The sequence below is a fragment of the Vicia villosa genome, unplaced genomic scaffold (assembly GCF_029867415.1).
Source record: "Vicia villosa cultivar HV-30 ecotype Madison, WI unplaced genomic scaffold, Vvil1.0 ctg.000986F_1_1, whole genome shotgun sequence".
NCBI classification, from domain to species: Eukaryota; Viridiplantae; Streptophyta; class Magnoliopsida; order Fabales; family Fabaceae; genus Vicia; species Vicia villosa.
The window spans coordinates 28,467-100,555 of NW_026705443.1; the positions used below are offsets into that span (position 1 = coordinate 28,467).

Sequence of the window (72,089 nt, forward strand, 5' to 3'; positions counted from 1 at the left end):
TCCCTACACTTGATGTTTGCCCAATGATCATGGTTTGAATCATGCTTTGATATTAGTTGACCTTCCAGTTTGAATCAGTTGACTGTGAATTATCTGGATCATTTGAGTGAGCCATGTCTTGAGATTTGAACTTGGCCCTTGTTATGAGAGAGGTTTGGGAGGTAAATTTTGGGGTATGACAATATCAACTAATAAAAATTATCATAAAATACTAGCAACAAATTAAAGTTGCATGACATAAAATTATATTAGTATTAAAATAACCAAAAAGTGAAATATTCAAAATTAGTTAATATCATGGTTCACTAAAATAGTAAATGTTTAGAGACTAAAATTACAACTTCTAAGTTAATATTCATCAAAATTATTAAAATTGTAATAATAAATATTTGATTAGTGGGTCAATGAGTCTTTTGGGTTTGGGTTGGGTTTTACTTGAAACCCGATTTTTTAATGGGTTTTTTAGTTTTGAAACCCATATCCACCCAATTATCCAACCCAACCCATTTTTGTGGATTATTTTGGGTGGGTTTGACCGGGTTTTGTGGGTTAAGCCAACCCATGTACACCCCTACTATCAAGGCCAGAAGTTGCATTGTACACATGTTAAAGCATCGTGTTCAACATGTGGCACCAATACATCCAATTCAACTCTTCAGTATGAATATGTAGATCTTCTTTGTAGAATGAAACTTAGATAAAATAACTCAGAACCACAACTGTAATAACATCTTTATGTAATAAGAGATCGGATGTTGCAACACACATGTTGGAACATTAGGTTCCACATGTGTCCCTTTTACAATATAGTTAGCTTGAAAAAATCCATGCTGATTTGCATAATGCAACCAATCCAAAAAAAACTTCACTTTATCCCTTATCTCAATTCTTGTTTTACAATAATTCATCTCCAACTCATAAATTTTTTAACTTAAGAATATCCTCTATCAATGAATCTACTTCATATTCCTCTATCATAATTGACCATAATTGACAACAATTTGTCACTAATGAGCTTAAATCCATAACTAACACTAACACTTGGAAATTTAACTACACATTCGCCAACTAAAAATGCTATTGGTTTTAAATGGATATTCAAATTAAAATTTATAGCCAATGTCAATATTTAACGATACATGGTAGACCTAGTTGCTAAAGAGTTCAACCAATTAGAGGGCATATACTATTAAAATGACAAAAAAATTAGATTCCTCTTATCTATAGCCTCATACCAAATTGGTATCTTCACAAATTATAAATTAACATTGCTTTTTTACATGGTGCTACAAGAGAAAACTGCTCCCTAACCACGTGAAGTTGTGACCTAGATGAGGAAGTCTACATAAAATATTCTCTGACCTACATGTTCCTAATAAAAGTCTCATATGAAAGTTTAATAAATCCATATACGATATTAAACAAGTTAGCAGACAATGAAATAAATATGCTTCTTCCCTAATAAACCCTACATGATCTCCTTCAACATGTAGGGTTACTAGAAACCAAACATGCTTCTACCCTAATGGATCCTGCAGGGGTGTGCAAAATAATCGGTACCCAAGAACCAAATTACTATCCAAATAAATCCACATTTAAAAATTCAACTCAAACTTATGTTTACAAACTGGTGGCCCATTAAGAAAAAATCAGTACCCATTGTTACAAACCAGTTCATTAATGGTGGCCCATTAATCATCAGTTACCTATTTTTTCTATCTTTTCAAATCGAGGTTTATTTAAGATTACAAAAAGAATAAACTGTATATTCCTTTCTTAAATTATCTAAAGACTTATCAATGTAGATTAAAATTTCATTTTAATAATTTCATTAAATATATAAAGTTTATAACTATTTAGTTTAACTATCTTGCTGCAATTATTTATTTGAAATTGTGATATTAATATTGTGAAGTCAATATCAGGTTGCTAAATAATTGCAATAAAAAAATTGAAGTTATATTAAACAAGTTAATAAATAATAAGATTAAAACGTGGATTAACTTCTCAATCTCACAGTGTAACACGTATATCGATCAGTGCATTTTGATGCACGTTCTTCCATGTTTGTGCTCAAGTATTTCTTCGGTTTGTTTTATTTATTTTTATGTTTTAATATGTTTTTATATTTTATTTTATTTTTGCACTTATTTGTTTTTCGTATTAATTTTTCAGCATTAACAGTCTGCACGGAAACGATCATATCTGGAGTTCCAGGAGTCCGATTGAGGCGTTCTAATAATCGCCGGAAAGCTAAGAGAGAGAGCTACGACTTTCATGTTGGAGTCGAAGTCAGAATCGGACTGTAGCAGGGCCAGAAAAGTCGTTTAAGTTGCAGCACTAGTTTTAGTTAAGTTTCGGGTCAATTGGTTTTGGGCCTGGGTCCTATGTTTGACCCAGTTGGATTGTAAAACGGGTTGAACTCTTTCCCCTTAGGGTAGCAGCCGCGGTACTGTAGCAATTATCACTATTCACGAAATTTTCCAAGCTTTTGACGAATTCATGGAGAACTAAACACCTTCTTACGGATTCACTGTACTCAGGTTTCAAACTTTGAGATTGTTACAATATTTACAATTTGATTCGATTCCTTTCAATTATGCTATAAGATTCTTGTTTGCTTAATTCGATTATCATATAACATTGTTGATTTAATTTGATTGATATGTGTTCCCAATTTTAATCGCTGTTAACTTTGCTTAATTGTTAATCTGCGCTATTCATAACCGTATGCTTAATCCGACAATAGGAACATGTTTCTCATAGTGTCAATCACGCTTGTTGATTGATATTGTAATCAAATAGGATAGAAAATCCGCTTAGGGAATTGTGATATTAGCAATCGATGATAAGTAAGAACCGAGTCAGTGGATCTGTTTGCTTTATAATCACTTATTTCAAAACAACTTATTTTTATAATCACTTATTTTAAGCGCTTTTTTCTATAAATCGAACCTGAACCAACCCCCCCCCCCCCCCAAATTCGACTTACATTCGGTTAGTAAAACCCAAAAGTCCTTGAGAGACGATACACGAGTTACCGTTACCGTCGTACTACAGTTTTATAAAATTAACTCGTTTTTGACCCGCGCGCGACAGCGGATCATATATCATGTATGAGTACTAATAAAACTAGTAAGATTCTCATGATTTTTCTTACTAAAAAATATCACGTATTTTCAAAAAAATTGTAAACTACTTAGAGAATGTGTCTTTACACTAAATAATTGCAAGAAACACAATGGTCAATTATTTATTACAATTATTTAGCAACCTGAGATTGTGATATTTTTTTATTGACCGAGAAACACCATCCAAAATCAATGCTTGTAATACCCATTCTTACAAACTTATATTTTTATTATCTCTTGATTAAACCATTGTAGTGATGTAATGGGCTTAACTTGTTGAGAAGTCTAAAATGTTGCAGACTATTTAGAACTTATTTTAAAAAATTGTCTTTTTAAATTTATTTGTGATATTTAAAAAATTGGTTTTAAAATTGTTTTTTTTTTTGTATAAAACTGATTTTTTTATAAAATTGGTTTTAAAATTGATTTTTTATAAAACTGATTTTAAAATTAGTTTTTTTATAAAACTGGTTTTAAAACTGTTTTTTTTAAAGTAAAAAACCGGTTTTGAGAAAAACTGGTTTAAAATCGGTTTTTTTAAAGCTGATTTTTATTTTAAAAACCGATTTAAAACTGGATTGAACCGTATGTATACCGGTTTTAAAAAACCAAACCGATTTTATAGAAACAATTTTAAGATCCAAACCAAATCATATATATAGTTTGATTTGGTTTGGTTTATATGATCCATACACACCCCTAATCCTGACTACAAGCTAGACATTGACAAAGATCCTCCACTGAATGGTTCCATCCACTTCAAAAGCCTCATAAGTAAGCTTTTTTATATAGGCTTAAATGAACTTTTAGTCCCCCTATTTTGGTGTTTTTAACTTTTTAGTCCCCAAACTAAAAAAGCCAAGTTTCAGGTCCCCCATTTTCAATTTTGGTGAATATTTGAAGGTCCCCCATCACTTAAGTGCAATTTTAATGACATGGCAACTAATATTTGGTCCAGTCACTTGCCACATCACTATTTTTATTTTAAATTCAATTTTTAATTATTAACTTAATATTTAATATTTTCATAAAACATTTTATGTTATTATTTTATGGATTAAATTGAATCTTTAAGTATTGGATTGTCTTCTTCATCCATCTCAACGCAAGAGTAGCAGAACTAGGGCAAAGTCTCCATCTTCATCCTTCAACGCACGAAGTCTTCTTCAATTTAATTCTCCGTCCTTTCTTCTTCTTTCGTTTCGTTTTCCAGAGATGTCTCAATGCACGATGGCGAGTAGTATCGGGGCTACACGTTCATGTCAGTTTCGAAGCCAGTGCAGGTGTGGGCTTGAAGCTCCATTGATGACCTCATGGACTGATTCGAACCCAGGCAGACGTTTTTTTTGGGTGTGGGATGTACAAGGTAACGTTATGGTTACTGTAACTGGAAGTTTACAGTTTCATCTAATATGTATGTAGCAGCAAAATTAATTTGTGATTCTATATATGTGTGGTTTGTAGGTACAGGGCCATAAAAGGTGTAGCCACTTTGTTTGGTACGACAATGAACTCTCATCAAGGGCCAAGGAAATTATTTACTCCCTGCAGAAAAAATTGGAGCATGAAAGGGCTAGATCGGATGAAGCTAATACTAAAGTAGCAGAAGTGAAGATGAAGTTGAATGCAATTAACTTATTGATGAAATTCTAAGTTTCAATGACATTAGTTATGGCAGTAGGACTTGTGATGCTAAATGTAATGAAGTAGGGTTTATGTGATTTTAGGGGATCTGATTTTACTTGTGTTGTTAGTTCAGTTCAGTTGTAACTTGTTATTTGATGTCAATTGTAATGGATCTTGTCCCCTTTGAAATCTAATGTAAACTTGTGTTTTGAATTGAAATTGTGTTTCATAGAATTGACTTGAAATTGTAAACTTCTGCTATACAATTGAATTGACATAATTTGACCATAACAAGATAGCACAACAAATTAAATTGGCAGCACAAGATAGCACAACAAATTAAAACATTGACCATAACAAAAAGTTAACAGATCTTGCCATAACATTGACCATAACATTGTTCTAGACATTAATCATAACTTGTTCATGACAATAAGTTGTTCATGACATAAACATAGCATGCTCTTATTCATGACAGAAAGTTAACAGACCTTGCCAAAGCATACATAACAAAATAGCTTAACAAAATAGACATAGCAGACACTTGTTCATGAACTTGCCAAAATAGCTTAATCAAAATAAACATTACATAAACTTGAATCCTATAACTATTCTTGAGTGAGCTATGTTGCAGGTGGTCCCTGGGATGATGAAGCAATCTCAGCTTCATTTGTCTTAGTCTTTGCAGCCTTAGTAGCCTTAACCTTTGCAGCACCCTTAACCTTTGCAGCACCCTTAACTTTAGCAGCACCCTTACCCTTAGCAGCACCCTTACCCTTAGCAGCACCCTTAGTCTTTGCCTTCTTGTTCCCACCAACAGGTATGGATCTATCTGCAGCTCTTTCACCCTTGCAACTTCTTATGTTATGTCCAACAGCTCCACATTTCCTACATGAGACTGTTGACAAAGTCCTTGGCAGCATATTAAGGTTTCTTGGCTCATCATTTGACTTGTTCCTCATCTTTTTGGGCGCCCAATAGCCCTTCTCATCAAGGGTGGGTTGACTGCAACTTCTCCATCAATAACAGGCCACAATTGTGGTCCATTAGTTTGATAAATTATGTTGCCATAACACTCCAAATATTTAGCAGTCCTACAAATAACAGCCATAACACTTGATTAACATCAAACATTTAAAACTTAGCAGTCATACAAATTACATATAGCTACAAATTACATAAAACTCTTACTTGTAATAATCATCAACATAATCTTCTGGAGATTTCTTCATTTTCCACATACATGAGATTGCATGGCTGCAAGGAATACCATTCAACATCCATTTCCTGCATGAACATGTTCTCTCTTTGAGATTGATACAGAAAGTGTCTCTCCCATTAGTAACTCCAAATATTGCCATGTCATCATCACCATGCCATGTAGGAGTCCAGCCATGAGCATTCTTCTTGTTCTTTTCAATAATAACTTGGATATTAGGGCATATCACTCCATTGTACTTTTGCATCATTTCCTTGTGACTTGTAATCCTCTTGGTGATGTAATGTTTAATTCCCTCTAACAAGCTTATAATTGGTTTGTCCCTGTGTTCCAAAATAGCTATGTTAAATGCCTCACACCAATTATTAACTTGAAGATCACACTTAACATGTGTCTTGAAGTGTGATCTAGACCAAAATTTTGCAGGTATTTCCTTAATATCTTTCCAAGCCTCTTCATCCAGCCCTCTTACTAAACCTCAAATGATAATTGCAGCCTTCTTCACAATTGACCACCATCCTTTTTGCATCATTTTTTTTGAAGTACACATTTTTGTTGTTAACCATTGCATACTCCTTGACAGCATCCTTAATGATATCCTTGTTGTTAAACACCAACCCTAACTTGAACCTTTTATCTCCACAACTTTGAAAATTTGGAAAATGTTCATACTCTTCTTCATCTTCACTACCAGGTGGAGTGTATAGCTGATCTGAGTCCTCATCCACAACATTCTCATTTGGCATTGATGATGTATCTGTAGGTAACACTGTAGTCCAATCCACTTCTATAGACTCTTCATCAGTATCAGGTGCAAAGTCATCATCATCATCATCTGTACCACCATCGATATTGTTTTCAGCATCATTCATGTTATCACCCTCACCATCAACATTTGCCTTTACTCCAACATCACCCTCACCATCAGCATTATCCTCTACACCAATATCATCCTCACAATCAACATTATCCTCTACTTCAACATTTTTAGCACCTTCAGCATCACCCTCTACCTCATCATTTGTAGCACCTTCAGTATTTTCCACTCCTACACCATTTTTCTCACCCTCAACAGTTACATTAGTACCATCCACATCCATTTCTACACCCTCATCAACTATTTCAGGTATATCAATGGCATGCTCGACATATACATTCACAATATCAAATCCCTCAACATCCTTGATAAACCTTAGTACATCCCTGTCATTTTCTATAGCTGTCAGACCCCTAGCAAAACTAAACCTAGGGTTCACATACCAAATACACTTCAGACTGGTATATCCCACCTCATGAATCAATTTCTCTAGTTCTATGTAGGATATATAATCAACATCCCATGCCCAATTCAATTCTGTAACTATCCCATCTAGGTACCATTTAACAGGACTGTGCACAAGTTTACCACGATGGTGAATCCTTAGCCTAATTTTTTGGGCAATAGCTGGCCTGAATAAGACAAATTTTAGGGTTAGGTTTTTAGATTAAACAACGTTTCCTTTTCATTCGTAGGGACCACAATCAAATCACTACATTAAAAATTAGGGTTTCTAATAGTTGGGACCACATACAATATAAAACACATTGGGACCACAGACAAAGATGTTCAAATACGTACCTGAAGCAAAACTTTTCATCTTCTTTCAACTTTGATGAAAGTGGAACTGGGAACTTTTCTGACATTGCAATGAAGTTCAAGTCGAAGGTGGATGCACAACGGAGATGAACAAGGTTGAGCAGAAACTACGAGAACGGAGCAACTTAAGTATGTTATCTGAAAAAATTGAAGAAGACGAAGGTTTACGAAGGAAGATGAGGATAGGGCAACTGATGATGATGATGAATTTAATCCATAAAATAATAACATAAAATGTTTTATGAAAGTATTAAATATTAAGTTAATAATTAAAAATTGAATTTAAAATAAAAATAGTGATGTGGCAAGTGACTGGACTAAATATTAGTTGCCATGTCATTAAAATTGCACTTAAGTGATGGGGGACCTTCAAATATTCACCAAAATTGAAAATGGGGGACCTGAAACTTAGCTTTTTTAGTTTGGGGACTAAAAAGTTAAAAACACCAAAATAGGAGGACTGAAAGTGCATTTAAGCCTTTTATATATTGCATTCACGTCTTGATATAAGCTATTCTCTATGCAGATTAAGTCAATACTTGTCAAGGCCAACAACTAGTCATATACAAGCAGCCACAAGAGGTTTGAGATATATATCTAGAGAAATGTTATGGTTACACGTAATGTTACACATACACCGTATTATACTACAGTTTGGTTTTTTTAAGTCTTTAATAATTATTTTTTATTTGTTATGATACAAAAAATCAAATGGGCCATGCTGTATTTTGATACGGTGTAGGCATAGGTGTTGAATTCTGGTGTACATATATCTATAGGATTATTTTTCAAAGCTGAATCAAGCCTCAAAGGATCGGATTTAGAAACTTTAACCAGGGATGCCTTCTCAATCACTAGAAGATCAAATGAGCCTATATATTGAGACTGAGCCCAACCTATAGGATTAAGAGTTGAAATAGTAATTCTTTATTTTACATTTGCCTTTTCTCTCTGATTCATCACTTAAGAGAGAATCAAGAATCAACTTTTGTTGCCCATGTATATACATGATATATTTGTTATTGAACAAGAAGAGAACATGGAAGAACTCAATATGGGAAGAAGATACATGATACTTTTGTTAAACTAAGGAGTGCATGATATATTGTTTATTAGTATTTTTCGTAAACATTAAACTTTATTTATTTAACCATCAAACTAATAGTCATTTTTAAGTGAATAAAATGTATAAATTTCATAAAATCTTGAAAATATTTGATATTTTATCAAGTAAATTCATTTTAGTTTGTCACTTGAATAGAAAATTGGTATTTTCTCATTCTTTTCAAAACTTAATAGAATATTGTTTTTTCTTTCTTATAGTAAAACTTGTAAGTAATTTCCGTAGTGATAAATATATTAAATAATATAATAATTAGTCTTTCTGTTTTAAATTATAAATTTTTAGAGCATTCTACACAATTTAAAAAATATGATTATTTTTGTATTAAAATGATAAATTATGTGTTAATTTATAAAATTATTATTAATTAGTGACATGAAAAAGAATAATTATTATATTCGTATTTTAGTATGGTAATGTAAAATAACTTATAATTCAATTTTTTTTTTTATATAAATCAATCCTTCATTTTAAAAGTATTACATTTTTTTTTTGAATAATTTTCTATATATTATAAATGATTTATATATAACGATCAATGTGCAAGTGCCCTTGTTCTTATGTAATTCAATGCTAGGACTAGTCAATGTGTTGATCAAGAGATGACTTGGAAAAATTGAGTGAAGTGTACTTAGGATGGGCTTGTGTCGTGATAGAAAAGGAAGGAAAACTTATTGGTTGTACTCGGATCATACTTAACGAATTCAATAAATATTGATGGTTATGGAGCTGATATTATAAGGTTATAAATCTTGTAATGTATACTTGCATTTATATGTTGTATTATTAACTTTTTATTATAAGGGATGAGGAACTCTTATGAACTCTTTTTGTTGCATTAATATATAAGCATGCATTATGCGTGCAAAGTCAACAATGTTTTGGGTTAGTGGCCCAATAAAAAAATTCATTCTTAATAGTTCAATATCTTTTTTCTCTAATATTACAATTGAACTTCAATTCATTCTTACCGTATATATGAGACTCTATTTACTTTCACTTAAATTCTTCCAAGTGTTTGAACAATCACAAAGGTATATGGATAATAAAACGATCATTCTTGCACACTAAGAAAATAGAGGGAGGCATAATGTCTCACATACTGTCGGACATTTTTCTTAACATGTTGTTTCCTATTAGCATTTAGCTTAACATGTTGAGGTAACTTTGTTTCGCATATTGCTGACAAAATATTAACAATCACATGTAATAATATATTTAATTTAAAATAAATTTATCCTTCACATTTCATCACAGTCGTTAACATTGACCTAGGTGAAATATAGCTTAAAAGTTAAAAATAAAGAAACACGTCTCATTAAATATATTTTATCTTGGTGGATTTATTGGTTGAGGTGAAAATTTGTTATGAAATTTGAAATTATTTTATAATAATATCAAATTCATTAAAATTGATTATCATGTCACCATATTCAACATAAAACAATTATTTTATTGTTTTTCTTCTCCTTGTAGATAGATCATTTATTTACCAAGATAAATTCTATTAAACATTTTTTAATAAAAATTCTCAACACTTCCCAATTGAGTGTGATTTTGAGGGGAACTGGGGAAGTGGTAATTCATTATGATTTTGAGAGGAAGTGTTAGATAATGTGTAACGAAGTATTTTGTTATATTCATGTTAAGAGTAATGTAATCCATTTAATTTTTATTTTATATATATATATATATATATATATATATATATATATATATATATATATATATATAAATAATAGAGTTAAATAAGTTTTGGTCCCTATAAATATTGTCGTTTTTATTTTTAATCCCTCCCTGTCTTTAGGTAACGATTTTTTTAAAAAAAACTGTTGTCAAAATCAGCTAAAATGTTGTCAAAATCCAAAAGAGACTAAAATAAAACTGCAATATTTATAGGGACCAAAAATTTATTTAATTCTATATAATATTATTTTATTTTGAAAAAAGAAATATATTATTATATTCCAAAACCAATGAAGTACAATCGTCCCTTAGGGTCCAGATAAGGAACAAACCAAACAAAATCAAAAGGAGAAAAAAACTAATTCATAAGAAGATGAGCAACATGCTCTCTATATTTCCTCTTCATCCATAAACGATGAACTATGGTATCTATAATCTCTCCCGCTATATTTGTCGTATCTATACTATCATGAATTCTTTTATTTCTGTACTTCCAGCAACTATATACCGTCTCTGCAAAAGCTGTTTTAAGAAAGATACTTCTCCAATTCTTACTCTTGCTTTTTCCTTCAATCCAAGCCAATTCTTGTACCCATCCCTTAGGCCTGTGTTCAACATTTAACCATTCCAGTATCGTCTTCCATGTACCTTGCATACTTTCACAGGTAAAAAGAAGATGTTGGATAGATTCTATATCACCACAGAATACACACCGATCATTTTCCACCATACCAAACTTGTACAGTCTTTCTTTAGTAGCCAATCTATTATGACAGGCTAGCCACAGAATAAACAAGGCTCTAGGTCGAGCTTCATTGTTGAAGAATACCTTCCTCCACAGAACCATCGGCTGCGGGTCCAATAGGCCATAATAAAATTTGCTGATACAAAATTTACGAGTTTGGCATAGTTCAGCCCACTGCACCATACTTTGCACCTTCCCTCGCTGGATTAAAATTCCTTTCAATATCCACGAGCACGAAACCTTAATCGGGACTGTCATAATGTCTGCGCCCTTTGTGTAGTAGGTGTGGATCCATTGGATCCACAGAGAATCTTCTTTCTTGCATAGGTTCCACAGGAGTTTCATCAAGCACGCATTATTCCAGCTTTGGAAATTTATAACATTCAATCCACCTTGGTTTTTGGATAAGCAAACTGTACTCCACGCAACGGGACTCTTTTTAGTGACATTACCTTTACCCGTCCAAAGAAAAGATCGACAAACAGCGTCCAGCCGCTTGATCACACCTTTAGGAAGGGGCATACAATGCATCCAATAGCTGGCTGTTGCAAAAATGACACTTCTTAACAGCTGGGCCCTGCCGGAGTAGCTCAACAAATGGGCGTTCCAATGGTTGATTCTATTCATAATTTTATCCACCAGTCCCACACATTGAGAATTATTAAGCTTACGACCTGTCAACGGGATTCCCAAGTATCTGAACGGTAGTGGCCCTTTCTCAAAACCTGTTATTCCGGCCATCTGATTCTGTTCATTTTCATTCATACCACCACAATAAATTCTATATAATATTATATTAAACGATTTTCACAAATTATACTATTTAATTATTAAAGTTCCACTCTCTCTTTTTCTTCTATTATTTTTCTCAATTTTATTATTAACGTGACATAATTATATAAATTTTTGAAACAAAACAGTGCAATTATTGTTTGAAGATTCGTTCGTGTATATGTTATTCTAAGAACCGCACGTTCATATTTTCATATATTTTCATTTCCCTTTATTAGATTCTTGTAATTGATCATTGGAACTTGGAAGCTAACAAGGAAGCTAGGTAACTAATTTTTTAATGTAATATTTCTTGAATAAAACAAATTTCAAAGTTAGGTTCAAACCTTCCCACGAGATCCACCAATTAATTGTTTGCATCTTCACCAGCAAAATCAGACAACTAAGTAGTATTTTACACGGTTTGGAACATTAAGGCGCTTATATGGCGGTGGTCTTTTATTGGAAAAATTAAGCAAACCAAATATAACTTCTATGATTTTAGCAAATTATCTTTGTTATATCTTTCTTAGTTTGTATTTGGTGCCTAATTTTCCTTTTCTCCGAGCTTTGCCTCGTCTTTTTGTAATCGTATATAGAACTTTTGGTTGTTTAATATATTTTCTTGATTAAAAAAAAACTAAGTAGTATTTTATAACACAAATTAAAAAGTTAATTAAAAACCAATAGACAAACAATTAAATCATTGGGGTTCTCTTGTTATAAATGTTTTTGGTAGAGGAAGCAACTTGTTAAGATTTTTCAGAGCAGAAATAAACATATAATATTTGTAGCATGGCCAGCTAATATTTGTTATCTTCTAGTTATAATAATTAGACAAATTATTATTTCAATATATTCTTGATGTTGGCATGTCTCTAGGGTTTATCAATTCTATATAGTTTAAGTATTTGCATTTGACATGCCAAATTTTTTTTGCATTTTTTTCTTCTAATAATTGTTTTCAATATATAATAGTTAATAGAGTTTGACTATAAAGTGGGGCTTTGGAGCTTTCGATCAAATATATTAAAATGGTTTTTCTGATTTTAATAAATGTAATGCAATTATATATGAGCTCAGAGACAAATATATTTTCTTAATAAATTATGATTGACACAATTACAATTATACATCCGTGCTTAACTTAACTATGATACTTATTTTTTTTCTCTCTAAGAAAGATTATTTTTATCTAATACACAAAATATTAATTGAGCATTTATATTAAATATTACGCAATTATTTTTTGAAATTACATTCACCTCCTCTGAGTTCTATTAAAATAACATTGACACCATTTTAGTTTTAAAATATACATACACCTCATACGAGGTCTATTAAAATGACACTGCCACTCCCTTCTAATTTATAGTGGCAGACAAAAACCGTAGGCATAGATGACATTCATCAATGGTTTTTGGGTTTATCATTAAATATTTCCGTTAAATGTATGTTTAGGGGGAGTTAGTGTATATTTTAAAACTAAAGACGATGTCAGTGTCATTTTAACAAATCTCAAAGAAGGTGAGTGAATTTTTTTTATTGTTTATTTTTATAAGATATCAAATAAAGATATATTTGGTTTTAGAATCACCTTCTCACAACAAACCCCAACAACTACAAATAATATCTTTGATTACAAATAATATCTTTTATGATAAAACTTTCAACTCACCCAACAAAAAATCTCAAGTGTAAATCATAAATACTTCACATTTAATATTTTTTTATATAAAAAGATACCATATGTTCTCTCATTTTTTATGGAAACCGAGATATAAAGTATTTAGAAAACACGTTTTCGAATTCAAACAACTATATTCTATCACATTTTAAATTTTTTATGAACCATTACCTCGGTTTCACTAAAAATTGAGGGGTAAACTATTAGAGGACACATCTTCAAATCCCAGCTATCACATTCACTCACCTTTTAATTTTTTAATGACTATTACTTCGGTTTTATTGAAAATCGAGGGATACATTATTTAAAGGACACACATTTGAATCTCACGAACTACATTTTATTAGCTTTTAAATTTTAATTTTTTTAATAACTTATTACCTCAATTTTGCTGAAAATCGAGGGGGTAAAGTAGCGTAGTTTATTTTTTTATGTATTTTTATTAATGACCAATTTGATGGAAAATTAATTAATGAATCTTTGTCGTAACAATGGTCAAGATATTGCCTACTCATCAATCCACATGAAACATTAATGATCCGCATGAAATTTTTCAAATCCATTTTATAAAGTATTGAACAAGAGTCCTAAACACATATCTTCTTCGTATAGAGGATGATATGTATTTAGGGCTGTCATTATTTATGACACTTCTTTAAGGTTCTGTGTGTGTTATTTTTACTGTGTTGTACTTAGACAAGTGAAACTGAAAGTTACAAGTTAAATTTCATGATCAAATGATATCAATGTGTCAAAGTTACTAACATGACATCTCTGATAACTCTTCACCCTATGTTCGTAAAATAAAATTCATCGTTGAATTGAAAACTATTGTCATATAGATCATATCTATAAAATTTCACATCAATAAAAAATCATTTGATATATTAAAGAGAATGATCAAAATTAACCGTTTTTATAAAATTTTATAAGACAGTTTTTATGTATCTCGTTGACATGAAAAGTCCCATTATCTTCTTTTAGATTACAAGCCTTTTTGTTTCATCAAATTTTATACTACTATTTTGTATTTTCTTAAAAAAGATAACTTATCATTAAACATCATACATAGACCTACTTTGAACACCACATGCAAGTTATTAAATTCCATTGTCATATGGTTTTTTTATTTAATGATTCCAGTGCCAATTAAAACACCACATGCATATGTTCCGAATATGTTTCCTCCTCTCTCTATATATACAAACATCCAGAACAATGAAATTCAAAACAGCAACATTTGCATCACACTACAGAATAATTCCTCTATTCGAAGGAGGAGGATTGCATCCCACTCTTTATGGAATGGTTTGCTATGAGTCGTTCGAAGGGAATTAAGGAAGGTAAATTGGGGGTGTTTTGGTTGGTCACTTGTTGGATTATTTGGTTGACAAGGAATGGCGTTTGCTTCAAAAATGAAGTTTGGAATATAAATGATATAGTGTGGAAAATCAAATTTTTGATGTGGAGGTGGTCCTTCTTTGGTGATATTACATTCTCCAAATGTAACTTTTACGATTTTTGCAAAGACCCGTTGTCGTTTTTATCGTGATTGTATTTGGTTTGTAATTTCGCTTTTTTGTCGGTTTTTTGCCGGTCTTGTGTAACAAGGTTGGAGAACCCTTAGTTCTCCCGTTAATATATTTCTTGCTTACACAAAAAAAAAAAATTCCTCTATTCGAAATATCCAATTCCATCAAAGAAAATATTCAGAGGACTATTACACGAGTCACATAAATCAAAACCATGTCTTCTTGGTCTGCGGAAAATGCCTCAAAAGCCTTTCTCAGCACTTTGAAAATGGTCAGTATATATATAATCATCATTATTTTCTTGTCACAACTTTTCAATTAATATATATTATCTTGTAAAAGTTTTCCTTTCTACAACAATTTTTTTTTTTTCTGATCTGATTTTTGGTTGTATTTGAATAGGGTCAAAAGGCAAAAGAACCATCTGTTGTTGAATATATATATATCAGCACTAGCAGCTGGAATGAGCAAGAGTGCTCGAAGCCAGTGGATTGTGAAGGTTGATAGATATACCGGTGAAGAACATGTGTTTAGAGTTAGACTTCCACTAGGAAAAGTTATATAAGCTCAATCAAAATGCATTGTTGGAAACTTTGAATATAAATGATTCAATATTGATTTGACACAACAAATCGACAACATCATGATAGCATAGAATTTAAAATTTGCAATTAGGTCTTCATTTATTTTGTAGGTAGAAGATATAAAAACAGCAAGGAGTTAGTCCTATTTCAAATGTACTTGTACAAAGCAAATTGTAGAGACATGTATTACCAAATTTGTTTTAATTTTTTTGTTCATGTTTTGGAAAGATGTACTAAAATTTCTTTTTGATATCAATATGGAAAGATGTACTAAAATCCTTAAAGTATTATTATTTTTATTGGATCACACGAGCATGCTTTAAAAAACGGTCTGCGACTGTGAATACTGCTGCAATAAAACAGTTTTGACAGATATTGATATCGATACCGTTATTACTGTTTCTTATATTAAAGAACAAATTGTCATTAATTCACACTACGACAACTGCCATATATTTATACCGACCGAAATCGCAAAATTTTTTACGCGATCTTGATCACGAGTATAGCAAGAGATTGAAAAGTTATAAAATTTACTACTTGAGTTAGGCCTTTCATAGCTCACAGCATGAATCCATGTGAAAGAAAGACAGCATCCAGAAGCAAGGTACAAGATACATTATGGAAAATGTTACCTGTTCCAACAGGGATTGGATCCTCTAACTTTCAACTCTCTACCTTTCTCTAACTTTCTCTCTATCTCTCTCATAATTTACTTTCTCTCACATCTTTTTCCCTCCAAAATTAATATCATATCTCATTTGTCTTATTCATTTTTTTGCCTAAAGTTACTCTACCTTTCCCTCCATAAAGGTAGAGAATCCTTGTCCGTTCCAACGGGATTGGATCCTCTAACTTTCAACTCTCTACCTTTCTCTAACTTTCTCTCTATCTCTCTCATAATTTACTTTCTCTCACATCTTTTTCCCTCCAAAATTAATATCATATCTCATTTGTCTTATTCATTTTTTTGCCTAAAGTTACTCTACCTTTCCCTCCATAAAGGTAGAGAATCCTTGTCCGTTCCAACGGGATTGGATCCTCTAACTTTCAACTCTCTACCTTTCTCTAACTTTCTCTCTATCTCTCTCATAATTTACTTTCTCTCACATCTTTTTCCCTCCAAAATTAATATCATATCTCATTTGTCTTATTCATTTTTTTGCCTAAAGTTACTCTACCTTTCCCTCCATAAAGGTAGAGAATCCTTGTCCGTTCCAACGGGATTGGATCCTCTAACTTTCAACTCTCTACCTTTCTCTAACTTTCTCTCTATCTCTCTCATAATTTACTTTCTCTCACATCTTTTTCCCTCCAAAATTAATATCATATCTCATTTGTCTTATTCATTTTTTTGCCTAAAGTTACTCTACCTTTCCCTCCATAAAGGTAGAGAATCCTTGTCCGTTCCAACGGGATTGGATCCTCTAACTTTCAACTCTCTACCTTTCTCTAACTTTCTCACTATGTTGGAACATGGGACACGTGCTTTTGTCCCTGCAATTACAGTAACATGATAATTGCATAAAGAGTAGTCTTATAGCATATACAAGAGTATTCTAGTATTGAGTAATGTGTTATCTCAATATGCTACTATTAAAAATATGTACATAGAGTATTATAGAAGTAGAGCTGTAAAAATGCGCTAACTTATATGGGCCGGTCTGCCAGGACCGAAAAATCATAAGGCTTGGACTTTAAAATTAGAGCCGATATTTTTTAGGGCCTTTTTAATCTAGCCCTGAAATTCCCGTTATCTATTAGGGCTAGACGATATGAGCCGTAAATAGTCCATTAGACCCGTATAAATAAAAAATTTTAAAAATATATATTAATATTTATATTGTCTTACTCCAAATAGTATATTCATTTTCTTCACCTCATTAAATTTTATCTCTATTCTATTCAATCTTTCTCTTTTAAATATTATACATTAATATAATCATCATTCTTTCATCGTATTGTATTAGTTTTTATCTTATGCTAATTATTCAAGTATTATTTTATACAATTTAGACATATATTGTATTTAAAAACACATTATAGTATTTATAAGAGATAATATAGTATTTAAAAATGTATTATGTTTAAAATAATATTATTTTAATTTAATTTATAATAAATATTATTGAGTTTTTATTTTAACTTTTTTATATAAAAAAACTCATTTAGGGTCGGGTAGTCCGAAGCCTATCTAGGGCCGAACTCGGGTAGTAATTCTCGTGCCCATATTACACAGGGACTTTTTAGCCCAACCCTAAAAAATCCATGGCCTATCAGAGCCGGTCTGTTTAGGGCCGGGTAGCTCATTTTGACAGCTCTATATAAAAGCATATAGAAGAGTAATGTAGAAGCATGTATCGAGGCTAATGTGAAATCATGTATCCGATGATTAATGATTTCTAGAGAGTTTTATTATGAGAATTTCTTTATTGACCCCCTCTCTTCTTGGTCACCCTCGTTGAAATCCCGTAATTGCCTCTTTACTTCGGAAATGCATTTCCGAAGTTGAAAAAAAGACTGACTTCGAAGATGCATTTTTGAAATCACCTTTTTTTACGTAAAAAAAATATTTCGGAAATACATTTCCGAAAACAACATTTCGGAAATGCATTTCAGAAATAATGCGTGTTATGCTGTTTAAACAAAACAACCTCCCCCCAATTCCATTTTACCCTAAAACTCAAAAGGTTTAAAAAATCTTCCCATTTGTGGATCATACTACACGAACTTGCTCGTTGTTCTACAAAGTTGCTCTACAACCTTCAAAGACTACTCAAAGACTACATTAAAAGCTTCCAAATTGTAAGTTCTCACAAACTTAAATTGTAGCATTGAAATTCATATTAGGCTTGTTAGAAATTAGGATAATGATATAGGGTTAAGTTACTATTAGTCACTTGGGTAGTTTAGATTGCAAAAATCTGATTTTGAAGCATTTAGGGAAAAAAATGAGTTTTCTGCAAAAATGGAGTCGCAGGTGTTTTCGGAAGTGCATTTTCGAAAACACCTCCCTGACCAGTTTCGGAAATGCACTTCGGAAAATGCAGTGGAACCATATCGCGGGTACCTCGACCACAAAGTTCACGATGACATTCGTTGGATGCCATTCAGTGACTACATTGCTGTTGTCCCATTTGAACGCATCGCGTTATACTCTGGCTGGCTGGCATGCGGGGCCAACACCATGGTGAGGTATCTCCCGGAGCGATGCATGCGGCAGTTTGGACATGTGCAGATGATACCGAGGTCATCGTTTGAGGCTGCTCCCGACATAGTTATCCGAGTGGAGCTCACTGCCATATTTGCGGACTGGGAGCATCATTTGGTCCCGGAGGAGTATCGTCGCATGCAGGCCACCTAGGAGTGGCATTGTGTAGAGGGGTATGTGACATGGTTCTATCGGGTGTCACATCCTCTGATGACATCCGACGCTCCAAGAGCTCCTAGGCCAGCCTAGGAGGAGATCCTGGAGAGCCAGCAAGTCGAGGATGACCATGCCATTGATCTCCTACCGATATGCCAGCGGATAGAGATGCTTGGGCGGAACGCGTTAGAGAGAGGTATCATTGATCAGGGCGGTCCAGAGGCAGTCACCGTGATGGAGAGGATGGTCGGTGATGCGGGCGATGCGACGTCATATAGAAGAGGCAGAGGAGGTCCTAGGGCATTAGGGTTAGGAATACTCAGTAGGGGGTTCCGGTTTATTTTTCTTGGATTTTATTGTATTCGGGTTGTATTTCTTGACATTCACGTACATTTTCGCACAATATTAGTATTTTATTCGGCTTGTATATATATTATTAGTATTTTATGTTGATATGTCGTTTATTTTATTCGGTGTTTTCATTTATTTAAAAATACAGGACTAAACGTTGTTAAGGAAAACATAAAAAAAATACAATTTCTGCATATTTCGAAAGTGCACTTCCGAAAACCCCTTAAAATGTGAAAAATGTGTTTTCGGAAGTGCATTTCCGAAGTAGGGGTATTTAGAGGTTTTCGCTGGGGATCACCCCATAGGAGGGTCAGGAAAGAAATTCTCTTTATTATTCATTATAAATGAGAGTCCTCCACCATTTAATTCATAAACAAAAATAAGAGAAAAATATCAAAGAAGTCTTTTCAGTCTCCTCTAAAATGCCACCTATAGAGTGGTACAAGACAGGATTAGGCTAGGTAGACCACTAAAACTACCGGTTATGGTCTCATTTTTTATACTTATACAGTGTATGTTAATTGATTTTTTTTAAACAAAAATTTTAAATTATTTTTAGATCAATTAAATAAAAACACCCATTAAAAATTTATAATAATAACAATTGTTTAAGATATATATTTTATAATTGATTAATTTAAAAACTAAAGTCATTTTAAGTTTTTCGAGATCCTGTGTAAATTTGCGATGGTTTAAGTGCAAAAAATTAATTGCTCATATTTTGTTATTATTTAATTATAATCAATATTTTTAGACCCTTTCTAACAAACAACTTAATCGTGAAAACTTTTGGATCCTTTGCCGTAACCTGCCTTATGCTTTTAAGATCTCTAACATAAAAGAATATTTGAAATTTATTTATTTTTAAAAGAACTTTGCTAATATTTTTTAATAAAGATTTTTTTTTTTTAAAATGAGAACAAGTGTGCTTAGATGTGTTGATTGTATTATCAATTGAAAAGAAAATATATAATTTATTGATTTTACATCTAAAAAATCTAAAACTTAAAATATATTAATCTTTAGTAAAAATATTTTTAATATATTAAAAAAATAATTCAAAGTTTCGCCTCAAGTCTCAAGATGTTATGGACCGACCCTGGTACAAGAACTTCAGATCCTTGAAGAAAAGAAGCAAAAATAGAAGAGTGAGAGAAGATTAAAGGTGAAGTGTCATGGTTTCTTTAAATAATGTCTCAATGAGCATCAGCTATACCTATAGTAATTACTTTATTCGAAGAAAAAAATTATGATTTTTGAGCAGTAAAAAGGGAGACTTTGTTCACATCTTTAGGTGTCTTGGATTTTGTCAAACAATGGTATATAGAACCTGCAACCCTACCAGAATGCACAACATCACAAAGTGAAGAATTAAAGAAGAAAAAAAATCACATATGCTAGGTTTTTGGGATGATTCAAAGAGTAGTCTGAAATATCTTTTTTCAAAGAATTATGAGAGCGAATACAACAAAAGAAGCATGAGAAACTCTACAACAATATTTTGAAGGAGATTCAAAGGTGAGAATAATCAAACTTATGTCTCTAACATTACTACGACAAGGGTCTTTAACCACCGTTAGAAAAGAGATCTCATCATAGGCGATGAACCGATGTAACGTAGGATGTGGTAGTATGTGCTATCTTTACCACCTCAGGCTGGTAACTTATCACTACGATTGTAGAAATCAACCATACTAATCTGTTTAGGTCAGTGATTTCACCATGGTTGTTCCTTCCAACCGTAGTGAAATACTTGGCGCACAATATTTCACCACTCTTATAGATTCTAACCATGGTGATATCACTACAACATTTTTTACTTTAGGCAACGGAAGAATAGACAACGGCTGGAAAACCGTAGGCTAAATGGGTAAAAGCCACGCTTATGATGCGTTGTCAGGTTTTCAAATTTTTCTTCAAAAACCGTAGCTTATTCTCTTTTAGCTACGCTTCTAAGACGTGGACGTAAAATATACCGTCGCCTATTCTATTTAACCTACAATTTAAAATTGTGCAAATAACAAAACCGTCCCTTATTCTTTTTATACTACGGTTTGAACTTGTGGCCATAACAAAACCGCCCCTTATTCATTATTTTAAGCTACCATAGGGAACTTATCACACCTTTTATAGCTGCCACCAATCCAATATGCATTTAATGTGTCACGTTATATGATCTTTTGATTTTATATACATAGTTGTTTACTACTTTATTTTAAACTTATTTCTTATTGATCACATTGTCATTATATTTTACTATTCCAATGTACAAAATTATTTAAAATAAGCATCATACAATTTAAATAATTATTTTGAAGAGAAAAAATTACTTTAAATTACATCACACAATTTAAAATAAATTATCTTGAAGAGAAAAGTTTTAAACGTTATAGTCTATTGTTTATTATTTTAATTAAATAAAAAAATTATATTGGAAATTTATTCAAAAATTAATAAAAATTTAAAAGGAGATTAGTTTTGCCCCTATCATATCTGTCATTAATGTAGTTAATAAAAATTTATTACAAAATCGATCAAATTTATTGTTAATAATTATATTATCTTTTTTAGTAAAAAAAATTATAATAATTTATCTATCTTTTCATATATTAAGATATTTTTTATTAGAGATTTTGTGTCATATAATAACATATCTTGACGGGGATTTTTTTTAGGTAAAATAAATATAAATTTATAGAAATAAAAGTTAATTTTAAAAATAATTTTGGTTAACAAGTGACCTAAAAATAAATTTTACTTTTTAAAACATATTCTTCATAAAAAAATATTTCGTAGAAACATTTTTTAAATAACAAATAAACTAACAATAATTTTTATAACAAAGTAGTTGTAAAAATTTTAATATGTAAATTTATAGTTTATTATTTTAAAAAAAACTTTTCAACAAAAAAAAATGAATTAAAATTAAATAAAAAAATATGGTGAAAAGAATACCGATATCCACTCAAAATTCGCTGAACCCTTTCTCTTCTCTCTCTATTCGCTTTCGCTCATTCACATTCGAAACCCTTTTCTCCCTGTTCTCAGATTCATGCTACCGCAAAACCCTTTCTTTTTTCTGGCTTCCAAATAAACTTAAATGCTAGATTTCGATTATCTTCTGCACTTGGGATTGTTTTGTAACTTCATTACATCAAATTAGAGGAGAAAATGCTCAATTAGGTTTTACTTGCTATTTGTACAATACTCTTTATGAATGGGGATTCTGCACCTTTGAATACACGACCCTGGAAGTGAGGAAGGTAAGTGAAGAGCCCATGCTTTCTATTGCTGTTTTTTCACTTATTGCTTTCCATGCTTTCTTTTCTTGAAGATTTAACTCAGATGATATTTTCCATTTGTTTTTTACAATTCAAAATTTAATTTGGTTTAGTTTATTGTTTATTTTCCTCTGTTTCCATTGTTTTTACAGTTTAAGCTTTTCTTTTTTTAACAATTCAAGATTTAATTTGTTTTGGTTTAGTGTATGTTTGTTTTCCCGATGAAGCACCACCGCTACCGCGCGTTCAATAGAAGCTGGAAAGTGTAGCTTTACATTAACATGCCTTGGGATGCGATAATGGTAAGGGGAAACGCGGATCCTAACATTGTCTTAGTTTTTTATTTTCCTCTGTTTTTATCTCAGTTCTATTTTTGTTATAATGTAGCACCAATTCAATAATAGAGATTTTGATAGTACTGAAGTGTTTAATTTTTAATTGTTATTATTAATTGAATAATTGATTTATTAGGTTCTTCACAAACTAAACATGGTTGCACAAGCAGAGCTGAAGCATGGGAATGGATAGCACTTTGATGTACTTCGTGAATTATATTTCTCAAGCTTTTTCATATTTATTTGTTAACAATTGTGGTGGATTATGTTGTTATTGTGCCATGGATTGCTGCCACTAATTGAATATCACACCAATGGATTTATTGTTTTGTGATTGTCTTCATGCTTTTTCTGCATATTTTTCTTTTTCTATATCAAACTATTATTTGGTATTATGTCAAATAACAATCTCTGTATCATATGGAGTAGTTAAAATTCATTGTATCAATCTCTGAATCATTAATTTTCTTTACACTATTTGTGTCATTGGGATTGAGAACCAATTCGATAGTTTTCATGTTGAGTTAGATTATTCACCTTTCGAATATGTAAGTTAAAGAAATTTATTAATTCATAGTTTGTTTTGAGAAAATCAATTTGAAAGGGAGCATGATATAGTTTATTTGACCTATGTTACACTTGCAGGTCGGACGGACAGGGAACCTACACTAATGTTTATAAAGCTCTAGCTCCAGACACGAGATATCACAAGAGATATAATGGCTCTAAGTTGTGATGCTATGGTACATAGCTAACGAGTTGATGATAAGTTCACTATGTTTTATAGTTGTTTCTTATGCAATAGGTGTCGGATGCAAATTGTGGTAGTTATTGTAAAATCTTTAAAATTAACTTATGATGTTATTAATTTCGTTATTTTGTATATGGTTTATTGAGTCTGGAGTAGCATTTTCTGAAATTTTCTTTTACATTGTTTATTATTTTTTTATTCAAAGGAGGTAATAGGCAACGGTTTTATCGTGTGGCTTAAACAAAAAACGTGGACTAAAATTAATTAATATATTGTAGAATAATTAATAGACAACGGTTATATAGGTGTAGCTAAAATAAAACCGTAGTCTATAAGTAGTTCAAAAACCGCAGCCTATTCACGTATTTAGGCAACGCTTTTCTTCAACCGTGGGATAAAGTGACAAAACCGTAGCTTATAAGAATAGGCAACGGCTGTTTATTCCACGCCTAGAAAACCGTAGGCTAAAGGCTTAGGCTACGGTTTTTTGATATTTAGCCACGGTTTTCTGTCATTGCCTAAACTCATTTTTGTTGTAGTGTATGTTCACTTGAGTTTATTATAACTTATCTGCAATGTTTATTTCACCAGATTCTCAATAAACATGCAACCTTTAAATCTGATTTAGAAATCAATAATGTGACAAATTAAGTTATATTAGAAGAACAAGTTACACTCATTAATATTTTAAAGCTTTATACAACCCATTATTTGTATCTTACTCTTCAACAATTAGAATTTGTTTCAATGCTTCTAATTCTTCAACTAACACTTCCTTCTCTACCAATTCATTCTACAAAGTATTAATTACTTTGTACACAAAACTAGTAGTGAATGAAGTGATAGTAGAAGAATTAGAAGCATTGAATCAGATTCCAACCATTAAAGAGTTAGATACGAATAATAGGCTTTAGAAGCCTCAAAAAGCATTGACTAGTGTAAATTGTTTTCTAATATAACGTAATATTCAGTATTATTATTTTATAATTCAATTAGAAAAGTTATGTATTTAGTGAAGGGTTGGTAAAAAAACTCAAACCGCATACACAATAATAAACTCCTCTTCTAATTAGACATGCTGGATAACAAAATGAAAGTTGTAATGTTCAAGTAATAACATTAACAATAACCATTCATGCTGAGTTTTAGATTTTGGTGTTGTTAAATTTAATATTGTTGTGAATTTTAGTATGTTGTGCGTAGTATTATTGTGCCATTTATATTGTTTTGATTGAGTGATATTGAGATTGTTTTTAGGTTGTTGGAATGTTATATATTGTTGTGATTGAACTATATGAAGATGAAGATTGTTTTATAATTTATTGTGTTGTTGTATTGTTAAATGATTACAAGATTTTGATATAAATTTCTGAATTTATTATGGATTGTAGTTAGATGAAACTTGATAGATTAGGTTCAGATTATGAGAAATGATTTCTTGAATATGCAGAACAAAATCTTCCAAAAAATAATCAACTCTTTTGTTGTTCTTGTGTTGTATGCGGGAATATCAAAAAAATTCCATAGAAAGATATGTTCTATCACCTTTGTTGTGATAGAATTTTTCAAAGTTATACAATATGGACGTGGCATGGTGAAGTGGACAAAAATCAAAACGTGAGATCAGAAAGACATGAAGTTGATGAAGATATGGATGATCGATTAGAAGATACGATCCGTGATATTTGAAAATATTCTTTTAGGTTAAAGCCCATATTTATGATACTTTAAATAATGATAAGAACGCACCTTTATATAAGGGGTGCACAAGTTTTACACAATTTTTATGATGTTAAAACTGTTTAATTTGAAGGCAAAAAGTGGGTGGACGGATACAAATTTCATGTAATTGCTTGAGTTGTTGAATTAAATGCTTCTAGATGATAATAATTTTCAAATCGTTAATATCAAATACATGCAAGCCATAATATTTGCATATTGTACATGGAAGATTATGAAAAATAGGATCAATGTCCAAAATATGGCGAGTCACGCTACAAGGTGAAGGACAATAATGGTGATAACTATATTGATGTTAGTAAGAAGAGTCCTTTTGCTAAAGTTTTAAGATACTTGCCAATAATTTCAAGGTTGAAGAAACTTTTTGCTAATGTGAATGATGTAAAGAATATTAGATGGCGCGGAAATGAAAGAAAATATGATGGAAAGATTTTCCATGTAGTTGATTCTTTGCAATGAATGAAAATTGATTCCCTGTTTCTAGATTTTGGCCTTGATCCAAAATAAATTAGGTTTGGGCTTGCCACTGATGGAATAGACCCTTTTGGTAATCCGAGTACTAGCCATACTTCGTGACCTTTTATTCTCACGATGTACAACATATCTCCTTAGTTGTGCATGAAGCGCAAGTATATCTTGTTATCTATGATGATTACTAAATCAAAACAATTTGGAAACAACATAAATATTTATCGAATCCATTAATTGAAGATTTAAAACTTTTGTGGGAGGAAGGCCTTGACGTTGATGATGCGTATTCAAGTGAAATGTTTAAGATGCATGCCATGTTATTTTGCACCATCAACAACTTTCTTGTGTATGGTAATTTGTCTGGATACAATGTCAAGGGTCATAAAGCGTGTCCAACATGTGAATCTAATACCTGGTTTCACCAAATTCAATTTGGAAAAAGACCGTTTTCCTTGGGAATCCGAAATTTCTAAAACCATCACACTGATTGACCTTGGCAAGACAACTTATATGAGCGAACACATTTTTCATAGTGATGAAAATCATGATTTAAATTTTGATATTTCTTCGTCACCTTCTTACGCAACACAAGTGCCTACTTCATATGAAGTAGTTGAAAGAGATTATGTGCATGCTATTCGTAACGATCACGAATAAGTCATATGAAAAAATTAACAAGTAAATATTTTTTATTGTTTGTTAATAATGTATTGTATATTATAATTTCTAAGGTTATTTACTAACAAGTATCTATTCAATATATTAATTCAGACTCCAAAGTTTTTTGCCACATAATCATATTTTTTTCAACATAATCTTATTTCTTCCACATCATAAAATGCTAATGTGTCAGTCTCCTCATTCATATTTTCTTTCCCTCATCAAATATCTACCATTTGCATTATTTTAATGTATTCTCACTCATATAAATGTTTTCATTTAATATTTTTCGGTACAAAATCAATTCACAATAGGTTTGGTTCACAAATGGTTTGTGTTGCTATTTCTAATCTATTCACGATTCATAAGAATACAGGTACACAAGTTAGGAATTTTGTAAAATTAAAAAATTTATATTTAAAATATATAATTTATTTCACCACGGTTGGTTCTTTCAATCGTGGTGATATGTAGCACTCTTTCTAGTTTATTACTACGTCTAATAGACTGTGGTTGTAAGTAGCCTACTTACAACCACACACAACTTTACTACGGGCCATCAACTGTGATTATATCTCTTTCTCAATTGTTGTTATACATGTTCTCTGTAGTAGTAACTTTTTCATTGTCTCGAAACCAGAAACATAGGTCTTTCATCTTCCGGCCTCTTGTTTGCCATTATTGAGTTGCGGGAGTTTCATGGTGGTCTTTCTTTCTTGTTAGATAGTTCTCCATCTATTGAATTAATGGAGAATAAATGAAAAGATCTTAAGGCTGTAAAACCTGTAGTGTGTTTGCTAGTTAGATCAAGTATCGCCATCTTCTTCAAATAAGCTCGTTAGTAGTTCATGATTTTGAAATCAGAGGGATGAGTTTGTATAATTCGTAGAAATTAGAAGTTGATTCCCACGAATGACGTCAGTGATCTCTTCGAAAAACAAAAAAAAAATGATGAATTTGAGGTCTTTGAAGCTAACTTATGTGGTGGAGAATGCTTTTTTATGCGGCAAAACAAGGGAGTTGCAAGGTTAGCACTCAAACGTCCAATTCAGTTAATGAATTCAAAAGTTATGGAGCAAGTTATGAATAAAAATATACCTGGAGGACTGTCGTGAATACATTATATATGAGAGACAGTTAGAACCACTTCACGTTTCTTGACGTGGAATGCGAGAGATATCTAACAATGGGTAGTTTCATGTACCGTGGATATTGAGTATGGGTCCCATAGTTGTAGGTGCATTGGACCCTCGGCCCTTTCATACATACACCTTTGAACCGATGATCGAGCCTACACGTGGCCCTTTCATACATACACCTTTGAACCGATGATCGAGCCTACACGTCTTTGGGTCTATAGTCGGTCCGGACTATTATGATTTCAAAAGACAACATCTTGACATCAATCAGCTACTGTTGAATGCTAGTTATCCTGGGATAATAGAAGATGACATATTGTACTGGGGGTTCTTGTAATATAAATATTGCACTCTTGTAAATTATTTAGAACTCTGACAAGGTTGTTGATGTAATTGCAGGGACCAAACCACATGTCCCACGTTGGGACAGGCAGTATTCCAATAGTGACACATCTTCCAATTTAGATCCAACATTAACAAAAAATTTCAAACCAAATTTGCTAATATAGAGTTTTGTACATTTGAGATAGGACTAAGTCCTTGGTGTTTACATCATTTCCCAAGAAAAATAAAGGGACAACTAATTGCAAGTTTTAAATCATCTCCAATCACACCTTTGTCGATCTGAACTGTCAAATCAAGATTGATCTGTTTATGTTCTAACTCTGCATTTTTTTTTGCCAAATTTCGAACCGTGTTTCACAAGGTTGAAGAATCAAATTCTAACCAAATGCATTTTTTTATGCATTTTTATCTAATCTAACAATTCTCTAGATCATGAGGTTATGCAGATCTATGATGAAAAGGATGAGGCTTAAATAACTTTTCCTTGTGGAAGTCTAACTCTATAAACATGCTCTTCACCAGTAAATTTATCAAACTTCACAATCCACCGGCTTCCACCACTCTTACTCATTCCTGATCCAAATCTTGTTACCAACAATCCTTCTCCTATAGGAAGCAACTGAGTTTTTGATCCATAAGATCTCCAATACCCTTTACAACTAAATGCATTATAGCCAACAACAACTACATTTTTTTTCTTATTACCTGCACCAATTTGTACTAATTTCACCATCTCTTCATGGTTCACAAGATTACAATCAATTGCCACAAAATTAGCTTTCTTTAATACATCTAATTCTTGAGCTTCTTTTCGAACCATGAACTTCACTTTATTTGCAGCTACTCCAAGAAAATTCTTGGATGCAATTAGATCTTCATATGTAGGTACAATGCATATTACATTTCCATTAGTTTGATTAGCAGCAGCAATTAGTGCAAGTGTTGTTGAATCAGCTGCAGCAGCAGAAGCAACAACCATTAATTGCGCATTATTTCCAGCTGCTAGGGCTGATATATATTCAGTAACAGATGGTTCTTTAGCCTTTTGACCCTATTGAAAAATAACCAAAATTCAGATCAGAAAAAAATTGTTGTAGAGAGGAAAACTTTTGCAAGATAATATATATTAAGTGAAAACTTGTGACAGGAAAATAATGATGAATATACTGACCATTTTCAAAGTGCTGAGAAAGGCTTTTGTGGCATTTTCTGCAGACCAATAAGCCATGGTTTTGATTTATGTGACTTGTTTAAGTCCTCTGAATATTTTCTTTGATAGAATTGGATATTTGGAATAGAGGAATTCTTCTATAGTTGATGCAAATGTTGTAGTTATGAATTTAGTTGTTCTGGATGTTTCTATATATAGAGAGAGTAGGAAACAAATTCTGAACATATGCATGTGGTGTTTTAATTGGCACAGGAAATATTAATATATAAAAACAATATGACAATTAAATTTAATAAATTGCATGTGGTGTTCCAGGTAGGGTTTATGTAAAAATGTTTAATGATAAATAAAGTTTTAAAAAAAATATAAAATAATATAAAATTTGATGAAACAAAAAGGCTGGTAAACTCAAAAAGATAATGATACTTTTTTTAATGATAACAAAATAATAATTAATTATATATTTTAAGTAAAATTATTTTTAAAGGTGTGTTAGGAAATTACTCCACATAAATTAAAATTTAATTAAAAAATGGTTGAATTAAATTACATAAATTTTTTGTCACAATTTAGATTAAATTATAATTAAATAATATTTTTATATATTTTGTCATAGTTAAACTGTTACTAATTTATAGATTTTTTTTTAAAAAAATTGAGAGCCCTCTGATTCTAATAACCGCGTGTATTTATTTATATATTTTCATTTCCCTTTATTAGATTCTTGTAATTCATCCATGGAAGCTAACAAGGAAGCTAGGTAACTAATTTTTTAAGTTTATATGTATAGAATAAAACAATATTCAAAGTTATGTTCAAACCTTCCCACGAGGTCCACTAATTAATCGTTTACATCTTCACCAGCAAAATCAAACAACTATGTAGTATCTTATAACACAGATTTATAAATTAATTAAAAACCACTAGACAAGAAAATTAAATAACTGGGTTTCCTTTGTTATAAATGTTTTTGGTAGAGGAAACAACTTGATAAGATTTTTCAAAGCAGAAACAAACATGTAATACATAGCATGGCCAGCTAATATTTGTCATCTTCTAATTATAACAATTATTTGAATATATTCTTGATGTTGGCATGTCTCTAGGGTTTGTTAATTCTATATAGTTTAAATATTTGCATTGACATGCCAAAAATATTTGCATTTTTGTTTCTAATAATTGTCTTTAATATATAAAGCTAATGGAATTTGATTTGACTATAAAGTTGGTTTTTTGAGCTTTCGATCAAATATACTAAAATGATTTTTCTGATTTAAATAAATATAATGCTATTATATATGAGCTCATAGACAGTTCTATTTTTTAAATCAATGCTGATTGACAAAATCATACAAAATATTAATTGAGCATATACATTTAAAGTCACAATATTTTTTTATTTCATTAGGATATAAAAAAAAATTGTTTTTGGAATCCCCTTCCCTCAACAAAATATTTTTGGGATGATATAAGGTTGTTCTTTTCCACTTTTTCTTCATCCCAATTACAATACGCATTTTTATCAACTTCATCATCTCTAATGATGATGAGTTTCTTAGCTTGCAAACACGATAACTCTTAGAGATTGTGCTATACTTTAGAAAAATACCTCGTATAGTCTTCTCTTCAAGTTTGCGCCTCTTCACTTCTGCAACGTGAATATAGTAGGTAAATTCAAAAACCATTAGGTACTCTGCTGGGGCTTCTTCCCGTTCCAATATTTAATTGGAGTCTTATCGTGTCCTGCCTTAGTTGGACAATATATTGAGTATGCAAACAACAATGTATACTGCTTCATTCCAAAATGTGTTAGGCAGTCCCTTCTCCTTGAACATTGATCTAGTCATCTCAATAACTGTGCGATTCTTTCTTTTAGAAACACCATTTTGTTGAGGAGAATATGAGGTTGCTCTATGCCTTCATCCTCGCAAAATATTTCAAACTCGCAGGAGGTGTACTCTTTCCGCGATCACTTTTTAGTAATTTTATCTGGTTTCCAATTTGAATTTCAACAATGGGCTTATACTTTTTGAATAATCCAAAAACTTTTGGTTTTTCTTTTAGGAAGTAGACCCATTCCATTCTAGAAAAGTCATCAATTAAGAATATGAAGTACTTGTTATTCTTGTGTGACGGCATCCTCATGGTCCACAAATGTTAGTATGCAACATCTCCAACAAGTCGTTCGTTATCCATGCTCATCGTGTTAAGAATGGGAATAGGCGTTTTTTACCGAGGAGACATCATTCGCACTCTTCATTGTTCTCCTTTATGCTTGGAAGGTCTCTACCATGTTCTTTAGATGTAACAGCTTCATGGCATGTGTGTTGAAGTGATCAAATCATCGATGTCAAAGTCATGAATCATCAACTTATACCTTCATGGAAATGTTAGTTTCATATTTCAAATTTAGCGGGAAGATTCTAGTGCTCATCTCCATCTCTACTCGGGCTATCACGAACTTTTTATTTTTGGTGTCGAAGATTCTGCTTACACACCTTCAAATTGAAGTGTGTAGCTCTCTCCATCATCTGACATATGTTTATAAGATTTTATTTTAGGCTGAGAACTAGTAAGACTTCATGGATGATTTGCGTATCTTTATTTGTCTCCATCATGATTGTGCATTTTCCTTTTGATTCTATAACAATGTCATTTCCTAATTGAACTTTGACTTTGACTGACTCGTCAATGCTTTTGAAAATTGTCTCATCCTTGGCAATGTAATTACTGAAGCCACTATCTAAGTACCAACTTCCGCTATTTTCCCTAATCGAGTCCTCAGTGGTACAAAACCCATACAATATTACCAATATTGGTTTGATGCCTATTTTTGTTGTGACAACTTTTCTTTGTGGCCTAGATTGTTGTAGATATTACGTGGAGGATTTTTATCTGATTTGTTCTTGATGAAATTTCTATAAACTTATCTCTGCTAGAAGTTTCTCCATAATTTTTCTTTTATCCATTTTCTTTATTTTGAGGATGAAATTTGAGCTTTGATTGGAAGACATTTTCAAGTATATATTTTTTATATAGAGTTTTTGCTCACATGCTTCAAGAGAACCCACTAGTTTTATCAGTGATAGAGTGGATAAATCTTTGATTTTCTCAATTGTTATCACGGTTGGGTCAAACTTTAGGGGGATATTAGAATTTTCTCAACAATTTTTTTGTAAAAAATATCCTCCCTAAAATCTCTCATTTGATTAATTATTTCTTTATCTCTCATTTGATTAATTATTTCTTTAACTTTAGAATAGTAATGTTTAACTGTCTCAAACTCCTTCCCCTTCAATAGTTCAAAATCACTTATATCTTAAGTTTAACAACTCATATCTTGTCGCTTCCGTGAAACTCCTCCTGCAACGTGTTCCACGTTTCTTTGTCAGTCTTAACTTCCATAATTCTTTAAAAAATTGCATAGTCACTGCTTGTGGCAAGGTGAACAACACCTTAAATTTTTTTTGTTTATTTTTCTTCAACTCTCTTTCTTGAGTTACATTAGGAACTAAAGTATCCGCGGGAGCGGTGAGACCTTCTTCTTCTTCTATGTCCTATAAATCTTAAGATGAAAAATGTCCCCATTTTAACACATCAGAAATCATAATTTTCACCATTGAAAATAGAGACTGAAATAGATGATGATTGAGTGGTGTTATCTATATCTTAGAAAATTATTGGATTGAGTTAATAGTAAAAGAGAAATTTTTAAAAGTAGTTGAAAATATTTTAAAATATTAGGTAGGTAATATAACTATGTCCAATGTGTCACTATTGGTATTTGAATAATTGATAGATGATATAAGATAGTTTTAAAGAATTGTTTAGAAAGAAGGCTATAGGATTTTTTGGATGATCCATTACAAAGTACTAATTACCTATTTATAGGCTTAAGTCATCAACCTCTCAATCGTATCGTGGTGAATATTTATAAATTATTTTAACTCTTTCTATATGTTTCATAATAGACTAGTATCATAGTAGTTCTAAATTTTTGTAACATTTTCTTATAAACTATATCTAAGAGAATTCTAGAAATTTGTAGCAATTTTAACACATGTTCTTGTTTCATCTAATTTTATATTATTTTGTATTTTTGTAAAATATATCTTTAATTTCAATTTTTTCTCAAGAAATTTAATTAAGAAAAGGAAGAAAATTTTGGAGTTTAGCTAATTAAGTAGTTAAACATTTTACATAAACCTACTTGGAACACCACATGCAAGTTATTAATTTCCATTGTCATATAGTTTTTTTATGTTTCCTGTTGCCAACTAAAACCACATGCATATGTTCAGAATATGTTTCCTCCTCTCTCTATATATACAAACATCCGGAACAATGAAATTCAAAACAGCAACATTTTCATCAAACTATAGCAGAAATCCTCAATTTTTGAGATATCCAATTTCATCAAAACCATGGCTTATTGGTCTGCAGAAAATGCCACAAAAGCCTTTCTCAGCACTTTGAAAATGGTCAGTATATTAATCATTATTTTTCTGTCACAAGTTTTAAATTAATATATAATATATTATCTTGTAAATGTTTTCCTTTCTACAACAATTTTTTTCTGATCTGATTTTTGATTATTTTTCAATAGGCTCGAAAGGCAAAAGAACCGTCTGTTGCTGAATTTATATCAGCATTAGCAGCTGGAAACAATGCACAACTAATGGTAGTAGCTTGTGCTGCTGCAGCTGATTTAACAACATTTGCACTAATTGCTGCTGCTAATCAAACTAATGGAAATGTAATTTGCATTGTACCAAACAATGAAGATCTAATTGCATCCAAGAATTTCCTAGGAGTAGCTTCTAATAAAGTGAAGTTCATGATTGGCAAAGAAGCACAAGAATTAGATGTATTAAACAAAGTTGATTTTGTGGCACTTGATTGTAATCTTGTGAACCATGAAGAGATTGTGAAATTAATACAAACACTACAACACGGAAGGCCTTTAAAAGCGCTTATTTTGGGCTATAAAAGCGCTTTAAAGCGCTGTCAAAGACAGCGCTGGCGTAGATAACAAAAGCGCTTTTGAAAGCGCTCTGGTAGACCCTTCCTATAAGAGCGCTTTTACCAGAAAAGCGCTTTGGTAGACCCCCCTATAAGAGTGCTTTTCTGGAAAAAGCGCTCTGGTAGCCCCACTATAAGAGCGCTTTTTCCTGAAAAGCGCTCTGGTATCCCCCCCTATTAGAGCGCTTTTTCTGGAAAAAGCGCTCTGATAGCCCCCTTATAAGAGCGCTTTTCCAAAAGCGCTTTCGTAGGTTGTGTTTTTTTAATATTTTTTATGCTTTTTTTTTAATCTTTGGCAGCGCTTTTAGTAATAAAGCGCTTTAGTAGGTGGCCCTTTTGTAGGAACAAGCATACACTCACAAATGAGTTTTTGATTCATGGCAAACATCACAAGCAACCCAATACAAGAGCACAAGTGAATGACTCAAAGAAAATGAAGCTTTGGCCATGTCTGCATCAATTAGGTCGACCTAAGCCACAACTAGGTCGACCCAAACTGAAGCCAAAAACTGCATACTTCTGCTAGGTCGACCCAGAGCTTCAGCAGGTCGACTCAAAATGGAGTAAAAACAACATGCCCCAGTTAGGTCGACTCATTCCCTAACCTAGGTCGACCTAAACTGAAGAAAAGTCTCAGGAATGCAACTTAACTGATTTTAGGTCGACCCAAGCTACCAACAGGTCGACTCAATTGGAAGCAAACACATCTTGGCCAAATCTGCATCTGTTAGGTCGACCTAACCAACAAAATAGGTCGACCTATTTGCTCATAACATGCAAAATTCTGTGTTTCCCTTCACAGAACCTGCTCCTTTATATATTTCATCTTGTCATTTATCATAATGAACACCAACAACTGAAAGATACACAAAGGCTTCTCATCTTCGTTCTTTATCAACTCCAACACAATTACACACAATCATTCTTGCGTTGAGGGTTAGTGATCAAGTTCGACAACGTCCATGGAACGGAATTGAAGATTCCTAGTGGGTGAAGATTTGTGGGGTTTTTGGTGAATAAAATCCGTGGGTTTTGTCCTCCAAGATAGGTGATTCTTTGGGGGTTTTTATCAAGAGGTTTCATCAAGGATCAAGCTGAGTGTGAAGATTGAAGAACAAGGGTTCAAGCAATTCAAGACACTGCAGAAGGGATCAAAGTGAAGCTCTTGGAATACCTTGATCTGGCTCAAGATTAAGGGGGAAGAAGATTCAAAGGATCGACATAATTGGTTTATCGTTTATCGGTTTGTTATCTTCTTTGTATAAACTGTTTTCATAGTAATGGAAAACTTCCCAATTCCCGTTTGGAATTTGGGGCAGATGTAGTCGTAGCGAGGACGATCGACGAACTGCCTGATCAAATATCGTGTTCTTATCTCCTTTACATTTTTGTTTATGTTTTGTTCATACCTGGTTATAATTGCAATTTGATAAACGATTCAGGTGTTAAAATTGTGCATTAAGACTCTGTTTAAACATCACAATTCATCACACATTGAATCACCATCAATTGAAATTATCACCAAGTGTTTGTCTTTTTGCTTCAACCATTATCAAAGCATTGCAAACAACGTATATCAAATTAGAAGTTAATCGATTCTCACTAGAGCAACAAATTGATTCTATAGGGTATCCTTTTATCGTCAATCTCAAACTGTTTTGTGGTTTTATCACATATACAACCTTTTCAATAGCGGTCCGGAATAGACGCGAGTCGATTCAGAACCGCTTTCGCTTAAGTTTGAAATAATCCCGAAAAACTCTGAGAGATCTATTCACCCCCCTCTAGATCCTTAAGCCTAGCGTCTAACAAGTGGCATCAAGAGCTCTGGTTTATTCCGTGCTACGTGAAACACTTATTGGAAAGATGGCTTCCGGACCTAAAGGGGCTCACAATAGAGCTCCAGTTTTCAACGGTGAAAACTATGGCTATTGGAAGGATTGTATGTGCGTTCATATCAATGCCATTGATAGGAACATCTGGACAGCAATTGTCGATGGTCCATTTCAGATTACCATGACAAATGCAGCTGGTGCCATTGTTCCAAAACCAGAAAATACTTGGGATGCAAATGACGAAAAGAGATATGCATACGATTGGAAAGAGAGAAATATTCTAATCTCAGCTCTAGGAGTTGATGAATACTATTGTGTTTCCCATTGTAGATCCGCTAAAGCTATGTGGGACACATTGCAAGTTGCCCATGAGGGAACGGATGATGTCAAACTAGCTAGAATCAATACGTTAACTCAAGAGTTCGAACTCTTTCACATGGAAGATGGTGAATCCATTGAAAACATGCAAAAGAGATTCGTACATTTGAAAAATCGTTTAAATTCTCTTGATAGACCTGTTTCCAATGCTGTTGCTACTAACAAAATATTGAGATGTTTAAACAGGGAATGGCAGCCGAAGGTTACGGCAATAAAGGAAGCAAATGATCTAAATACCTTAGGCATCACTACTCTCTTCGGTAAACTGGAAGAACATGAACAACATCTTAAATGCCTTGACATGCATGAGAAAAGTACAAAGAAAGAGAAGAACATGGAGAAAGAGGTAGAGAAGAAGTCAATAGCTCTAAAAGCTTCAAGCTCCAAGACCTCAAAGCAAGAGCTAGAGGACAGTGATACAAGTGATGATGAAGATTCGGATGATGAGGAAATGAGACTGTTCGTGCGAAGATACAACAAGTACATAAAGAAAAATAGAGCAAAACACTCCGGCAAAATCTTGATTAATCATAGGAAGCAATTCGACAAGTCCAAACAAGATGATAACAATAAAAGAAAATCCAAAGGTACTTGCTTCAATTGCGGTAAATTTGGTCATTACAAACCGGATTGTCCATATCTCAAGAAGGAGAAAGACAATAATCAAAGAAAAAGTCACAACAAGTCTAGAAAAGCTTATATAGCATGGGAAAGTGATTCTTTAAGTGAAGACTCATCAAGCGATGAAGAAGAATCGGCAAACTTATGTCTTACGGCTAATCAACACAAGAAAAAGAAACGTGTAAGTCATCTTAAAACTGAACTTGTAGATAAGGTATCTCATGCTCAATTAAAATTAGCTTTTGAAGAACTACATAGAGATGAAATTGAAGCTTTCAAACTTTTGGCCTCAAATAAGAAATTTTTTTCATATCTTGAATCAAAAGTTGAGAAGACCGAAAAGGACATGGAAGCTTTGAAACAATCTATGCTAGATATTCAAAAGGATAAAATTGAGGAAGATCCTACATCATGGTTTGGTTGTGAGACATGTCATATTTGGCAAAAAGAAGTAAGAGATCTAAAGGCCAAATTAGATAAGGCTCTACAGCCAAAAGTGACTTTTGCGGTTGATCCAAATAAGTTCAAAAGATCGTATACTCCTTTATATAGTAAATACACTTTTGTACCAAAAGTATCAACTAGAAAAACAGCATACTCTCATCATATTACTTGTCACTATTGTTGCAAAAAGTGACATACCATTGAAAAATGCAAATTTAGGAGGATTTTAGTTCCTAAAGGAGTATTTCAATGGTTGCCTAAGTGCAACAATTTATGTACTCACCACCTAGGACCCAATGAAGATTGGGGACCTTCCACTCTAAATTAATTTTGCAGGAAAAGTGTCTTGACATTGCCGAAAGGTTGTGGTTCCTTGATAGCGGATGTTCAAGACACATGACGGGAGATATATCACTCTTTGTTGAGTTCCACGCAAAGAAAAAGGGGTATGTCACCTATGGAGACAAAAATCGGGGAGCTATACTTGGTAAAGGAAGTGTAGGTAACCCGTCTACCACAACTATAACTGTTGTGTTACTAGTAGAAGGTCTTAAACATAATCTCCTAAGTATTAGTCAATTGTGCGACAAAGACTTCAAAGTAACTTTTACAAATTCTGGCTGCACAATAGAACATATTAAGAAAAGAGGCATCATGTTTAATGGCATATGAGTAAACTACATTTATATGCTAAAACTTGGACAAAGGCATATTTTTTTTCTCTCAATCTAGTAAGGCATATAGGCATATAGTTTCTCTCAATTTATTTACTACTTATTGTTGAAGAATCAGTTCATGTGTCCTTTGATGAATCTTACTCAAAATATGTCAAGAAAGGTATCTCTTTTGATAGTGCAGGCCCATCTACTGAAGACATTGTCAAAGAAAGGGAAGACGAAAGTAAAATTGTTGCAAAGGAAGATGCAAAGGAAGAGAAAGATGAATCTCATGATAATGTTGAAAAAGAAAGCATCTCAAACAACGAAGAACTTCCTATGACCTGGAAAAACGTAAAAGATCATCCAATCGACAATATAATAGGTGACATCTCAAAGGGCGTTACAACACGCTCCAAGATAAGTAACTTTTGTTACCACTTCACTTTTGTTTCACAATTTGAACCGAAAAACGCAAAAGACGCATTACTTGATGAGCATTGGCTAATGGCCATGCAAGAAGAATTAAACCAGTTTAAACGGAATGATGTATGGGACCTTGTCCCTCATCCGGGAGAACATCAAGTAATCGGCGCTAGATGGGTTTTTCGAAACAAACTTGATGAAAACAGAGTTATCACTAGAAACAAAGCTAGATTAGTTGCTCAAGGTTATAATCAAGAGGAAGAATGAATTTGAGATGAGTCTCATGGGAGAGTCGAACTTCTTTCTTGGTCTACAAATCAAGCAACTTAGTCATGGAACTTTCGTAAGCCAAACAAAGTATTGCACAGAATTGCTTAAGAGATTTGGAATGAGTGAGTCAAAGGAAATTGACACACCTATGGCAACAAATAGCAACCTCGACAAAGATGAAAAAGTATGAAGGTAGTTCATCATCAAATCAAGGATCGTGCCACATTGACAAGAGGATTATACTCCACTCTACGCAATGATGACGAGATACCTGAAAATTGAGAAAGTGGTAACATGTTTGTTGTTCACTTTCAAAAATATTATTGATACTATAATATGCTATCAGTTAACATGTTTATAGTGACTTCATATATGCTTATCCATATATCTCATTTACATGTATATGTTGATCATCATTACTCATAACATACCATGTTTGGGCATTCTAATAAGTAGAATCAGCATGTATCCAACATCCATAAGCATCTCCATTGCATTTCAAGCATTTGAAGCATTTTTGGTCGACCTATTATGCCTTTGAGTTGACCTACTGAAGATTTTTTGTTTTGTTTGGATATTTTGTTCGCTTGGTTGTATTTTGAATATGTTTGGATATTATGCTCTACTTTTTTACTATTATGCTATGCAAGATATCTTTCTGTTAAATTTATTATGTTACTCTCTTCTACTATTCTCTTGTTGTCTATCTTTTGTTGTTGTCAAAGGGGGAGATGTGTTGAGAGTACGGGGGAGATGAGTACGGGGGAGCTTAGTACGGGGGAGCTTTCGTCATTCAATCAAATATTTGCCATCATCAAAAAGGGGGAGTTTGTAGGAACAAGCATACACTCACAAATGAGTTTTTGATTCATGGCAAACATCACAAGCAACCCAATACAAGAGCACAAGTGAATGACTCAAATAAAATGAAGCTTTGGCCATGTCTCCATCAATTAGGTCGACCTAAGCCACAACTAGGTCGACCCAAACTGAAGCCAAAAACTGCATACTTCTGCTAGGTCGACCCAGAGCTTCAGCAGGTCGACTCAAAATGGAGTAAAAACAACCTGCCCCTGTTAGGTTGACTCATTCCCTAACCTAGGTCGACCTAAACTGAAGAAAAGTCTCAAGAATGCAACTTAACTTATTTTAGGTTGACCCAAGCTACCAACAGGTCGACTCAACTAGAAGCAAACACATCTTAGCCAAATCTGCATCTGTTAGGTCGACCTAACCAACAAAATAGGTCGACCTATTTGCTCATAACATGCAAAATTCTGTGTGTTTCCCTTCACAGAACCTGCTACTTTATATATTTCATCTTGTCATTTATCATAATGAACACCAACAACTGAAAGATACACAAAGGCTTCTCATCTTCGTTCTTTATCAACTCCAACACAATTACACACAATCATTCTTGCGTTGAGGGTTAGTGATCAAGTTCGATAACGTCCATGGAACGGAATTGAAGATTCCTAGTGGGTGAAGATTTGTGGGGTTTTTGGTGAATAAAATCTGCGGGTTTTGTCCTCCAAGATAGGTGATTCTTTGGGGGGTTTTATCAAGAGGTTTCATCAAGGATCAAGCTGAGTGTGAAGATTGAAGAACAAGGGTTCAAGCAATTCAAGACACTGCAGAAGGGATCAAAGTGAAGCTCTTGGAATACCTTGATCTGGCTCAAGATTAAGGGGGAACAAGATTCAAAGGATCGACATAATTGGTTTATCGTTTATCGCTTTGTTATCTTCTTTGTATAAACTGTTTTCATAGTAACGGAAAACTTCCCAATTCCCGTTTGGAATTGGGGGCAGATGTAGTCGTAGCGAGGACGATCGACGAACTTCCTGATCAAATATCGTGTTCTTATCGCCTTTACATTTCTGTTTATGTTTTGTTCATACCTGGTTATAATTGCAATTTGATAAACGATTCAGGTGTTAAAATTGTGCATTAAGACTCTGTTTAAACATCACAATTCATCACACATTGAATCACCATCAATTGAAATTATCACCAAGTGTTTGTCTTTTTGCTTCAACCATTATCAAAGCATTGCAAACAACGTATATCAAATTAGAAGTTAATCGATTCTCACTAGAGCAACGAATTGATTCTATAGGGTATCCTTTTATCGTCAATCTCAAACTGTTTTGTGGTTTTATCACATATTCAACCTTTTCAATAGCGGTTCGGAATAGACGCGAGTCGATTCAGAACCGCTTTCGCTTAAGTTTGAAATAATCCCGAAAAACTCTGAGAGATCTATTCACCCCCCCTCTAGATCCTTAAGCCTAGCGTCTAACACCTTTAAGAGTGCTTTTTAAAAGCGCTGTCGTTGCTAAATGAGGTATTTTAAAGTGCAGTCTGTAATTTAAGCCTCCCAGTTCGACCTGTAATATTTTCGACCTGTAATATATTTTCAACATGTAATATTTTCGACCTGTAATATATTTTCGACGATATATTTTCATCCATAGGTAGGAAAATATATATATACTAATATAATACCATTATAATATCCAAAATTATATATCTACATCATTATAGTTCCTGTCAAACAAACTAAATCATGTAAAGTATGAATACAGAAAGTTTCACATGTAACTAACTCATGTCAAACAAACTAAATCAGTAACATCAACAATATTATACTTCAAATTGACACAAATCCTACATGACTAGTTGCTGAATATAAAATTGACACAAATCCTCTTTGATTTCTTCCAACTTAAGTCTCGTGTAAGAAACAGCACGGAATTCGTCAAAGTACTACAAAAAAAACATAATATGAATGATTTTGTTAAATGTAATAAATTATAAGAAATTATCTTAAGTTATAAATTCATACCATGATTGAAATCTCTAATTGATTCGCTTGAAAGATTTATTTCATAAACCTCAAAACATAGTATCCGCAATCTGAACTGTTTCGCTGTTGCGGACACTACATAGAAAAACAAATAAGATTTTATAGTTGTCTTATTTTATCAAGTAGCATAAATATTATAAGCAAAATTGTGAAAAATAATGTACCTGCACTTTGGTCCAAGTAATGTTGTTTGATTTAGTCCGGAATACCTGTGCGTCTCGTTGACTTCGGAACACTTGTATTGATCTAACAAAAATATAAAAGCATATGTTTAGATCAGTCTCACAAATAATTAGATATATAAATATACACGAATATTTAGAACGATCCCACTTGCAAATCAATCATTTCCTTCATAGCTGGATAATTGGTCCAGTCACCATTTACCGAATTCAGATAATACACCACTTCTCTTATAGGGTGCCAAGTATACGTCTATGTCATTTCCTGGTTGTTTAGGCCCAGAAATTAGCATAGATAACATCATATACTTACGCTTCATACATAGCCACGGAGGTAGGTTATAAATCATAAGAATCACAGGCCAGGTGCTATGCGAGATACTTTGAATACCATGCGGGTTCAATCCATCAGTAGACAATGACAAGCGAAAGTTTCTTGCTTCTTTTCCAAATTCAGGATAATCAGTATTAACTTTCATCCATTGTGGTGAGTCTGCCGGATGTCGCAACTTTCCATCAATAATTCTTTCATCTGCATGCCAAGTCAAGTGTCTTGAATCGGTCTCACTACGATACATGCGTCTAAATCTCGGAATTATAGGAAAATACCATAAGACTTTGGCCGGAGACAACTTTTTCTTATATCGAGGGGCACCGCATTTAGGACACTCATTCAACGCTGCATACTCGTTTCGAAACAAAACGCAATCGTTTGGACATGCATGTATCTTATCATAGCTCATGCCAATAGAGGACAACATCTTTTTGGCTTCATACGTTCGATTGGGAAGAACATTATCCTTTGGTAGCATATCTTTCATAAGGGCTAATAACTCTGTGAAACTTTTATCCGACCATCCATTGTCCGCCTTTAAGTTGTACAACTTTAACACCGCAGACAATCTTGTGAATTTTGAACAACCATCATACAACGGTTTCTCTGCATCGCTTACCAACCTCTCGAACATTTTGGGACAATCCTCAAGATCTTCTTCAAGCGCTTCTGCAATCTCTTCGACTCGATCGTAATCGTATGTGTCTGTGCAATCGTCGTTTGAAGCATACTTCGTATTACACCTCGACTCAGCATTCTTGTTACTTATCTCACCATGCAAACTCCAACCTGTATAACTTCTATCAATTCCAAACCGTAGTAAATGCGATGCCATCTGTCTCCCGTCAACCTTATCCCCATAACAGCAACCCAAGCAAGGACACGTCATTCGAATCAGGTCTTCGGAGTGCGCAACCGCAAACTTAACGAATTCCCATACCCCTTTCTCGTATTCTTTCGACAATCGTTTTGAATTCATCCATGTCTTATCCATGTCTTAATTAAGCTAAACAAATGCTTCTTGGTTTCTCTATCAGGTACTAAGGAATTTTGTCAAGATAATAAATAGCTATCATCATTATGTCTTGATCAGAATACCTAATGAGATCTTATAAAATGTGAATAATAGAATACCTAATCAGAATACCTAATCAGAATACCCGATTTCTTAAAGAAGACATTACCTAATTTCAAGGTAATATAAGTCCACAAACCAAAAAACTGATTGAGAGACACTAAATTGAAATTAAATAGAACCATAAACAATAAACTATAAGCAGAAAACAACAAACTATAAGCAAGAAGAAAGGGATAGTAACCTGAGTTAGACTTGATGTGGAAGATGGGTAGGTTTGAATCGGCGTTGTACAAGTAGAAACCAGAGACTTCAAAGTAACTGTAAAATTAAACACACACACGATGCAGTTAAATACACCACTACTAACAAATATCAAAATAAACCCAATCTAGAACTCAATTATTTAAAATGATATGAAATCAATTATCAATTAGCTAGTAACTACAAACAAGAGAAAGAACAGATGCATACATGTGTACCACGGCTTGTTCAACATACATTGGTTCGTAAATGAGAGGCTAGTTCATTAGTCCTAACAATTAACCTCAACTAACAGTCTAACTTTATAACTAACTTACAACATAACCACTAGTAGGATTAAGTGACTTAGACTTTTAAAAGTAAAACATGAAAATTGTATTATAAAAAGAATATACAGGTGGATTCTATTGTAAGGTAACTCTATTATAAATGCTTAAATTTTTAATAATCGGATTTAGATAAAAGCATGGATAACTTATGAAGTTAAGTTGTGCAACCTACTTAGTTGTTATTTGTTGCTATCTTTTTAAAATAGAATCTTAATTTTTTTTCATACATTACTTTTAATGTGAAATGAAATAAATATCGAATTAGTAATGCTTTGAGATTATAAGAAATCAAATTACACAAAATACATATTATCATTTTCAAACATATACGCATTTATACAATTAAACAAACTTTAGTAACAAAGGTCTCCATTTTTCAAAACTCTACTCCTTTTAAGAAATGAAAGAATCCTCACTCATATTTTAGAATCAAGTAAAACCAGAAAACATTAAAGTGAACTCAGTTTCTCTTAATAATCATTTGGTGCAGACAAGTTAACCCTCAATTGAACTACCCATTACAATTCAAATAACTCAATGATATGAACTGGACTTGTTAAAGACAAAAAAATTGTTTAGTCTATCATAAAGTCAAACCACCTTGGATTCTTTTAGTCAGATTAGTATTATCAGATTGACTAATATGTGTTCTTGGCATGTGCAGATCAGTTCCACTTTGTAGAAAAAAATGCAGGCTACATCTAAATCCAATATATCAAACAATTAACAAAGAAGAAATTATGCAGTAAGTAGTACATATCATAACATAGCCAGTCGAACAAAAACAATTACAAATAAAGCAAAATAAAACAAGCTGACATACATGAAGATGACGGCGGCGGCGGCGGCGAGATGGTACACGGCGGCGGCGACGGTGAAGAGCTTTGATATACAGAGTTGTGGGAGACGAAATGGGGGCGACGACAGTTTTCTGGGTGAATGGTTTTTGCAGATTCGAAGTGGGGGCGACGATGGTTTTCTGGGTGAATGGCTTTTGCAGATTCGAAGTTGAATTTGTGGAAGATTGGTTTTCTAGGTTTTCTGGGCAGTTAGCGTTAATGGGAGAAAAAAGATGAATTAGGTATTCTGAAAATGTAATATAAAATTTTGTTTTTAAAAATTTTAATTTAAAAAGGCTATGACAGCGCTTTTGGAAAGCGCCTTAGTAGACATAGCTATACCAGCGCTTTTAAGGGAAAAGCGCTCTTGTACCCTACCCCCTATAGCAGCGCTTTTGAAAGCGCTTTCATAAAGCCACCTATAAGAGCCCTTTTGAGAAGCGCTTTCGTACCCCCCCTTATAAGAGCGTTTTTTGAAAGCGCTTTCGTAACCCCCCTCTTCCAGAGCGCTTTTTTTGCGTGTTTTTTTAGCGAAACCTATACCAGCGCTTTTTCCTAAAAGCTCTTTAGTAGCGGTGCTGCTAATAGACAAATTTGGCATAGTGAAATTGGTGATGGTAATAAGAAAGAGGGTGTAGTTGTTGTTGGTTATAATGCATTTAGTTGTAATAGGTCATGGAGATCATGTGGATCAGAAACTCAATTGCTTCCTATTGGAGAAGGGTTGTTGGTGACAAGATTTGGATCTGGATTGAGTAAGAATGGTCGAAGTCAGTGGATTGTGAGAGTTGATAAATGTACAGGTGAAGAACATGTTTATAGAATTAGACTTCCACAAGGAAAAGTTATTTAAGCCTCATCATCTAGCCTAATTGTTATTACTGGCCAGTGACAGATTGGCATAATCACATGATCGTGATTCTTGACTGGTGTTGATCAAAATGCATAGTTAACTTAAATACTTCAATCTTGATTTCAGAGTTCAGATTGACTGATTGGAGAGAATTTAAAACTTGCAAGCAGTTCTCCATTTATTTTTTTGGAAAAAGATGTAAAAACCTAGGACTTAGTCCTATTTCAAATGTACAAAACTATATATTTAATTATATTATCAAATTTGGTTTGAAATATTTTGTTAATGTTGCATTGTTCTAAATCGGAAGAGACTGAATGCACTCATTATAGATTTTATTCACGTCTTCTTTGTATATCATGAGACGGGTGACAAGCATGGTTTTGCAAAGAATATTATGGTAAAAAGTTGATCTATGTAGAGAATCCCACTTAATAATAGAATAAGAGTTAATTGTCGTCGTTGTTATCTGGGTATGAAGATATATTAAATTCCTTAAAAATAGCTATTGGTTTGATTGAATATGGAATAAATTAACAGACACAATGAAAAATTAAAAAACTACACTACTTGAGTTAGGCCTTTTAATTTATAACAAATAGCATGAATCCATGTGAAACAAAGGTAGCATTCAGCAGCAAGGGACAGGTTATATTATGGGAACACAACCTGTTCCAACGTGGGACAAGTGGTTTTGTCTCTAGTTTTGTCCCTGCAATTACATCAACAACCTTCATGTAATTCTAGTTGAATAAATAATTAGCCAAAGTGCAATATTTATATTACAAGCACACTAGTACAATATGTTATCTTCTATTATTATACCAGAGTGCAATAGTTATAAATAGCATAACAATAGCTGATTGATATTTCCTGCTTGTTTAGTGAATCACTTCCCTCACGTTTGCTCTTTCTTATATCCATGCATCATCATCCTCTCCGATGCATCTTATTCTTCATGAATTCCATTTCTTCACTCATTTTCTTAGTATGAGCTACATCATCTCAACTACACTTTTTTTTTCCAAAATCATACTTCCTTCGTATAGTATTGAAATTTCACAATACCTAATTAGTATCTTATTATTATTGGGAGATTTGTCTTACACATCAATACAAAGGGTTCATTTATACACCAATAAGAAACATAATTTTACATAATTGTGCAAGTAACACAAACAACTAATAACTAACCAAAAACTAACTAATTAATTAATACTATCTTCTAATGTTCGCCCACAAGTTGGACTTTGAATGGAAACATGCACTACTGTCACTACGCCATAAAAGGGCTATGAAAGAGTTTTTTTTGCCTTTTACAGCGCTTAAAAGCGCTGCCTATGGTAGCGCTGCCGTAGGTAAAGACATCGCTTTTCTTACGCCAAAAGCGTTGCCTTAGGTTTACTTCAGACAACGCTTTCTCCTGAAAAACACTTTCGTAGGTGGCTATATAGGAACACTTTCCCTTGAAAAGCGCTTTCGTAAGTGGGTCTGTAGCAGCGCTTTTTCTAGAAAAAGCGCTTTCTAAAGTAGTCTTTAGCAGCGCTTTTTTCCAGCTTTTATGCTTTCCTTTATCATCTTAGGCAGCGCTTTTTTATTAAAAAGTGCTTTCGTAGGTAGGCCTTTAAGAGCGTTTTTAAAAGCGCTTTCGTTGCTAAACATAATATTTTAAAGTGCAACCTGTAATTTAAGCCTCCCAGTTCGACATGTAATTTATTTTTATTTTCCCCCTATAATATTTTTGGAAATAATCCCTAAACCTGTAATTCAAGCCTTATATATATATATATATACACACACACACACACCATTATGTCAACAAAAACCCGTATGTAGGACATTATATACCATTATATACCAATATAATACCATTACAATCCAAAATAATATATATATATATATATATATATATATATATATATATATATATATATATACACCATTATAGTTCAATTCACATGTTTGCAACAGATACATATAACTAAATCATCTCTAACAATAACACTACAAAAAAAAGGTCTCCTACCACGCCCAAGAAACCGAGGCTATATGCAAAATAACCGTGGCGTAACACTGAAGCCACGGTTTGCCCACGGAAATCCAACTGTGGAGTATGCGGCCGTGGCCTAAAGTAAAGTCCACGGTTTTTTGGTATAGACCACGCCTTTTTGACAACCGTGGCTTTTTTAGGCCACGATTTAGGTAGCTTGATTAAGGCCGCGGTTTGTATTTGCCATGAATGCAAAACTGTGGCTATATGGTAAAGCCACGGTTTCAATTTAACGTTTATGATATAGTTTTGGTTCAAGATATAGCCACGGTTTGGTTATGATCACATATTTAAAACCGTTGTTATATGTTATGCTTTCTAAACCATTTATCTTGCCACGGTTTATTTCTGTATCATTACATAAATATGTCATTATATATATATATATATATATATATATATCAATATAAAATTAACAATAACATTGATGAGTAGAATCTAATTAATTACAACTATTCTTCTTGTTCATCTCCTTGTTCTTCTTCCACGTCTTTGGCACAACCAGCTTCTTCCACATCTTCAGCACAACCTTCTTCCACATCTTCATGATCATCACAAGATTCTTCCATATCTTCATCACAATCTTCTTCGTCTCCACACTGCAATAAACATCATTCCAAACATCATTCAGCATTCATAAGTGTACTAGTCATGGTTGTGTAACAGAATCATGAATCAAAAGAAAGAGAGTTTTAGGCCATCACCACCAGAATCATACACCTATTTCAGAGTCATACACCTATTCCCTAAATAGCAAATCTATAATTATGTCGTAGTTTTCAAAGCTGCCCAAAATCCATTATGGTATAAAGCACTATAGTGCCGTTTATTTGACGAAACAAAACAATTTAATCTGAACTTCAGATTGGTCACGTATAGCTTTGCAACAAAACAAAACCATATAGCTGACTCCACAAGTTGATGGTAGGAGGACTGGTCCCCAGATTAGTCGGCTCTTAGACCCAATACGTATGAACTACTGACTCCACACATACTAAAAGCATGACTATTATATCAGACACCGACACAACATTGACACATGTAATAACATTAAACCAATATCATTTTCCTAAACTATTAACAATCCGACGAGCGGACGGTCCTGGTCCTGCAAAGTATGAATAGAACAACACGGTCAATTAAACTAACTTTGCTCAAACACGATTAAAGGCTCCAACACAAAGTCATTATCAAAATCTGTCACACAATAATGTATTCATAACACTTTTCACACAATAATGTACTCATACCTATATGAGTCTTTGCTGAATTCAAAATTGACACAATTCCTCTTTGATTTCTTCCAACTTAAGTTTCATGTAAGAAGTAGAATACAATTCATCAAAGTACTACATAACAAAAACATAATATGCATGATTTAGTTAAATGTTATAAATTATAAGAAATTATCCTAAGTTATAAATCCATACCATGATTGGAATCTCTAATTGATTCATTTGAAGGATTTCTTTGATAAACCTTAAAACGAAGTATCCGCAATCTGTACTATTTCGGTGTTGCGGACACTACATAGAAAAATAAATAAGATTTTATAGTTGTCTTGTTTTATCAAGTAGCATAACTATTATAAGCAAAATTGTGAAAATTAATGTACCGTCACTTTGATTCAATTAATGTTGTTTGATTTAGTCTGTGATACCTGTGCGTCTCTTTGACTTCAGAATACTTGTATGGATCTAACAAAATAAAAACATATATTTAGATCAATCTCATAGAAATAATTAAATATATAAATATACACAAATATTTAGAACAATATCACTTACCTATCAATCATTGACTTCATATCCAGATAATTGGTCCACTCACCATCTACCGAATTCAGATAATAAATCACTTCTTTTATAGGATCAATAGCAACCAACAACCAGTGTGCTCTATAAATTAAAACAAAAGTTTATATGAAAAATTTTCTACGCAAAAGAAACAAATATTAGATGAACCAAGAATGAAAAATTAACCATATTGGTTCCCTATCATGATCTAATACAACATGATCTAATACAACATAATCTAATACAACATCAACCGATACTTTTAGGTGTCCATCCGGGAGCGGTCTATGGTGAAGTAAATCTCTCAAAGTGTTGTGCATTTTTCCCTTGCCAACTAGGAGATATCGGTGATGATAAGTATAGTTGGTAAGATGAAATGCCCTAAACCAATAATAAATATGTTACTGTTAATTCAATAAAAAAAAGAGGTTGAAAAAAAGAGAAACTTGAACAATATAGAGTCATTATCATTACAGAAAGAGAACAATTGTAAGAAAAAAGAATTTATAATTATCTGGGGAAATTTATTTTGAAAGTTGATACTAGCTTTATCACTTGTTTCTTTCACCGATGAAGTATTGCACTTTTCCCTCATATATATCTCTTTATCTCTTTGCAATTCAGAGACTTGTGCTTGTAAATCCTGTAATTTTTGCAGCACTTCTTCATTGGTCAAATTTCTTCTCCTAGGATGCTTATAGAAAGAGGTTGAAGTCACACCATGACCTTTACCTCTCACCCGATCGGGATACTCAGGAACATCTAGTGCTCTACTAAGTACACTCTTATTATCCTGGTCCTCACTGGTGGATACCGATTGCGACGTGGTCTCCTGTAATTCATTTACATTTCGAAAATTATTAGTGGAGATAAAAAAATCAATTATATATTAATAAACATTTGATTTAATTAAAGACACAATGTTATACTTACACATTCATCATAAACTTTTTGAACATCGGGATCAACAGCTCAATTCTTGCCCACACGAGCTTCCTTCCACAACACATGTACTGGAAGTGAAGTTTCCTCACTTTTTGTCTCCTCTAACTATGCATTGACACAAAATGATAAGATCGTCAATTACAACACATTTAGACAATTAATAAGAACGTAGCATTTCTATTTACTTACAATTTTTTCCTCTAAGCGTGCATATCCCAAACGTCCTTTTTTGTACGGATATGTGGGTTTTGATGCTCTCGCCCTATTTCTGGCACTCATTTTTCGGAAATCTTCATCTCTTTGATTTACAAACTCAACCCAATCTTCATCTTTAATGAAGATCGCATACTTTTCTGGACGTCCCGGGGCCTCTTCAACAAAATTTCCTTCTTTATTCTTAAGATAGGTGTTTGTTAAAAAAGCTTTCCACCCTCTATGTCTTTTTCCGGCCAAACCAAGTATGTAGCATTGACGCTCATTGAAAATTCTTGTATGACAGATTCAGATGTCAATCACGATATCAAGACATCTGATTTTTTATTACTGTAGCGCTAGCAGAATAAAAGGACCCCCCATTATTTGATTACTCTTAGAAAAGAGTCAATTAGACCTAGGATCACGCATGTTCAGCATACATAACCAGATTATAAATTTACATGGCTCTGTATAGGAACAGCTAACACTTCTGAACCTACAATTATAAGCAAAGTCATAACATTCATAACTGAACAAATAATACAGAAGATAAACAACATAGAGAATTGTTCACCCAGTTCGGTTCTAACAAACCTACTCTGGGGGCAACCAAGCCAGGAAGGAAATCCACTATCAGTAGTCTTCATTTGAAGCTAAAATCCCCCGTTTACAACTTCACACTTAAACCCTACCCAATGCAATCTCTACCTAGGTTCTCCCTAGATATGGAATATCTCCATTCCACTCCCAATCATAGCAATGATGTCTAGCAATCAACAACTCAACCACTGCATCGACAACCTAATCCCTAACACTCTACATAAACATAATGGAATCATTCCATAAACACAATCATCACTCATTTCTTCACAACTTCTGAGTGAATACAAAAGACCTCTCACCTACAGGCTTTGAGGCACAAATCAGTGACCTTCCCACAAACCGGGAGGTTCACCTACACGGCTAACCCTGATGACTATATCTTTCTAAACCGGCTAGCTCTCTAAACTAGGTTACAAAGATTTCTATTTATAACTTGATCGTAGTTGGACTTGGGCTTACAAATCGCAGCACTCTAGCTGTTACAAATATGCAGAAAATATTTTGCTACAAATAAGGTCTTTCAATCCTGAGTTTCCTAAATTAGAAATTGCTGAATCCAATCTTCTGATCTGATTCTTCCTGAATCTTCAATCTTCTAATCATATTCTTCAATTATTCTTTTTACCTTTAAATATGCGCCACATAGGATTACATAATATTCACATAGAATATTTTGTATATGTTTTAAATCAAACTAAATCTTCCTTCCAGTTCTGCAGGCGCGATGTCATGAGTTGATGTCATGACATTCCATCTAACATCTTGCTTGTACCTGTTTTGTTCTTTATAAACTTGCAAGATTCACATTAATATTATGTTTTACTAATATTATGTTTTAGTCAAACATAGATGCCAATCAGACAATAAAAGCACTAACAATCTCCCCCTTTGGCATATTTTGGCTAAAACATAAAAGTGCAGCAAAAACATAAAACTTCAAGACACCAATGAAGAACAGAATTTTACATTCTCAGGATTGGGTTTACCTTCTGTTCTTCAGGACTTGAACCACATCATAACATCGTCAGATTGCTACACAACTTTTTACAGTAGCAAAATCAGAAGATGGTATTCTTCTCCCCCTTTTTAGACACAATATGAAAAAGATAGACCCGATGTCATAACATGCAGTGGAACATCTTCATGCAACACTGATGCTTACGAGGAAGATAATGGGAGAAGCCCTACGTCTTGGAGGACCAATGGTGGCATAAGGGACCCCTTCCTTAGTCTTGTACCAGAAACCAAATCCTAGCATAGACCTCGAGAGAGGACTTGGGTGAAAATGTCCACCAGTCCTGATAACTCAGAACACAAATCACAACGAAAATGATTCCTATACTGAAGGTTGTTATTAGAACATCTTTGTTTTTATTGCAGAAAAACCCATGGTAGAGACCATCAACATCCCCAGCCCGTGTTTTTCTTTTTCTGAGATGGTTTTGGTACAGCAACCCATCACAATATCAAACCCAGACTCGACTCACAAGAACGCACACGAATGAAATTTTGAGAGAGTTTGATTCCTGCAATTCACGGAGATGCTATTAAATAGCAAATGGAGATTATAGGAAATAACGAAGGTCTTTGGTCTTGTTCAATGGTTAAACGGTTAATTAGGAAACAGATCCAAAAGCTATTACTCTTTTCAAAGCAGTTTTTGACTGTTTTTCTGATAGGAGTTATCTTGAATTACCAGTGCCTGCATAGTCATTAGATAACCTTCAATTCAGATTTCCTTGTTTGACTTTGAAGATTAAATGTCTTTAACACATGTAATGACATTATGTCAGACAATGTCACTTTTCTTTCCTTCAGGCACATAACCCAAGATTCCGTAAAAGATTTAAGACAGAGCATCATTTGGACCAATTAACAGACTCCCTACTTACTCACTAGTCATAGACATAGACTTCTATTATTTTTGGACACCTTGAGACTGTTAGCACACAGCTACCTCATTAGTGTAAAGAAGGAATAGGGTTACCAGTTGCACATGGTTAACTTGAACCATTCAAATAACTGACAAAAGTATCACATTTTATTCATGATGTTAAAGTATTTTTAACCAAGAAATTTCTCTTGACAAAAGAAGTTACTCCCCCTATCCGAGATAGTCTGAGCTCCTACAAACGAAATAAGCTTGAAATGATGAATGGAAAATATAAGACTCGTCTTCATATCTTCAAGAGCCGCACCCTCTGTTCAACAATCCTGCTGAACACACTCATTATAGCAAATTTGTTCCTCACACTAAATACTTACACCAGAAGTAGAATGTCATAACATTGTGTCTGACATTTGTACTGCCAGTATTCTCCACAAGTTTCATCCCCTTTTTTCTTTTCAATAGACCCTTGCCTAAGAACTTATCTCCTTCAGAAACGATCAACATATGACCCCTTGATACTAAAATCATACACAGAGAGGTTGCCACAATCTCAACAAACAGAACTGCCACTCCTTGACTTTTGTTGAGCTTAACCTTACCATGTTTGAATCAGATCATAGCCTGCTTAAGATACTTAGAAATCCTTCTTGATGAGGTGTTTTTCAATCTCACACATTGATTAACATAATTCCTAAACAAAAGATAATCTCCTTTATCCTTAGATGTGTTGATCCGATCATAGAACTTTTGTCTTCATAGAAATCTTCACTAAGTAAAGTCTTCATCGTGAAAGTAATTATGTATTTCCAGCACACATTAGTTGCATCCAAATCAGAACCTGCCCATTCTAATCCACATTATGTCCAAACTTCCACTCTAGACAATAATGTTGCTTTTTCAAACTTCTATATATTCCCAGTCCTTCTACCAGGAAATATATACCTTGTGATGTTGATACCACTTAAGACATAAGTTCATATGAACTCAAACAAACTCTGACTATCCATAAAGATAACACTTCTCTATAGAGGACTTAGAACACAATAAACGGATTGTGTTCACGACTCGAAACAAGACTCTTTATTCTTTACCAAATAGTTGTAAAGAATGACCTCAGACTTAACAATGCCTGAACACTGCCCTTAAACCCTATGATTGACTCAATTATACAATCATAACCTAGACTCTAGACACTTCTCATATCCGAATGAAGAACATGAGGGACTCAAATAAGACTCGAACAAAGTGAAAAGACTCTATACTTCTGAGTAATTTAAACAACATACCTGGACTTCACCCAAAGTCTTGATCAAGAAATGTTATTTGAGAACAAACTACACCAAGTGGACTCGTGCATAGGTTGGATCATGCACTTAGATCAGAACCAGTGATACACACCATCAATTCATGTCATCAAATGATAATGCAAAGAATATTCCTTGCTGGTTTTTGAGAATAAACATGACTTTATTTATGTTATGAGGTTTTTGTGTGACTTTGTTCTTCTTTCTTCAAGATTAGTCTTTGAAAGACTTTTCAAATAAAAAGAAGTAGAAAAACATTGTCTTTGCTGATCTTTATACTCTTTTACTCCCCCTGAGATATACAACTTTAGGACATCTTTGATGTTCGTCCTTGAAGTTCCCTTCATTTGGAATTTGCCATAGATTCCATGTTTAGAAACCTCAGTTTGCTTGCTATACAAGATTCATATTGCTACATTCTGTAACTTGAAATAGAAGAAACTATAATTGTATAACCATAAATTGATCTTCAATATACACGTCTGAGTTGTTTTATACATACTTTGTAAATATCCAGCTCCCATCAAGATATTTAACAGAATTAGTATCCCACATAAGAGACTCTTGCTTATTTCTTTGATGGGTGAAGATAATTGAGAACTCATGGTTGGAAGAACTTCTTCTTGGCATCCAGGTTCTAAACCTAATAAGTACTGAGTCTCCCGTCAAATTACTTACCAACTTTTCAGTTAGAATTTGCTACTCACACTAGGTCATTCTGACTGATTACCTCTTCACATTTATACTTTATGTTCTTGGCAAATAAATAGAATATTTGAAGATCTTGAGATGTTGTAACATCATATGTGACATCATACTTCATGGTTCTTGGTTAACATTTTTATTGTCAAATTGACAACACTCAGGTTAGTACAGAATAATACAATAATCAGCAGTATCCAGACACATCAAGGGATAAAATAGCCAGCATCTCAATAACCTTTTCTTCAGACTTTAATTCTGATTTTGAGATGAAGGATGCCATGGTCTGTACCTATAGAGGAGATTCCCTCAGCTAGGTTTCTGGAACAGACTTAGTCATAGCATAACACTGAATTAGTCAGATCCATCTGACTTCCTTAATTTCAAATCAAACTACCCTTTATGGATAACAACTAGAGTAGTACACATTCTTAACCATATTTCACTGTGATTGAGACATAGTATTCAGCTCCAACAACTGCTCTATGGTTATGAATACTTATCTGGTTTCATTGATAAGAGGAAACTTACAGATATAGGCTCTTCAAAAATACAACATAAAGGATTAGAAAGGAATACCTTCATGTGTTTTGTTTAGTGGCACTGAGCACATGTTAATCGTTTCCTGATTAACTAAGCCAGATGTCTCCTCTTCCAGACCAAAAGTAGGTTCCAAACCAATGTTCTCACACTACATTAGTTTAGCACCAGAACATCTGTTCTTTAGCTGGTAGCTGTATACCAGTTCTTAATGCCCCAACATCGGATAGGACATCTGTTCCTCCTTCTAGGAACACCTAAACCTTGAAATTTTCAAGGTACACACTTGCAGATAATTATGAATATCATTGATCAATTTACATTCATCAGCTCTAATAAACCATGTCATTATGAGTGGACTTGAGGAAATGCTCAAGTATCTTGTACACTTTAGTTATAGCTGTCCATACCTGCCATACATTCTGTTGAACCTTCATAACCCTAGGGTTTCTTAGAGACTATGCAGCGGAAAATAGTCATATATCAACAGAATTCACACAATGCTTACTTTAAGTGTTAGTAGTAAGCATAACAACTACAAATTGATTGCTACTCAACCTTGCACAATGCTTGTTTCTGCACCAAGCAACTAATTAGACCAAACCAAAATCCTGAGTTGACAAACTCACAAATGTCGTGCGCGAAAAAATATTGATCGGGATGAGACACCGGATGCCTTCTTTGGGCTCGATGCTCAAAAAATGATTTTTTTTTGTTTTTTGGGTTACGACCAAACTTTTTATTGTTTCCAGAACAGGAAAAGGGAAAACGTTGCACAAACCTTAAAAGATATGCAATGCAAATAATACATAATTAAAAGCAATGCAAAAAGGGGGGAGAGATTCCGGGTAAGGGATTGGTTATACGAAGGCAAGATATTAGCACCCTACGTATCTATAGTACTCTATAGGATTCTTTGTTATATTTGTCTGTTTATTCCTTGCTATGCTATTGGGGAGGTTCTTTTGTGAGATAAGTGGGACCTAAGTTGTTTGTTTGATTATGCTCGCAAAGACTATCGCAATATTTTGCATACATATCCCTTAGAGGGAATCAGAGCAACTGTAGCTCGAGGTCTACGGTGTGGTGTCATTTTTTTCCCTCCCCGTTTCACTTGGGAGGACGGCACGCTAGACCCTTCACGCGAAATTTGGATGGAGGGAAGCGCCCGTGGTGGGAGGAATTTTGTTTCAGTTCTTCCTACGATATCACACGAACTTTTTAATTATCCTACGAGGAGGAAGGGGAAAAAGATATCAAATAAACCCTAGGAGTTTGCTAAGTGTGGGGATTCACCTAGACTAGAAATTCTGGAGTCCAGGAAGTCGGTTATACATAGGGAAGATTTTAAGCACCCTACATATCTGTAGTACTCTACGGGAACCTTTTCTGTGTCTATGTGTTTGTGTTTGTTGCTAATGATTGGGAAAGTTTCTCCTTTGTGTTAGGAGAAGGAATTGAATTGATTTGAAAAAGACAGACAGACAGACTATTTTTTGGTTTTTTATTAGCTCGCTGAGATTCCTTGTGAACCTCGTGCCTACAAAACCCTAATGGAAGTCAAAGCTTTTTGAAGTTCGGAGAACTATTTAGGGAAATTAATTATTTTTTGGTTCCTTGCTTGAAGCTCAAGGTTGAAGCTTGAATTAAATCTCTGTTTACAGTAAAGAGGCATGAAATCATTTTTATAGAGAGGTATTTCTACTATTCCACCACAAACATTTAAAAGTGACTGAAAAGCTGAGTTTGTTTCATTAAGAGAGGGACCTTACTTGGTTGATCAAGTATGCCAGTCACGTGTCTCTTGAAGGAAAGATTCTCGACCAAATTAGGGAAAGTTGTACAAGTCTGGGTATGTGCCAGAGCATGCCTTTCACGAGTCCTAAATGGGAGAGTGTTTGAAATGATTGTTTGTTTGTTTGTTTGAAATGATTGTTTGTGGTGATATAGGAGAAATGTATCCCTATAGAGATAAGCTATGTCTATCTACTGTTTGAAAGATTTGATTTTAGCTGGCTTGTATGAGGCCCAAGCTTGAGGCTTTTGATTGATTTTATTGACTCTGGGAGATGACTCCACTGGGGATTAACTTAAACTAAGAAGCTTTTGTGTTCTATACAAAGCCCAGAATTGAGGCTGACTCTAGTTAGAGAATGTTTATTTGATGGATTTTATTTGGTGTTCTGTACAAAGCCCAGAATTTTGCCTGACTCTTAATTGGGGAATATATTATTTTCTTCCTTGTATGAAGCCCAAGGTTGTGGATGACTTTTGCTAGGGAAGACACTGTTTTCTGCCTTGTATAAAGCCCAAGGTTGTGGCTGACTATTGAGGAAACTGAGTATGGATGACTCTATGTGGAAAAGATCCTAAAGGGTAGGAATCTTTTGACACAAGAAATGTGGTTTATATTCCTTGTACAAAGCCCAAGATTGTGGCTACTTGAAGGTGAAGGACTCACTGGGAGACTCTATTATCTGCCTTGTACAAAGCCCAAGGTTGAGGCTGACTCTGAATAGGAGAATACCTATAAGTAAGGTTTTGACTTTTAAGGGAATATGTGGGTTCAAAATGATGGTTTTGTAAGCTAACCCTTTCCAGGGAATTATGACTCAGTTGGGGAATTTATCTTTGAAAGTTGAATTTTTGGAAGTTAACCCTTTCCAGGGGATTATGACTTTAGAGGACTGATTTTGGAGGCTAACCCTTTCCAGGGGTTCTTATTAAAATGAAGGAGTTAATGGAGGCTGACCCTTTCCAGGGGTTTTTGAATGATGGAAGAATGATTAACAAGTTGAGACTTCTTGTTTAAAGCCCAAGATTAAGGCTGACCCTGACTGAGGATAGAGAGATATGGAACCTAGACTCTGCTAAGGAGAAATATTATTGAATATTAGGGTGACATAGATTGTCCATGTCTCTCATTCCAAAAGGTGTACTCAATACTGAGATTGAGACATTCTTAGCTTGTGTAAAAGTCTGGTTTGAAGAGTAGAAGAAACTCACCAGGGTAGGCTAGAAGGTGACTAAAGACCTGTTCCTATGTTTATAAGAAAGCTGATGGGTCCTTGTATACAAGCTCAAGAGTAAGCTGGGAATATGCTTTTAAGAAGCCTGTGGGTCCTTGTACAAAGCCCAAGAGGAGGCTAATCGAGGGTCATCGAGGGTCCTTGTTATAGCACAAGAGAAAGCTATGTGGTTTTGAACTTAGTTTGGCTCTAAGCAAATGGGTAAGAGGTTTCACCCGGGATAATTCCTCTTGGGTGGATGTGTCCTAGTTTGGGTTCTAAGGCTTTTTCAAGATGTTTCACCGGGAATAATCCATCTTGATAGTTTGAAGTAAAGATCTCTAATTAGGAAAGAGCCTTCACCGGGAAGACATTCTTAATCCTAGGCCATATTCCTATAATATACATACATATATATATATATATATATATATATATATATATATATATATATATATATATAGTTTAAATGTCCTAAGGTTTGCACTCAGACATAGTTTTAACAGTATATATACAGTTTATGTTTGACAGTAATTTAAATGAAAGCTTGTAAATTGAAAAGCTTGTATATTTGACAGTAATTCCTATAACATAGGGATTATTTGAAGATGATTAGGCTATTTGAAAAATGTCCTGGAGCTTTTTAGGGTTTCCCAAATGTGAGCCCTGATTTCAGTCCCTAATAGATTCAAAACCTTAGTCTGATGACTTGAAATTTCACTGTTGATCAATCCTTATGTGGGAGATGACTTGAACCAATAGATTAGTTAAAGATGATGCATTTGGGGTCTTGAGGTCATGTCCCAATCCATTAGGTCAAATCCTGAGCAAAAGTCAGGAGTATGATGTCTTCAGTCAAAACCCTAATTTGGTTGATTCAAAGCTTTTGAGCTTGTTGAAATGAATCTTTGAGGACCAAATGTTGAATGTTGATGAAGATGGTTCATTTGAGATGAAGGGAGAATAAAACCCTAATTGGTTGTTACTTGTACTGATGAGTGATTTCTTGATTTAACCCTGCTGAGCACAAGTAGCAAACACAAGCAATGTAATTTGTTAGTGATGCAAATGATGTACATTGATATGATATGAGGTGGTATCTTAGGTCAAAAATTGGGGTATGACAACAAACAACAGAGGTTACCTTATCAATATCTTCACTCCCGCATGAAGGTTTTGATGAGCTTCTTCTCTATTCAAAGATACCAATTGAATTTGTTTTTAAATTCAAGTTCTTCACTCACGCATGAAGTCCTTGGACTTAGCACTCCTCGTTCCAGCATCACAACTCTTAGGTCAGGTTGGTCTAATCATATAGGTCCATCCTCCACTTCAAGGGACCATACAATATGAACATTCTTTGTTCAAACACTCTTCTGCTTTTACCACAACCAGAATTTATCCCTCACGGATCTCATCCAGAAACAGACAGAATGCCTGCTCTGATACCAATTGAAAATTCTGGTATGATAGACTCGGATGTCAATCACGATGTCAAGACATCTGATCTGTTATTAATGTAGCACTAGCAGAATAAAAGGACCCCCCATTATTTGATTACTCTTAGAAAAGAGTCAATGAGACCTGGGATCACACATGTTCAACATACATAACCAGATTATAAATTTACATGGCTCTGTATAGGAAAAACTAACACTTCTGAACCTACAGTTATAAGCAAAGTCATAACATTCATAACTGAACAAATAATGTAGAAGATAAACAACACAGAGAATTGTTCACCCAGTTCGGTTCTAACAAACCTACCATGGGGACAACCAAGCCAGGAAGGAAATCCACTATCAGTAGTCTTAATTTGAAGCTAAACTCCCTCATTTACAACTTCGCACTTAAACCCTACCAAATGCAATCCCTACCTAGGTTCTCCCTAGATATGGAATATCTTCATTCCACTCCCAATCATAGCAATGATGTCTAGCAGTCAACAACTTAGCCACTGCATCGACAGCCTAATCCCTAACACTTTACATAAACATAATGGAATCATTCCATAAACACAATCATCACTCATTGCTTTACAACTTCTGAGTGAATACAATAGACCTCTCCCCTACAGGCTTTGAGGCACAAATCAGTGACCTTCCCACAAACCGGGAGGTTCACCTACACGGCTAACCCTAATGACTACATCTTTTTAAACCGGCTAGCTCTCTAAACTAGGTTACAAAGATTTCTATTTATAACCTAATCCCAGTTGGACTTGGGCTTACAAATCGCAGCACTCTAGCTGTTACAAATTTGCAGAAAATATTCTGCTACAAATAAGGTCTTTCAATCCTGAGTTTCCTAAAGTAGAAAATGTTGAATCCAATCTTCTGATCTGATTCTTCCTGAATCTTCAATCTTCTGATTTGATTCTTCAATTATTCTTTTGAACTTTAAATATGCTCCACACAGGATTACATAATATTCACATAGAATATTTTGTATCTGTTTTAAATCAAAATGAATCTTCCTTCCAGTTATGCAGGCGCGATGTCATGAGTTGATGTCATGATATTTCATCTAACATCTTGCTTGTACCTATTTTGTTCTTTATAAAATTGCAAGATTCACATTAATATTATGTTTTACTGCTATTATGTTTTAGTCAAACATAGATGCCAACCAGACAATAAAAGCACTAACACTCATCTGGTATGTTAAAAGACCTCTGTGAAAAAACATACGTATAAAGTGTGTTAGTATAAGTAATTTAAACACATTATTGTCAAGATAATAACAACAACCATATATGATACCTTAAGCTCAGCCCAAAACATATCCTTTTTCTCGTCCAACTCCTTACTTTTCATATTCCATTTAGATACGGAGATTGGAATATGCATATGAACACGTGTACCAATGTAGCTTGTCAACTTTGCAGCATTAGTCCATATTTCTTGGTTATCAGGATTCCATTCTAAATTATATATTAATCGTTCGTCTCTATCACAAATGATTTTATTCATAATGGTGATGCCTCGTGCAACTTCTCTTGCTGAAGTATCAGCTGGAGGATTTGTATTTAGAGCATCTCTATCTTGTGAGTTATCTTGATTACTAGCCATTTGACCTGTATAAAAATAAAAATGGATATAAAAATGAAATGACAAATATAAAATTCTATACAAATTCACAATGTTAGTAAGCTCATCACTTAACGACTAACAACAACAATGTCAAATTAACGAAGTATACACAAACGATATCCAAATCAAACAAACTAAAGCACATTAGTACTCTATTACTATTTATACATGTATATAGGTCAAATGGAAGTAAAAGTAACTATGTACAAGTAAATCAGAACTGAAACCGATGAAATCGGAATAAGTGTCAAAAAAGCTGACGGTTGGATAGATCCAAATACCCTCATTATGATAATTTCTAGTACAAGATTCATTCTCATTTTGATCGTTTCTGGTACAAGATTCAATGTCAACACCAATATCACCTTGATCTCATATGTTTTCATCAATTACTTTGTTAGATAAAAGTACTATCGACCATTTTGTACTTGTCGGATCATTGACATAGAACACTTGTTTAGCTTGAGAGGTTAGAATGAAAGGTTCATATTTGTACCCCACCCTATTGAGATCCACTTGCAAAAATCCTGGCATATCCATTCGCATGCTATTATTATTTTCAACCCACTTGCAACCAAATACAGGAATCTGAAAATTCGCGTAATCAAACACCAAAATGCGCTCGATAACCCCAAAATAGGACAAATTTGCAAATTTGGGGTTTAAGTCATTCGCACTTGATATGTGCATTGCTTTAGCTACCAAGGTAACACCACTATTTTGCATAGTACTTTAACCATCCTTTTCTTTTGTATAAAATGTGTATCCATTAATTGCGTATGCGCAATAAGAAAACACAACTATACTTGGACCATATGCTAAACATCTCAACCTTTCTGTTACTAAAGCAGGATCGGAACAATACTTTGAATAAATATGTTCCTTAAACCACGGTATGAAACTTCGATTGTGCTCTCGTACTATCCAATTCTCATTTCTATTTGGATTTAAACCTCGTAGAATACCCTTATACATTTCAACATACGACTCAACCTCAATCTCATTGTGCAGAACATACAAATGCACTTGATCCCGTTCGACCATTGATATTGTCACAACTTTATTTCCAATTAGCTTTTTTCCTTCTTTTTTTCGACAATATGAGATTTGGGGAGTCCAATTGATTGAACATTTGACAGATATTCAGTACAAAACTCAATCGCTTCTTCAACAACGTATCGTTCGGCAATACGACCCTCCGGTCGACTTCGGTTTTTCACGTACCCTTTTAATATTTTCATATAATGTTCAACATGGTACATCCATCTCATATAAGCTGGTCCGCACAATTGTGTCTCTTTCACAAGATGGACGACTAGATGAACCATTATGTCAAAAAACAAGGGAGGAAAATACATTTCAAGATCACATAAAGTAACAACTATCTCTTTTTGCTATGTTGGTAAGATCGCAGGATCTACCACCTTACTGCAAATTGACTTGAAGAAAAAACACAGTTTATTTATTGTGCTTCTTACTTTTTCTGGAAGAATAGAATGTATACCTATTGGTAGAAAATGTTCCATTATAACATGGAAATCATGCGTCTTTAAACTCTTTAACTAGAGGTCTTTCATGGACACAAGTCTTCTAATATTTGATGAGTAGCCTTCTGGAACTTTAACTTCACTAAGGAACTTACACAATATTTTCTTCTCCTTTCTAGATAGAGTGTAAACAGCAGGTGGTAGATATATTTGCCTTCCTTTCGTCACGGGTCTCAATTCAGTTCTCATTCCCCATGTTTACCATGTCCTTCGTTATTTTAAGGCCATCCTTAAAATTTCCTTGTATATTGAGTAAAGTACCAATAACATTGTCAAATACATTTTTTTTCAATATGCATAACATCGAGGAAATGTCTTACGTACAACGACTTCAAATATGAAAGTTCAAAAAAAATTGACCTCTTCTTCCACCCACTCTTGACAAGCGTATGTGCAAAAGGCTTGCCAAACTGAGTACTCACATCTTTGACCTTTTTAAAAATTTGATCACCTGTCAATATAGGTGGAGCTCTACGTTGTTCGGCCTTTCTATTGAATTCTTTTCTCCACCCACGATAGTGATGATTAGAATTTAAGAATATACGATGACCGAGAAAGACATTCTTCTGACAAAGTTCCAATCGTGTCGTATCGGTTCCATTTTCACAAACAGGACACGCTTTTTGACCTTTATTGTTGTACCCTTTAATGGTCGAGATGTGGAGTAAGTTATAATAACTTAATCTTGGAGTAAATACACCCCTCCTCATATATATATATATATATATATATATATATAGGGGACATATCAAATGAGAATTTTGGCTATAATGAGAACTGAGAACTTCTAATAATAACTATTGAATTTGAATTAATGGTTTAGATTTACCTCATATGTTAAATACATATTACATAAATATCTTGTTCACTTAAACATTAATTAAGTATTTTAAAATATGAGGTAAATCTGAGCCATTAATTCAAATCCAATGGTTATTATTAAAAGTTCTCAGTTCTCATTATAGCCAAAGTTTTCATTTGATACGTCCCCATATATATATATATATATATATATATATATATATATATATATATATATATATATATATATATGGGGACGACTCAAGTGAGAAAACTTGATTATTATGAGAAATAAGAATAATTAATCATAGCCATTAATTTTTTATTCATTGAAATAAATGGATTAGATTAATTTCTCTTTTCATGGTCTCTTTCATTGTATAACTTATGTAATCTATGTTAAAATTGAATTCAAGTAATATTTTAAGAATGAATATATTTGTTGTAGTTTAGTAATTATGATAACCAGTTGTATTATATTTTTAACATAAAATATTTTTTTTTATGATATTTTTTTAATTAATATACAAACATTATTATTTTATAAAAAATAATTAATCTTTTAATTTAAACCGTGAATATAATAATATAATTTGATAAATATTTGCTAATAATATATATCATTGTATTAAAAAAATAAAAATTAATAAATTTATATAACTTCGTATTATTTAAAATTATTAATACAAATATATAATAATAATAATATATAGTTATATTAAGGATTGTGACTATTATACAGTTATATTAAATTTTTTATTATTATATAATTAAAATAAAGATTATAATTTATATAAAATATTTTATTTTTTATATTTTTAATAGAAAAAGATATAGTAATAGAAAATATTTTTTGAATAAATATAGAGCCAGATTAGCAATTTTATCTAAGGTGTTAATTGTTTACAATGATAATAAGTAATTATATTTTAGTTACAAAAAAAAGCAATTATTAAATATTTTATATAAAAAATTTATAATAATAATAATAATAATAATAATATAATAGAAAAAAAATTGTTGCATTTTAAAAACAATAATAACTAATTATACTATTTTTTATTATTTTATTGTAAAATAATTTTAAAGGTGGTATTTTTATATTTTATTGTTAATGTATAAATATTCATTATCACTGAATAAAAAATAACAATGAATATATTATTTTAACTGTTAATATAGTTATTTAATAATTTAAGAAATATTTTTATAGATTTTAATTTATAGATTAATATATATTTGTTTATACAATAACTACAAATATATGAATACGAGTTAAAAAAATACAAAACACTAGCAATAAAATTATTTTATGTTAAAAAAGTCTATTAAAATTATTTAATTGGTAATCAAAATTCTTAAAATGCATGAAATATATTTATTTTGTTATGAATATTTATGTTAGTGGATGTCCATCCATCTCCTAGTTCTTCATCTTCCTATTCCATACTTAATATGTGTTTAATATGTGTGATTTTCTATCTCCCTTGAGTCCTATAAATAGAGACACATATTACAATGTAAAGCACACTTGAAATAAGATAAGATAATATTGCTCTCTTTCTTCTCTACCTCTCTTTGATCTATATTGTTTTGGTTAATTTCATAACACGTTATCAGCACGAAATTCTACCGTGTGAGCGATTTTATGATCAATTTGCATAATCATGTTTCTTCTCTTTCGAGTAAGTTTTTAAGATTTTTCTTCATCTTATAGATTAAATTTTAGCATGCTATTCTATTATTTATTTTGTATAAGATTTCATTGGAAATTTTGTTTAATTAACACAATTATATATTTTAAAGTTGTCTATCATCGATAAGTTCTTGAAGCATCCCTGAAGGATTGCTTAAAGAATGATTGTTCAATTTTTATGAAAACAACAATTGTAATTTTCATGCATTCCTGAAGAATTGCATGAATAACGTGCATCCCAGAAGGATTATAAATATTATTATTTTTATTAGTAAATAATTTGTGATTGAGTTCCTGAAGAACTACAAAATGTGATTGAGTTTCTGAAGAACTATAAAAAAATTGTGATTGTGATTGAGTTCCTGAAGAATTACACAAAAAAAAACCTCTCTTAAACTAATGTTAAGATATCTCAAGAGAATTACTTAAAGAATTATTTTTCTTAATCAATATGAATGTATTTGATTAAAGTGTTTAATAATGAAATACTATTATATTGGTTTTGACTTATGTTGGAGGTATCGAATATCTTTGTATTACACAACACAATTTGGACAGAAAATGGGGAATAGAAAAGCTACTGTCTTTTTTCCCGGGCTTGTACTACACTTATATTAGTACAATTGAAGCACATGTCATTGTAAACCTGTAGTTTACAAATTACACTTAAATGTGTCGTTGGTAAAACCGGTTGGGTCATTTCGGATTTAATATGACGCGGATAATTTGTATTGAAGAACCCGAAGTTTCTTCAATCCAGTCAATTTTTGTATGTTTCTAAAGGAAAATAAAAATTTGAGAAATTACGATTTTATGACACTAATTGTTGCATCGACTAAAATATCATGCATATGTCTCTACTCACAACCAGAAGTTTGTGAAATTATTTTCTCAACTAATTAGACTAAGATCTTGTTTTCTGGATTTTTTAGAAATTCCTGTATAAGTATCACATATATTATTAAAATTGATATTGAATATCATGTAATATATGTTCATAAAAAGAAAATGGACCCGAAGATCCATTCTTTAGACGTCTAAAGTTAATTATATGGTTGATACTTATGAGATCATCAATTCTAAATTATATATTTGAAACACCCAAAGTATGATATTAAGATATTTATTCGCATTAAGCCAACAAGATACTATATCTTAGTCCTCCCTAATTTATTCTAATACTCCTCATCTAAATGAACATTTGGATGTGTTGTGTATATTCCAATTGCTCCAATATAATACATTAAGATGAGTCATGATAGAATATTGGAAAAATATAATTAATATGACTCTCAATTTTGAGGATATAATTTGAGAAAATAATCAAATACTTGATTGCAGCCCAATAGGCTGATTATCACTCGATAAATTAATTTTCCCAATATTAGGGGGAGGGAAATGAACAGCTGAAATCATGAACAAGAAGTTCAAATGAACAATTTAAAATAAATTGTTGTCTTGATCCTCGTACAAATCAATATGAACCAAATGTTCAAAATATTATTCATTTGCAAAGTTTATGAAATAAATTATCAGCTGATAATACTCCACTCAAAGTGGATTCTCTTATTGGATAATATAATAATGCAAATGAGTTGTTGTTGCGCCTGAAGTGTGGTATGAAAGTTGGTTCCAATGTTAAAAATCCTCTACTAAGAAAAGAAACTAAAGATGACCCAAGTGAGGATATGAAAATGCTTAGAGCACTTTGACATAATTTAATTTTCAGTTCCAGAAGAATAAATCAAGTACTTGAAATATGAAATAAAGAGATCTCGATAAATTATGTCATGGATGAAATGGAATGGAAACCGAAATTGAGATAACCAAATAAAGACAATGTCTTTGTATACAATATAGCGGTAAAAGTGATCAATGGTAACGAGGATCATGAGTCAAATCTATTAAAGATTGTAGACTAAGTGAGAATTGGCCAAAATAAATATATTCAATTGAAGAAGAACTAAACTCACTTTACAAGTAACTCACTTTTTGACCTGTAGTCCGAACACCTCAATATGTGAAACTAATGTGATATAAATGAGTTTTTGTGAAAAAGAAAAATAAGAATGATATAAAGTTTGATTTATTGCTCAATGATTTTTACAAAGACCTAAGATTGATTTTGATATATTCACCTGTAGTGGATTCAATCGATTTTTGATAATTAATTAGCCTTGTAACACATGAAGGGCATAATTTGAACATGATGGGTGTAATGACATCTTATTTATATGGTTCACTTAATAGTGACATTTACCTGAAACTCCCTGAAGGGTTCAATATACCAGAGGCACGTAATTATGGATCTCGAGAAAATTACTACATCAAATTGAACAAGTCTCTGTATGAGCTGAAAGAATATGGATGCATGTGGTATAATCGCCTCAGTGAATATTTACTAAATGATGAATATACAAATAATTCAATTTGTACTTGTATTTTCATAAAATGATGTGGAAAAGAATTTGCAATACTAGTTATCTATGTGAATGTGATCCATATTATTGGAACTCCTGAAGAGCTTCCAAAAGCTATAAAATCCTTAAAGAAAGAGTTTGAGATGAATGACCTAGGAAAAACAAAAATTATGTCTAGCCTTACAAATTGAGAATTTGGACAATGGAATATTTGTACATCGGGAAGATTATATAGAAAAGTGTTGAAACACTTCTATATGGACAAATCTCATTAGATGTAGAGAAAAATCCTTTCAGGCCTCAAGAAAATGATTACAAAAATTGTTTGGTCCTGAAGTACCATATCTTAGTGCAATTGGAGCACTAATGTACCTTGCTAATTATACACGTCTCGATATATCGTTTGTGGTCAATCTATTACCAAGATACAATTATTCGCCTACATGAAGACATTTGAACAGAGTCAAACATACACTTCGTTATCTTTGAGATGCTGGTTACTTGTCAGATTCTCACAATAGTAGATCAGAAACAGGCTATTTGTTTACATGTGATGGTACAACCATTTCATGGAGATCTATGAAACAACTCATGGAAACAACTTCATCAAATCCTGCATAACTATTAGCATTACATGAAGTCATTTCGAAGAAGACATTTTAAGCAACGACTACAAAGAATATCGTCTCACATGTAAATGTCTGCATGAGGGGGAGAAATACATATGTTATGCACTCTTTTTTCCTTCACCATGGTTTTGTCCCATTGGGTTTTCCTGGTAAGGTTTTTAACGAGGAAATTCACATTCAAAGGATATTGTACTCTTTTTCCTTCACTAGAATTTTTCCCACTGGGTTTTTTTTAGTAAGGTTTTAACGAGGCATATCCTCAATGGACATCCAAGGGGGAGTGTTATGAATATTTATGTTAGTGGATGTCCATCCATCTCCTAGTTCTTCATCTTCCTATTCCATACTTAATATGTGTTTAATATGTGTGATTTTCTATCTCCCTTGAGTCCTATAAATAGAGACACATATTACAATGTAAAGCACACTTGAAATAAGATAAGATAATATTGCTCTCTTTCTTCTCTACCTCTCTTTGATCTATATTATTTTGGTTAATTTCATAACATATTTCTTAAAATATAATTTTAATTAATTTTTGACATAGATTACATTAATTATGATGAAAGTGTATTATTGAAAGAGAAATCAATCTTATCCATTAATTTCATTAGATCGAAAATTGATGGCTATGATTAATTGTTGTCATTTCTCATAATAACCAAGAGTTCTCAGTTGAGTCGTTCCCATATAGAGAGCGTATCTAGTGAGAATTGATAGTTTTGTGAGAAACGAGAACTAACGATATCAATCGTTTGATTTAATTAACACTTACGATTTATTTATTCTATATAGAGATCACCTTATTGAATTTTTCTACTATGCTTAAGATTTACAAATTCTATAATAAGACAATCTTACCATAAATAATTTTCTATTTATTATACTAATATTTAGAATAAATTAAAGACTATAATTTTTCTATTTTTTTATTTGACAAAATTAAATAAATAACACGATCTAAATTTTCAATTCCAATCTCCAATATGCACCTCAACAATTATAATATTGTTAGAATGGTAGAATTTATTTAAAATTGTATGAGTTATAGAATTTATAAAATTAAATAATTTCCTAACTTTAAAATAAATAAATCAAACTAAAATATAGATACTAATAATTTCATATTATCGAATGTTTTAATAAAATTAAAATACAAAATAATAAACAATTAATGTATTTTTTATTTAAAATGGTCACAATAATAGAGCTTGTAAAAATAAAAACTCTCTTAACTTGCTGATAAAAAAATCAAGCAAATTAAAATATAATAATTTTATGGCTTAAATGCACCTTTGGTCCCTTTAAGTTAGCGACTTTTTGATTTTCCTCGAATTTTCCTGCGGATTTTGATTTTAGGGACTAAAACAAACGCAAAAGTGAAATATAGGGACTCAGATCCAGAAAAAAAAAACTTACAAGGACAAAAATCAAAAACTCGCTAACTTACATGGACCAAAGGTGCATTTAAGCCTTATTTTATTCATTACATAATTATAGTTATATTGATCTATACTTTATTTTAATGAAAAATGAAAAAAAAAAATTGAATATGTTCTAATATATTGATCTATGTTTTACGTATAAATAATATATGATAAATCAAATCAAATTTTTCTTTTTGAATGCTCTAACTATATTAAAATAAAAATATTTATCACCGATATATTCGTTTGAATAAAAATATCAAAGCATTATATTATTAATTTATTGTCTATATTTTATTTTGATTAAAAATATTAGAAAATGTGAAATTATTATCTATACTTTAATCTGATTAAAAATATTAGAAAATATGAAATTATTATCTATATTTTAGTCTGGTTTATTTATTTATTTATTTGCAAGTTAGAATATAATTTATTTTTTATAAATCAATAACTTTGACCATTTTAACAATATTTTACTAATTGTGGCGCCTATTATAAAAATTAAAAATGTAAATATTATTATTTATTTAATTTTTTCAAATAAAAAAATTGAAAAATGTTAGCCATTAATTTATATTAAATATTAGAATAACAAATGAAAAATATTTATGATAAGATTCTCTTATTATATAGAATTTGTAAATCTTAAACCTATTAGAAAATAAATTCAATAAGGAGATCTCTATATAGAATAAATAAATTCTATTCTTTGATTAAATCTGATGGTTCATATTGTTAGTTATCGTTTCTCACAATAGATATCAGTTCTCACCGGATATGTTTTATATATGGGCGTATTCATCTATTTTATAATAATTCATAATATTATATAAAAAATTAAAAAAATTCATAATATTATATAAAATTAAAAAATAATTATAAATGAGTTGAAAATTTAATCATGTCACCTTATCAATTCAATTGTCATGTCATAAAAATGACACTTATATAAATTGCTGGACTACAATTCTAGAAAAACTGAAACTGAGACATCAATAAATCAAACATTAAAATAAAGATACTAAAACTTAAAAATAAAAAATATATATAAGAATTAAAATTGCAATTAAGCCAAGTTATAATTAAACTGTAACATAAATTTACTCTTTTATTTTGAAAACAAAAATTTACAAAGAGAGAACAGGATATAAAAAAAGAAAGATATTTTTTTTTTAAATCTCCTTTTAAATAATAATTATATTTAATAATATTCAAATAAATATATTATATTAAGAGTGATGACCAATTTTGGTCCCTCACAAAAATTAGACAACTCATATTAGTCCCTCACAAAAAAAAACAACTCATATTAGTCCCTCTCGAAAAAAAGAGGACTTATTTAATCCCTTACAAAATTTAACCGTACCATATTAGTCCTTATGTTAATATTTTTTTAAAACCGGTTTTTTTTTCATACTTTTAAACTGTGATTGAGCTGTCACGTTGGCTTTTGATTTTTAATTTTAATTTTTTAAATACTAAATTAATTTTTAATTTTAATTTTATTTTTAAACAATTATGAATTAATAATATTAAAAAAAGCCTAAATTGTTTTTTATATAGAATTGGACCCAGAACCTTTAACCAATATCTTAAGTCTTTACCAGTAGTGCAATATACATTCATGACAAATAATTCCTCCTATAATTTTTAGTGATATTAAATGATTCTGAATTTTAAAACAAAAAA

The 72,089-nt window shown here is 32.6% G+C and overlaps 2 protein-coding genes and 1 long non-coding RNA gene across 3 annotated transcripts; 2 read left to right on the forward strand and 1 right to left on the reverse strand.

The window, feature by feature from the left end:
• Positions 1 to 22,428: 22,428 nt before the first annotated feature.
• On the forward strand, positions 22,429 to 24,153 carry LOC131632675 (uncharacterized). The gene is made up of 4 exons (XR_009293077.1): positions 22,429 to 22,721; positions 22,943 to 23,041; positions 23,211 to 23,276; positions 23,720 to 24,153. It is a non-coding gene; the product is annotated as an uncharacterized LOC131632675 (long non-coding RNA).
• Positions 24,154 to 27,908: 3,755 nt separating this feature from the next.
• Positions 27,909 to 29,503, reverse strand: LOC131632685 (uncharacterized). Its single transcript, XM_058903422.1, has 2 exons — positions 29,352 to 29,503; positions 27,909 to 29,231 (listed from the first exon to the last, which is right to left on the reverse strand). The coding sequence occupies exons 1-2, from the start codon at positions 29,406 to 29,408 to the stop codon at positions 28,650 to 28,652; spliced, it is 639 nt and encodes a 212-aa protein (XP_058759405.1). The 5' UTR covers positions 29,409 to 29,503; the 3' UTR covers positions 27,909 to 28,649.
• A 4,272-nt stretch (positions 29,504 to 33,775) lies between these two features.
• On the forward strand, positions 33,776 to 45,751 carry LOC131632686 (uncharacterized). Its single transcript, XM_058903423.1, has 4 exons — positions 33,776 to 33,832; positions 33,958 to 34,278; positions 38,294 to 38,307; positions 45,502 to 45,751. Exons 1-4 carry the CDS (start codon positions 33,776 to 33,778, stop codon positions 45,749 to 45,751), a joined length of 642 nt encoding a protein of 213 aa, XP_058759406.1.
• Positions 45,752 to 72,089: the final 26,338 nt, after the last annotated feature.

Coding starts and splice junctions, on each gene's coding strand:
- LOC131632685 (XM_058903422.1), bottom strand. CDS start 29,408: ATGGCTTATTGGTCTGCAGAAAATGCCACAAAAGCCTTTCTCAGCACT. Junction 29,232..29,351: donor TTCTCAGCACTTTGAAAATG/GTCAGTATATTC, acceptor ATTTTTCAATAG/GGTCAAAAGGCTAAAGAACC.
- LOC131632686 (XM_058903423.1), top strand. CDS start 33,776: ATGGCTTATTGGTCTGCAGAAAATGCCACAAAAGCCTTTCTCAGCACT. Junction 33,833..33,957: donor TTCTCAGCACTTTGAAAATG/GTCAGTATATTA, acceptor ATTTTTCAATAG/GCTCGAAAGGCAAAAGAACC.